At 32.7% G+C, this 71,140-nt stretch overlaps 4 long non-coding RNA genes across 4 annotated transcripts; all 4 read left to right on the top strand.

The window, feature by feature from the left end:
- The first annotated feature begins 24,389 nt into the window (after nucleotides 1-24,389).
- LOC143072533 (uncharacterized) lies at nucleotides 24,390-34,859 on the top strand. Its single transcript, XR_012977225.1, has 3 exons — nucleotides 24,390-24,488; nucleotides 29,370-29,447; nucleotides 34,614-34,859. It is a non-coding gene; the product is annotated as an uncharacterized LOC143072533 (long non-coding RNA).
- Nucleotides 34,860-40,261: 5,402 nt separating this feature from the next.
- Nucleotides 40,262-43,468, top strand: LOC143070668 (uncharacterized). The gene is made up of 6 exons (XR_012976633.1): nucleotides 40,262-40,764; nucleotides 41,244-41,494; nucleotides 41,869-41,937; nucleotides 42,291-42,474; nucleotides 42,849-42,917; nucleotides 43,271-43,468. It is a non-coding gene; the product is annotated as an uncharacterized LOC143070668 (long non-coding RNA).
- Nucleotides 43,469-44,260: 792 nt separating this feature from the next.
- LOC143072531 (uncharacterized) lies at nucleotides 44,261-45,436 on the top strand. The gene is made up of 3 exons (XR_012977223.1): nucleotides 44,261-44,434; nucleotides 44,809-44,877; nucleotides 45,236-45,436. It is a non-coding gene; the product is annotated as an uncharacterized LOC143072531 (long non-coding RNA).
- A 373-nt stretch (nucleotides 45,437-45,809) lies between these two features.
- LOC143072532 (uncharacterized) lies at nucleotides 45,810-47,699 on the top strand. Its single transcript, XR_012977224.1, has 3 exons — nucleotides 45,810-45,883; nucleotides 46,880-46,944; nucleotides 47,192-47,699. It is a non-coding gene; the product is annotated as an uncharacterized LOC143072532 (long non-coding RNA).
- Nucleotides 47,700-71,140: the final 23,441 nt, after the last annotated feature.

The raw sequence follows: 71,140 nt of genomic DNA, 5'->3' as shown, positions 1-71,140 counted from the left end.
GGATATGCTACAATACAAAGAAATTATCCTTGCCTTTTTTACCCTTGAAATGTCCATAAATAGTAAATAGATTAGTTTTTGCAGCTCCCTTATGGCAAGTTTACCTTAAATGGTTTTAGAGTTGTGTTTAATTTTCCATTTGGGTCTTTTTTGTGTTCTTAAATGTTTTATATTTATGGTTTTACACATTTTTTTATCATGTTTCCCGGATGAAGGTTATTCCGAAAACAGGTGCCCAGAACAAGAAAATCAGTCTCACGCTTTTGAAACTACAAATGTGTTGGGTAGGTTTTTCACGGTTCTTTAACATTTGAAAAATCGAATTCACGTTTATTTAGCACGAGTCAGATGGGCTTAGGATATTTTGTTGCAACTAACATTGTTGTTATTGGGGAAAGAATAGTACGACCTATATATGAGTATTATATAAATATCAGATTATAATGCTTATCACATAGTCAAAAAGTTTATTTTATCCAATATCATATTTCATTAAAAGCTGGTGTATTTTTTTTCTTCAAAATTATTAAATGATTAACAATATCTCAAATATCGAGTATAAAATGAATAGATTTCGGCTATACAACTAGACAGCAATATAACAAAAAAGCTATAAATTGATTGAACAAAGAGTATGAACCATCTGATTAAACACAGACTACCAGGCATTTGTCACCAACACTAAATTTTCAAAACAACAGAAACATTTACATAATATATATTGCGAGGTTCAATTTCTGTACATATTCCAAACGTTCTCCCTTTTCAATCCCGATCAGGGAACTTACCAAACAGATAGAACATAGAACGTATGTAAGTAGACGAACAACACTTAACTATCATGAAATAACGGTATGATAGCCAGTTGTTATCATAAAGTCCGTTTTATATATGTTAACATAAAATTGGGAATGGAAATTGGGAATATGTCAAGGAACCAACAACCTGACCAAAGAGCAGACAACAAATGGGTCTTCAACGCCGCAAAAAAATCACGCACCCGGTAGTGGACCCTAAATACAATTTTGTACTAGTTCGGTGAAAATGGAAGTCACACTAAACTCCAAAACATATAAATGGACTAAAATTAAAACACATACAAGACTAGCAAAGACCAGAAGCGGCAGGGTTAAACATGTTTTGTGAGATCTCAATCGCTCCTATACCTCTAGCCAATGTAGAATAAAGAAACACATAACAATACTCACAGTAAAACTCAGTTTAAAAGACTTCCGATATCAGAAAAGAAGGTAACAAAAGAGACTACTAGGAAGCAAAATTACAATGATAAATACATTAACAAAGGACTACCAGTAGTTAATGGCATGGCGTCTGAGATCTCAATTAAATTGTTTAAAGATTATGTCTTCACTCTATGAAAATCAAGTACAATCCTTCCCGTTAGAGGTTTTGTATTATACTATCATAAAATATATTAGAAGAATATAACCCGTACCATGCCAACAACTGGTATTAGAATACAAGTGTTTATGTCAGGATGCAAAGACCCTATAGTTGAATCAATATTAAAACCAAAATATGAAATCTTTAAAGACCTGACAACAGTATCGCAACTACATCCTTCCTGAATAAGTCTGTTGAAAGGTTTCTATTTTCATAATCAAAAGAACAATAAAAATTGCAACAAAACGCGTTGGTAGTAATTTTTTAAATTGACATTGTTACAGGGATATGCTACAATACAAAGAAATTATCCTTGCCTTTTTTACCCTTGAAATGTCCATAAATAGTAAATAAATTAGTTTTTGTAGCTCCCTTATAGCAAGTTTACCTAAAATGGTTTAAAGTTGTGTTTAATTTTCCATTTGGGTCTTTTTTGTGTTCTTAAATTTTTTATATTTATGGTTTTACACATTTTTTTTATCATGTTTCCCGGATAAAGGTTATTCCGAAAACAGGTGCCCAGAACAAGAAAATCAGTCTCACGCTTTTGAAACTACAAATGTGTTGGGTAGGTTTTTCACGGTTCTTTAACATTTGAAAAATCGAATTCACGTTTATTTAGCACGAGTCAGATGGGCTTAGGATATTTTGTTGCAACTAACATTGTTGTTATTGGGGAAAGAATAGTACGACCTATATATGAGTATCATTATTGTTTCACTCTATGAAAATCAAGTACAATCCTTCCCGTTAGAGGTTTTGTATTATACTATCATAAAATATATTAGAAGAATATAACCCTTACCATGCCAACAACTGGTTTTAGAATACAAGTGTTTATGTCAGGATGCAAAGACCTTATGAGTGAATCAATATTAAAACCAAAATATGAAATCTTTAATGACCTGACAACAGTATCGCAACTACATCCTTCCTGAAAAAGTCTGTTGAAAGGTTTGGTTAGCTGTTTAGGTGAATGCCGACATTTTTTATGCTTTGTAAATAATATTACCATAAACTATTAGATGTGAAATACCTGAACTTAGGGGACGACCATTTGATATTCTGGGGGGGGGGGGGGGCAGGAGGATTTTGAAAATAAATAACTCAGCCTTGATAATCACAAAAATAAATGGTTTGTTCTTTGGTAGTTTGAAAATAAATTACCTGACTTGCTATGTATTGAAAATAAATAACTCAGTAGGTCTAATCTAAAGTATGAGATGGCACCAGATTCTTCATAAATTCATCTTTTTTCCCAAAAAAAATCGGGAAACACTTCCCAATTTTTTTAATTTTTTGAAAATTGGTTTCATTTAACTTGAGGTATATTGTCTCAGGAAACCTTACCTCGCTTTTATTTTAACAGGGCCGTAACTACATGAATTAAATTTCAAAACCAAACGCTTGTCTCCATATCAAATTGTGTTCACGGCCTTGCAAGAAGAAAGTTCTGTTTTCCCTCAGACTTATAGCCCTGATTTTTCGGGATCAATGTTTCTTATTTGTCTTTTGTTCATCGATTGCCCTTCTGTATTCTGTTAGTGTTGCATTCCTTTTGTAATCTGGTAATTTTGTTATGAACTTGATCATGAGTTTAAAAAAAAAACAGCAGCCACAGACTTAACTATGTGAATTCCATTTTTGCTTTATCATGCACATTGGTCTTTTGATGTTGTCCCTAGAAACTTCAGTCTTACACTGAATTTATACATTTTGCTTTGAGACCAAAAAATTATTAAAACAAACCTTCATTTTCGGATTATGAAAGTGTCTTCGGAACATCCAGAATGAATGATTTTGCATCATTTGTTTTGTAGCTTCTTGGGCCTTCAGTGGCTCCAAAACCCTTCAAAAAATTGTTTGCCTCGCTCCGCTCGCCGTAGTATGTTTGCCAATACATTTAAAAGTGCCTAGTTATAACAAAACTTTAATACTATGTATGTATGTAATACATGTATATACAGTTGGGAATTTAAAAGATTCATTTCTGCAGAGGGGGATGGTTAATCTAATTAAATGGTACATAATGAATTGACTGTACTATATGTATTATTTATAATAAACAAATCATTTAAAAATTGTACGTTTTCGAATATCAAAAATAGAGTAGTGTTAATGAATAATCATTACCCTGCTTTAATGAAAATGAAAATTCTTGCTTCAATAGTGTAGAAAATGAATAATCTGTCCTCTTAGTTTACAAAAATAAATAACCGATCAAAAACAAATCCTCCTGCCCCCCCCCCCCCCCCCCCCCCCCAGAATATCAAATGGTCGTCCCCTTATAAGATGTCTGAATGTGGATTTATATTTACGAATGATGTCCTTATACCGATGATAAAATTTAGTAAATGTTTTGACTAGTTCGTGATATCTAAAACCCTGGTGTGATATTTTTTTAGTAATACAGAGATTTCTTTCGTTGAAATCAAATGGCGTTTGTTTTTTGTTTCACTTCAGTGTTTCTGTTCTTCCGTTGTTTTCCTCTAAAAATTGATGTGTACCTCCGGTTATAGCTGTAACAAGGATTTGTTTTAGCTTCATCGATTTGTGAGTTTTGAACAGCGATATACTACTATGCCTTGATGTATACGACGAAAATTGAAAAAAACAATTCTTTCAAACATACGTTAGAATACGTTGGCATAGATTACCTTAGTCGTATTTGGCACAACTTTTTGGAATTTTGGATCCTCAATGCCCTCTAATTTTGTACTTGTTTGGCTTTATAAGTATTTTGATATGAGCGTCACTGATGAGTCTTATGTATTCGTCTGGCGTACTAAATTATAATCCTGGTACCTTTGATAACTATTTACACCACTGGGTCGATGCCACTGCTGATGGACGTTTCGTCCCCGAGGGTATCACCAGCCCAGTAGTCAATACTTCGGTGTTGACATGAATATCAATAATGTGGTCATTTTTATGAATTTCCTGTTTACAAAACTTTGAATTTTTCGAAAAACTAAGGATTTTCTTATCCCAGGCATAGATTACCTTAGCCGTATTTGGCACAACTTTTTGGAATTTTGGATCCTTAATGCTCTTCAACTTTGTACTTGTTTGGCTTTATAAATATTTTGATATGAGCGTCACTGATGAGTCTTATGTAGACGAAACGCGCGTCTGGCGTACTAAACTATAATCCTGGTACCTTTGATAACTAATTATCATGTTCGCTGTATGATACACAATTAAAGTCGATACTAAGAAATAGAACATATTACAAAAATTAGATGAATATGTGGAAACCATGCATCTTTAGACGACTCGCTCAATCGATGAGACAAAAACTAGATCAGAAAATTGTTAACCATTGAAATACAATGCATAAGTATATACTTTTTTTAATTAGTGCTGTGAATCACAAGCAGTCGTAATGAAAGTAGAAATGGGTGAAAAATTGAAACATTAAAAATCTATGGAAATGATGTATTTTAAATACCTATATGTGACCTACACAATGTACCAAAGCAGGTCTATGTAGCTGTAGACATAATACATTGTACAATGACTGATATAATAGTTGTTTAAATAATGTCTTCGTCCATTGGTCTCTGAATTATAGTTGTCTCATATGTAATCCTACTAAATCTCCATATTATAATATACTCCTTGATTTCATTAATGGTAAAGTTTTAGAATAATGTATTCCTATTACACGTCCACATATTTCACATCCAATCCGTTATGGTAATAGTCTGTACAAAAAACAAAAATGTCTACATTCATCTAAAAAAATTAAACAGACTTATTAAAAAGGAACATAGTTACGATACTGTTGTCAGACATTTAAAGATGGCATGTTTTTGGTAATTATTATTGATATACTTATATGGTCTCTCTTGCTACCATGTTCAAATAAATTTTGGGTTATTTAGAAAATGTTTTGATAAAATGTGAAGCTTTTTTCATAGCCAAGAATATGGTTTTCAATTGTAAAAACTTCTATATATTTTCATTTTGTACTCTGAAAGAATATTTGTCAATTTTCCGACGACCTTGTATTAATGTAGAAACGTACAACATATTTTTCCTTTGAAAACATTGTTTCACAATTAATTTACTGAGAAACTTACACACTTTTTACCCTTACCCTTATACTTCATATTTTATATTTTTCTATAAACATTTGATTGATTTGTAAAAAAAAAGAGATTTAAATTAAAATTTGACGTTGTCTTCTAATCTCGCTAATAAAACACATTTTTGGACATTTGTTATAAAAAGCATGAAAAATTAAAAAAAAAATGTCATACTTAATATACAGGTCTTACAACTTATAAAAATGAAGATGTGGTATGATTGCCAATGAGAAAACTCTCTACAAGTGACCAAATGACACAGAAATTAACTATAGGTCACCGTACGGCCTTCAACAATGAACAAAGCCATACCGCACAGTCACCTACAAAAGACCCAGATATGACAATGTAAATAAATTCAAATGAGAAAACTAACGGTCTAGTTAATGTACAAATTTGTTTTTAAGGTTTTAAGGTAAACTTGCTAAAAGAAAGATGCAACAACTATTGTTTAAATAATTGATCAAGGATATTCCAAGATTAAAAAGGTGACAATACCCTACCTCCTGCATGAGTTTTTGTATTAGGAGCACATACCCATTAATATGACTCAACTAATGAAACAAATGAGAAATGAATAGAAAAAAAAGGATAAAAATAAACAAAGTAAAACATTCAACACTTCACTCGTGTTGCTACAATTAACTATAGAAAAGAATTTTTTTGAAAGTTTTCCATTCCTTTTTAGAAATATAATTAATCGAACAAAAAATGGAACGAGATTTGCTAACTATCACCTGCTTTTCAATTAAAGAAAGCGTGGACGGAATATTCATTGGCTTTAATCCTCAACCAATAGTGTTGTTTCCCGACTATATAATCATGTTACTAGTATATATAACGGAACCTATGCGCCATCGCAGCAGGAAAAGACATTACCATTCCTGAGGAAACCCAAGACATTTTACACGGAACTTTCATTGGTAAGTTTGATTTTTTTTTTTTTTAGACCTAATGCAAAGTTAATAACTTCATTTTTTGGTTTGTGTCATTATTAATAATTGTTTCTCGTTTTGAAAATAATAATATTATGTAATTCTTACCGATTCCCGTTTCGATTTCAATAAATTATCGACTGTAATCGATAATTCAAAATTCGAATTATCTATTCTCTAAATTCATCAAGTAATCAATTAATAACCGATGGATTTTGTCAGTAATTCTCTTAACATTTGTCTATGTTGTAGTTGTAAATTGTAATTACTGTGTGTTCTCATGTATCTTTCACATGCGATTACCATGGTCATTATTTCATTGTAAAACGTTATTCCAAAATTCGAAATACGGAAATTTATGGTGTAAATTCTAAAAAAAAGTAGATGATTTTTTTTTATAAAGAATATAAATATTTGGTGAAAACTTAAGCATAGTCGCGTATTATGTATGCAAAACGCATTTTACAAGTAAAATCAGTTTGGATTCTATTAATTACAAAAAAGTTATTAAAACATCATATTAAAGGTTTAGCTCAGTGTATATTCATTTATGTAGTGTACTCACTCTAACTCTTAAGGATGTACTTAGGTGAGGTTTTGGAATTCGTGTCAAATGTTCGGACTCCTAAGGTTTTTTTCCATACAATACAATGTAAAATATTTTGCCCCATAAAATCCATTTACCTTTTCATATAAGACTTAATAGTTCATAAAGGGTCATTTGACAAAATGTAAGCAGATTTTTGATTTTTTTCTTTTGATTTGAGACCCAAATAATACCAATGCAAATATAAGGTAAAAGTCCGAGTCAGCTTTTTCTCGCCATATTTTAAATATCAAATATCTCGAAAAGTAGCTCCATGATCTATCAATATTTTTAGCCTATTTTGTTCCTTAAATAATGCCCTTCTGACTTAACGTTTCGTCCCCGAGGGTATCACCAGCCCAGTAGTCAGCACTTCGGTGTTGACATGAATATCAATTATGTGATCATTTTTATAAATTTCCTGATACAAAACTTTGAATTTTTCGAAAAACTAAGGATTTTCTTGTCCCAGGAATAGATTACCTTAGCCGTATTTGGCACAACTTTTTGGAATTTTGGATCCTCTATGCTCTTCAACTTTGTATTGTTTGGCTTTATAACTATTTTGATATGAGCGTCACTGATGAGTCTTATGTAGACGAAACTCGCGTCTGGCGTACTAAATTATAATCTTGGTACTTTTGATAACTAATTATTCTGATGATAATAGTCTTTTTTGAATCATGATAATGATTTTTTTTAAATCAAAATTTAAGTTTGTTTCTAACATGTCAGAAAGAAAAATTTAACGCATTTACAACTTGAATAGATGTTATAAATTAGGTTTGGTAATTTATATATACACTATGTAGATTGATTTTTCCAGAATTGAACAGTCAATGATAAATTTTGCCACTGTTTTACTCTTATTACGATTGAGAAGTTCTTTTAGTTTATCGATTGATGAAAGGTCCGGGAAGTCATTGTGATGTAAAGTTTGTAGCTCTTGAAGAAGTGCATCACGGATATCGCTTTTCAATTTACGGTTACTCATGAAGTGAAGCTCGTCTTCTACTTTTTTTCATTATCGTGGTCTAGAATAAAACAACTTGCATATTTTTGGTTCTGGTTTGTAAGTTATAATATTTTTAGCCGAACTTTTATTTGTTTCTTTCAGCCAACATACAAAAGGCTGGTAGCATGTATTACAAGTTATATGTTCAGAATCTAGAAACCATCGCTGCCACGACAGGATTGTTCGGGATAATTCTAATCACAAACGTATTTGTTGTCACTATTTGGCTATCCCGAAACATCAGAACACCAATATCAGTTTTACTCTCCAATATAGCTATTTATGACACACTTGCTATGATGTCAGGGCTTGTACAGATGAGTTCGTCTTACATTTTCGGAAATTGGCCCCATGTTGCTGCTTGCTATGTAGATCCAATATCATTTGTAATAGCCTTACTCTTTCATGCTTTATCCATTATTTCGACAACTTTCCTTGCTATTCAGAGAGCTGTTGTTTGCGCGTTCCCATTTACAGGCCCACGGTTATGTGGCACTAAGACGACAGTCATTTTTGTTGGTGTTTCCGTTGCAGCAATGCTGACTTTCTGTATACCTTTGGTTTTAATCCGAGACATTCAGAGTGTTGTTAAGCTGTCGACCAACAACGAATCAGCTTTGTACTGTAGCATTGAAAACATTGTTTGGTTCAAAGATTATTGGAAGATGTTTTTTATTGTACGATTTGTTACTTTAGGTCTCATACCAGCATGTTTAATAACTATATCCATGGTTATCTGCTTGTTGACTATTAACAGAAGACAGATGGTGTCAAGTCAATCGTCTAACCGACAAATCAAAGCCAGAACAACCGTTATGCTGGTTCTGGTTATGCTTATTTTTGTACTGGGTGAGCTACCTTCGAATGCGTTGCTGTTTTACTACAGTTTCCTGCCAACACAGCCAACATGGATCAAGACATCAATGGGTATATGGTTTTGTAATATCACTCTAAACGTTTCATACATGATGAATATTTGGGTTTATATTGGGATGTCTAAACAGTTTCGAGATCAATTGAAAGACAAATTCACAGTATGTACAACCAAAGCTGATCAAGGGAAAACAGGCAGCGCAAACACGCAAATTGCCGATGTGGAAAGTTACTAACCACATGAGTAATATATTTGTCGACCGTAATATTATTTCTATTGATATGTTAAAGATACTTTAGTGCCTGCAAATTGGGACATGAACCCGTCTTTTTTTGTCGTTAAAGGTAAAAAAAATAAACCAGAAGGGCCGAACTTCTAAGGATGGATAATATTGTTTTCATATCAGATGTATTATCAGCCTAAGGTTCAATATCAAAACAAGAGTCGAATCAGCTGACTTGTCAAAAACTAGAAGATCAAAGAAGCAAAGTAATTTTATTTCACATTCAGATATATTGATGATGTTCTTTCCATTAACAATCCAAACTTTTCTGATTGGATTCCGTTTATATATCCCCCAGAACTAGAAATTAAAAAAAACAACAGACACGGCGTGCTCTGTCTCATTTTTAGACTTATGCCTCGAATTTGACATACATTGTCATTTCAGCGCTAGAATATATAACAAAAAGTAAAATCACAAAAATACTGAACTCAGAGGAAAATCAATTCGGAAAGTCCATAATCACATGGCAAAATCAAATAACAAAACGCATCAAAAACGAATGGACAAGAACTGTCATATTCCTGACTTGGTACAGACATTTTCAAATGTAGAAAATGGTGGATTGAACCTGGTTTTATAGCTAGCTAAACCTCTCACTTGTATGACAGTCGTATCACATTCCATTATATTGTCACCGATGCGTGAAGAAAACAAATAGACACAATAGTTAAAAATGTAAAAAATAGGGGTACAGCAGTCAACATTGTGTTATCATCTTAATCACTATAAAAACAACAAATGTAACGAAGAAGTACAAAAAGGCATACATCAAATTAACATCTTCATTTTGATTATATTATACGATTTTATTTGTCTATGTAAAATGCACCCATCAAGGAAGGAAGGTTTTGAGTACTGGTGTAACAAACGAGACCATTTTAATTTTTAAATTATCATTTTCCCCCACCTTAGTAGCACGATACCAACGTCATCTGCATACATTTCCCAACTCATTCAAGAGCATACTCAGACTTTGAAAAACGTCACCAGTGTCTGAGCAGAAAGTTGACTAACAAGGGATTTGTTAAAGAACGTCTTTTATCTTAAACATTTTCCTTGGAAGGTACCAAGACATTGTTGATAAATATTTCGTATCAATTTCACAAATAATACACGATGATCTTGAAGTATAGTTCTGGGTACTGACGTTGTTTGTCATCTTCATATCGTGTTAAGTATTCTTGAATTTGTCTTTGAACTATTACTTTTACTGTTTAAAAGTCTTTTTTGGTTGTATCTATTTGACGTGGCTCTAAACTTCTACATCCCGTCATTGTGTTATTGTGCTGTGATAATGTTTGTATTCTTGTCATACATTTTTGCTAATATGCTATTTTGTGTTTCTTTTTTTTTTACAAATGACTTGCCTCTGTACTCATACTTTCCGTCATTGTGTTATTGTGCCATGGTAAATGTTGTTTCTTTACGTATTTTTATGGTTTTTTATAGTGAATAAGATAATAACACAAAGATGACTGCTGTATCCCTAGTTTTGACATTTTTAACTATAATGTTGGTTTTTTTTTAACACATCGTTGTCAATATAAAGGAATTTTTCGACTGTCATGCAAGTGAGAGGTTTAGCTAGGGTTAATCCACCATTTTCTACATAGGAATATGCTTGTATCAAGTCAGGAATATGACAGTTGCTGTCCATTTGTTTGATGTGTTTGAGCTTATGATTTTGCCTTTTGATTAGGAACTTTCCGTTTTGAATTTTACTCGGAGCTCAATATTTTTGTGATTTTACTTTTTACACATCAAACGAACGGATAAATACTGTCTGCTAACTTGGTACAGACATTTTCTAAGTAGTTTAACATTTCGACCATCAAATTCAACAAATATGAAACATAAGAAACTCAAGCATACTTGTGTGAATACGTTTCGACCTTCACATTCAACAAATATGAAACATAAGAAGCTCAAGCATACTTGTGTGAATACGTTTCGACCTTCAAATTCAACAAATATGAAACATAAGAAACTCAAGCATACTTGTGTGAATACTTGTTCTTTTGTATAGCGTGTTACTTTTTGTTCACTATTAACAAAATATGCCGTTTGGTATCCCAAAATAAAAAATGTATAGCATATGCTACTGTTTTCTTGTTGAAAAGCATTTTGGATTTAAGACGATTTTTCAATTTCACATGGGGAATGGTGGTATACAGGGTTGAAAAATCAAAATTGCATGCAGATGAGCCGAAAATGTACCGTTTTTTGTTCGGAATTTTGTGAAGCTTAGGTATACAATACAAACAACGTAATGCCTGCGATGTGCTGTTCAGTGTCATGTTCATTGAAGCCATGAAGGACATATAGTTTGTCAGAACCTCATCCTTGATATGTCTTTGTATGTGGGGTTACCTGAATGCTCATTAATTCCTAATTCTTTTACAGGTTGCATTTCTGTAAATACAGACAATGCGATTTCCCATAGGAACTCACTTTGCGGATAAAACTGGACAATTTTTTCTATGAAGTTTTGTGAAAAATCATATCCTAGAATAGAAAGTTGATATGCACTACTATTTTATTCAAAGGTAAACACATAGGGCTGTGCGGCATATTTTCAACATTTATATGCCCTGAACTTGTTAGAGTTTAAACTTGTACTAACATATTGTACTACCCTGTTTTTTCCTTTTTCCTACTTGAGAATTAATTTTTCACCACAATAGTATGTTTTTATAATGGTAACAGTCCCAAGTTATGTCTCTGTGAGATGAAACATAGATATCATATTTGGGAACCAGTATGTCAACAAATCAAATTATCTATGAATATCATATATATCCCCATAAGAGGTCTGGTTTGAGAAACAGCTGTATTTTCAAAGTACTGCCTTTACCAGACACTCGTAGTAGTACGGTATACAAACAAAAACTTCCTTCTGGAAAACATATCAAAACACTTAAGGAGGCTCGAGGGTACAAAAAATTCAGCAAAAAATTCAACATTTGTTTTTTTCATTACAAATTTTATTTATTTGAGGTCATATACAAAATGCATGTACCAATGGGACAGGGAAAATGCAAGGTGTGTATTACATGTAATATATCCTTTTGGCATATTATGCGACAATCTTTCCGACCGAAGGTGTAAGAGGTCACACTGTGAGATGAAATATGAAATACATGTACCAATGGGACTTAGTTGCAAAGTGTGTATTACAAATTGGTCAAACGAATATTTCTTTTCTTTATATTATTGTTAAATAGTCTACATAATTGTTACTGTTAGCTGTAATAGTTAATTAATTATGGTCATCATACAGCTTGGCCGCGGAAGACAACGTCTTTGATACGGAAATTTTCCTTTAGCTGTTGTTCCTATTTGATTCAATTATTAAAATTTATATTCAACTATTTTTTCGCCCCCTAATTAGTACCCTAGTGTATTGTACATATATCAATTATGATCACAAATACGAAGGGATGCAAGAGCAGATCCAGCCATTTTTTCAAGGGGGTTCCCAACCCAGGAGAAAAAAGGGAGTCCAACCCTCTGACCTTCCCTGTGGTGGACAGGATTCTTGAATCGAAGCCTGGAAATGAGGGGGAGTTAGGTAAGATGGATTTTGGAGTCGGGCGGTAACCAGGTGCCAATCGAGGCTAGTAAAATAGAAATATAATGTGCTTCACGAAAAAAAAACAGTAAGGGGGATACAAGTTGGACAATACGGCTTGGCTGCGGAAGACAATGTTTTTGATGGTACGGAAATTTTCCTTTAGCTGTTGTCCCTATTTGATTTAATTATTAAAATTTGTATTCAATTATTTGTTTCCATAATAAAAATCCTATTGTATTGTACATATATCAATTATGATTACAAATACGAGGGGTGCAGGGGCAGGTCCAGTCATATTTTAAAGGGGGTCCCCAACCCAGGAGAAAAAGAGAGGTCCAATCCTCTGACCTTCTCTGAGGTGGACAGGATTCTTGAATCGAAGCCAGAGAATGACTGGGAGTTAGGTTAGATGGAATTTGGAGTCGGGCGGTAACCAGGTGCCCATCGAGGCTAGTAAAATAGAAATATACTTTACTTTATTGAAAAGCAGTCTACGTCCATATGGGCCAATGGATTAAAACATTATACATGATATACAGTCACATATATAAAACAATGAAAATAAACAATATAATGTTCTTTACGAAAAAAAGAACGTACAACAAGGGGGATAAAAGTGGGACAACACGGCTTGGCTGCGGAAGACAATGTTTTTGATACGGAAGATTTCCTTTAGCTGTTGTTCCTATTTGATTCAATAACTAAAATCTGTATTCAACTATTTGTTTTCGCCCCCTAATTAGAACCCTTGTGTATTGTACATATAACAATTATAATTACAAATTCGAGGTGGTGGAGGGGCAGACCCACCCATTTTTTAAAGGGGGTTCCCAACCCAGGAGAAAAAGGGGGATCCAACCCTCTGAACTTCCCTGAGGTGGACAGGATTCTTGAATTGAAGACATAGAATGAGTGGGAGTTAAGTTGGAGGAAATTTGGAGCCGGGCGGTAACCAGGTGACTATCGAGGGTAGTTTAATAGAAGTATTCTGTTCTTTGTATATAAAAAAGAAAGGGTGGGGGAAGTGGGAAATACCCCATGTTCACCCCCTCAATTACAGGTAAGGGAACCAGGTGGACATGATAGGACACAAGCGAGGGGATGATTTATGTATCACTGACAAAAAAATTGTAAGAGAGAGAGAGGGAGAGAGAGAGAGAGAGAAGTTGGAATCCTTACATGTTCACCCCTTCAATTACAGGGTTCAGTGTATAAATCACTAAATTATTTAAAGGATTATTTTTTTAATGTCTTTACCCCAATTTAACATTGTTTAATGATAATTGTACTTTTTAACTCTCAACCAAACATCAGACAAACTACAAATATTTGAGTAAATTGATATGCTTTACAAATGAAAATAGAAAGGGAGTGGATGTGGGAACTACTCAATGTTTATCCCCTCAACTACAGGGGGCGGGAACCAGGTGAAGAGGATATGAAACAAGCGGCGGTGAGGGAATCAGGCGGAGGGCAGGAAACAAGAATTAAGCGGCAGGGATAATATGTGCTTCACTGGCAAAAAAAATGTAAGAGAGAGGGAAGTTGGAATCATTCCAGTTTCACCCCTTCCGTTACAGGGGTCAAATTAATTGATGAAATAAGTCACTACATTAATTGAAGAATTCTTTTTTAATTTCATTGTGAAATAGTGACAGCAGGTTGCAATTATTGTATGTCATGTTGATGACAGACAGACGATCACGCAACGGTATATTATAATTTGTTCTGTTTTAAAACACAGGCGTATAAAAAAGATAAAGCTGAAATCTTCAATCAATTTACTCAATTAATTTTTTGTAGTTTTTCTGATGTTTGGTTGAGAGTTAAAAAGTACTACTATCAATAAACATTGTAAAATTTGAGTAAAGAAATAAAAAAAAAAGATCCGGGTCGAAAAGGAGGGGGTATTAAAATGTACCCTTATCCGCCGTCTGTACACCCGTACGTGCTTCCGTATGTCCCAAAATTGATTTCCGTTCTATAACTTTATTTTGCCTAAAACCAAATGTCATCAAACTTATACACAAAGCTTATTAATACATAACAGAAATAAAATTTTAAATTGAGCAGCGAGACTTTTACCATTGTAAGAGTTATGCTCCTGTATAAATAGAAAATGCTGATTTTTTGGTTTCCTTTCTCTAACTTTAGTTTGCATAAAACAAATGTTATTCAACCTATATGCAATGCTTATTAACACGAAACATAGATGAAGTTTGAATTTTGGTGACCTTACTTTTACTGTTATAGAGTTATGTTCCCTTTCAAATGGATTTTTTTTCGACTTTTTATGCCCCCACCGTGGAAGATGGAGCATAAGTTTTAATCTTGTCCGTCTGTACGTACGTCCGTACGTCCCCGTATTGGTTTCCGTTCTCTAATTTTAGTTTTCCTCAACCAAATGTTATGAAACTTATACACAATGCTTATAACCACAAAACACAGATCAAGTTTGAATTTGTGGTGTCACTCTTACTGTTATTGAGTTATGCCCCTTTACAAATGGAAAAAATGATTTTGCATGATATATGTGCGACTGTACATCACGCAATTAACCACCAAGTTTTAATGTATCTGTTGCAATTTTTTTTGTAAATGATTATGACTAATATGAAAATTAAAATCACAAAAACACTGATCTCTATGGAAAATTAAAACCGGAAAGTCCATAATCAAATGGCAAAATTCAAATGATAAACAACTGACATTGACCACAAACCAATGCTAACAATTGCCGGACCACTTAATCAAAAGTTAGAGCACTGATAAACTAATATAGTAAAAACTGGTAAACCATTGTCAGTCTGTACGTACGTCCGAACGTCCACAAATTGGTTTCCTTTCTCTAACTTTAGTTTTCCTCAACAAAATGATAAGAAACTTATACACAATGCATCCACAAATCACAGATCAAGTTTGAATTTTGATGGTGTCACTTTTATCGTTCTTGAGTTATGCCCCTTTACAAATCGAAAATTTGCTATTTTTTTCATTTCCGTTCATAGTTATAACATAGTTAAAAATATAATTTTAAGTGTACCAGCGCAATCGCAAACTTGAAATGCGCTAAAAATCCGAAGTCATTTCTTAAAGATGTAGTATGGTAAAAGTGAAAAAAAGTCACTAAAATATCCTGAATATTTTTGGCAAAGTTGAAATAGATGTAACAAAACATGGTTTCGTCAGTGTTGGGCTATAATACAGTTGAAAACACTTTTGTTCAGATAAAGGAACATGTATATTTCAATGGGAAAATGACAGACTAAGGAGTTGATTCTTCCTATATTTGCGTAAAAATCATGCATTTAGCAACAAAAATATATCATCTGAACACATAATTTCTTAAAGAAATCAAACTGGGATAGGATCTTCTTAATTTTTTTTTTTCGATTATGAGTAGTAGAGTTAAATACTTAAATTTCAAAATTTTCGAGACGTTGCCAGTGGTACAGGGGTATGCTGAACTATCTCAAGGAAGAAATGTCGCGTGTTCGAATCTCGCTGCCGGGGGTGCAAAAATCATCTCCTATAATAAATGTAACCAGTATGCCGCAATTTATTATCATTTTGATATAACAGAAACATATACGCAATAGAACGCTACTCATACAGGTAAGACAAAGTAGATTTGCTTATTATTTACATGTACTTCGTAGTCCGAGATTTCTCAGATTTAGCCATTCATAAGGAATATTCTACTCAACTCGACAACTGTATGTCTGTAATGGTTTCATATATATATTATCAGATGTCGAATTTTTCTATAGGAGACGATTTGACTTGTGCCCGTCCGAGATTACTCTGACGTCCTTCGCTCATGGGCCTAGCTTGTCTTGCAAAACAGCTGTTTGAAGTCCGAGCAATCTCGGACGCATTTCAGTGACTTGATACGCCAGCCGGACAATATAATTCTGATTACTTCCACAGGGAAAATTACAGGCTTAAATGGTTAGGCAACAATGATTAATGTCAGTCGCCAGATTCTCCCATGTCGTCGGGGGGTGGGGGAGGGGCTGCACTTCGATCCGTTTGTGGTAGCCAATGGTGATTCCAGAACTTTCTATAAATGGGATTTTGGGGGGTGGGGGCACTGACTGCCATATCAAAGGGACCCGCTAAAGTCATCTTTTAGTGTTTACCTGTATAATTAACCATTTTTTTTCACACGGAAAAGAAGGTGGGCTGGATCAGCCTATGGTATCGATGAGCCTCCAAGACAGACATATACTTTAATATGACTGAGAGTTTTTACCATTTTTTTACATTGAGTCTATGAGAGAGAAATTATGACTGTAACAGTGCTTAGTGCCAAATTACCAAAAAACTTGTTGGAAGACTATTTCTATATTATTAGGGTAGGTATGGAAATAGGAAATACACATATATTTTTTTTATTTTGCCTTATGGAAATATGTACTTTTTCATGAAATTATGAATAGTTTTGACAAAAATATGATCGACATAAACCCCACCGAGACGATAAACCACCATCAATATGGCCATGGCCAGTAAAAATATTGGGTCCGCAAGCAAAATTAATTTGTTTACCCCTAAACAACCTATAAGAAAACCATTAAAATGCATCACTGGTAAGAATCCTTTGAGTTCAAGAAAAATAAAGTATGAAAAACTTAATTTCAGATTGATTTTCGGTCTAGAAAATTGAATGTGTTGTTTGCCTTTTTTTTTTGCAAGGGTCTAAAACCAGTTAACTTCTGCCCGTCCGAGATTACTCTGAGTCTTGACTTCCTAGGCTCATGGGCCTAGCTTGTCTTGCAAAACAGCCGTTTGAAGTCAGAGTAATATCTGAGTAATGGTATGATTGCTAATGAGACAACTCTCCACCGGACTGAGACCAAATAATATGACTAAACAGTTTACAATTAAATGTCAGCATATGTCCTCCAACAATGAACAAAACTCATACTGAATAGTCATATATGAATCAAATTGAATGTAAAATTTGAAATACTATGTTTTAAAAGAAAGAAACGCTTATCATGCATAACAGATTTACCGATTTCAAAATAAATTTACTCTAATATATATACATTTTGTAGGCTTAGCTTACTGGCAGGAATTAATAATAATAGGTTAGATGTATAGTTTTATGGGTCAAGCTAGTCTTACAAATATGCCTCGGAGTCATCTTTTCATAAATGATTTTAAGCTGATATTTTCGTGATTTATTTTTTTTTTTTTTAAACGAAGCTCGGTGGAAGCTTGATAATAAAAGCAATGCATATATATAGAAAATTTGCAAACTGAATGAAAAGAACATACGAAAATAGTAAGGGAAATGTAAATATCGCTACAAGAGTTTTTTGTTCCAGGACTAGGCTAAAATAAAAATAAAAACACACACAAATTAATGTGTTAACCAAATACACCCTTAGATGGGAATTAAATTTCACGACTGAAAGTCGCTAAATATATGTAGGATGTATTTCTAAAAAAACCCCACTTTTCTCCCTTTCATAATGTACAGTAGAGACCTGGATGTTGTTCAATTGAACTAGTGGTTCATATGTCAAATGTATGTGTTTTGAATAGTTTTTTACCACTACACAGAAACAACAGGCATATATTGGTGTGGAAAACTTAATTTAAAAGAAGTTTAAATGAAGGTTTTCTTCGAATAGTAATGCGTTTTCTCGTTCCCTAGTATTGTGATGTTACAACGAAAATTTATTTGTTGATAATCTTTCATATAATTAGTATTTCTCTTTTCAGCATTTGTAAAGAAGTGGCTTCACCTTTCTGGTTACCATTCATGTGTTGTGTATTAATTTATCTCAACACTTTATAGTTATTGGACAGGTTAAACTCAGACGACGAATCATCCAAACAGCACCAGATCATTTGTGATTCCAGCTGATTTCAGATTACTGGCAATACATGATAATAGAAAGTTTGAAAGTTCCAGTTTGTTTATCGGATTTGATTAAATGATTAACAAATATTGAAATATCAAAATACAGAAAAAAAGATACAAGTTTAATAATGATTGTAATAAAGAAAATGTAAGTTTTGTTAATAAAATGAAAGGCTCAAGTACTAGAAGATCCTGACATGATGTACTGACTCATTGGAAGATGTATACAGCAAGTCCAGAGCCTACTGACAATATCCAGTACGTACAGATCATAGACACTGTGCACCAGTATGGCAATTGCGGGAAACTAATCTCCTTAATTTATACATTGAATGCCAATGGGGTTTCTCATAGAAACAAAACAAAATTATTATGCAGGTTTAAATATAACGCACCTCATATTTAGTATTTAATAAAGGTTCAGTCACCAATCCGTTTTGTAGAGTGTTTGTCCTGGATGACTTACTTAATCAGACATTCCCAAGGTTGATGGTCATTGGGCAAATTCATTTGATTGATAAAATGCCATACAAAATGAACAGCATTTTTTTTTAAATGTTGTCCAGTTGATTTCTGAAAGCCTTGGGAACTACTTAACTTCATATGATTTTAGCTGGCAATTGCATTAAGCTTATTTAAAAAAAAATCTATGAATATTCGAAACATCAGCATATCAGATTTGAAAATTGTAGTCCTGATGTCCTCATATATAAATGTATTGTCTCGAGACCACAATAGTCAATAACATGTATACATCATGTCTTACATAATGGTAATCAAATTCAGAAAAATAACATTAAAATTGGCTAATTATTGGAAACTTACCGGTAGTACATTGACATAGTTTTATAAATATCAAATTGTTGACTTTAGCATTCACATGGTCAACTAGCATTTTACAATTCAGACTCAGTTTGTTGGTAAAGTATACATTTCACACTCTGACCTATGATGTCACATTCTCAATATGCATTTAACTGGCCACTGGACATGAACAAAGATAAAAAATATAATCTTCCCGGCATTCATCAGTAGCTTTTTTTTTTATGTTTACTTGATTGTTTTCATATGCATTCAACACACATCAAAACCTTAAGGAAATGTACTGGGTGTTATATTGGTGGATTAATACTAAAATCCAATTGATTAGGAAGCAGCATTTAAATTCGTATATCATAATGAAAAATGGTGCATGTCTGCAAGGTTGTGATGCCAGAATCCCTATATTTTGGGAAGCCAGCATCGGATATTTTGGTATGTCAGCATTCAGATATATTGAGATGCCAGCATCCCGATATATTGAGATGCCAGCATCCCGATATTTTGGGATGCCAGCATCCAGATATATTGAGATGCCAGCATCCCGATATTTTGGGATGCCAGCATCCAGATATATTGGGATGCCAGCATCCGAATATTTTGGGATGCCAGCATCCGGATATTTTGGAATGCCAGCATTCAGATATATTGGGATGCCAGTATCCGGATAGTTTGGGATGTCAGCATCCAGATATATTGGGATGCCAGCATCCGAATATTTTGGGATGCCAGCATCCGGATATTTTGGGATGCCAGCATTCAGATATATTGGGATGCCAGCATCCAGATATATTGGGATGCCAGCATCCGGATATTTTGGGATGCCAGCATCCAGATATGTTAGGATGTCAGTTTCCGGATATTTTGGGATGCTAGAATCTATAAATAATTGGAAGCCAGCATCCAAACGTTGAGGTATTCAATATGAAATTAAAAGAATTACATCAGCATCTATCAAAGGTGAAGATGCAATTTTAATCTTTTTCTTCATTATCCGCAGACACTTTTTTGAAATATGCTATGTACAGAAATAAGAAGTGCTTTTTAAACAAAACAATTTCACAACTACAAAAGTTATTAATATAATCGAGAGAGCATCCATAATCTTTAAGACCCAATAAAATTCATTATGTAGCATCTACTATTCATAGAAATAAATGAATCAGTATGATTTTTGGTAAAATGAGGATATGTTGATACTTAAGCAAAGGCAATATAGTAGAAATATTCCGAATATGGAACATGACCGTAACATTTTCTCTGGACATTGAAAAATTTAGTAGAATACAACATAATTTTACCTTAAAAATTCAAAAATTGTCAAAAAATTCTCTTTAAGCATATGAGAATTACAAATTTTAGTTGAGAACACATTATATGGAGAATGTGGGTATCGCATTGGAACAGCCGTTACATTCTTAAATGGATATTTTGTGGAGAAATTAAATTGAAACTGTTAAAGACACGTCTTTATTTGCAGCAGCAGTTTCTGATCTTCAACTTTCACTATGTGAAGCTTTTAACAAAATTATAGTCAGGGTTCTCTTTCATGTAAATACAAGGAGGGGGAGTAGCACTTCTAAATGTGAATGCTAAAAAGATGTTGTGTAATTACCAAAGGCAATATTTCACTCACATACTCAAACAAATGATAAATAACTATTTTTTGTATTTTGTAAATAAGTATAAAAGGAGATGTGGTATGATTGCCAATCAGACAACTCTCCAAAAGAGACAAAAAGACACAGAAATTAACAACTATAGCTCATCATACTGCCTTCAACTATGAGCAAACCCATACAGCATAGTCAGATATAAAAGGCCTTGTAATGACAACAAACAAAAAACTGACGGCCTAGTTTATCTACAAAATACTGAACGAAAAACTTAGCAACAAATAACAACCACTGAATTACAGGCTCCTGACTTGGGACAGGCACATACAGAGTGTGGCGGGGCTAAACATGTTAGTTGTCGCCCGACCCTCCCCTAACCTTGGACAGTGGTGTAACAGTACAACATAATGTTTATAATGTGCTCATTGAATTATAATTTTATACGGTGTACCAATGCTTTGTTATAACAAAATCCATACGATAAGTTATTGTAAAAGTTATAAGTGAATTTTAGTCAAATTTTGTACAAATTGTTATTTTTACAAATTATAATTTGTACAAAAAATGTGTAAAAGTCAAAATACAATATATAGTTTGTAAGAAAAATGTGTACAAAGTCAAAATACAAACTATAATTTGTACAAAATTATACATCTTAAAACATGTTCACAGACAATGGAATTTATTTCAAGAATAATAATAATGTTAGACTGAAATGGTCCTAGACCCGACTGTTTTTAATATGTTCATGTGATGTATGTTACTGGAATCCTTCTGCAAATACATGACCTCCATATCACCAGTGGAAAGACCCCAATAGATATAAGATGTGATATGAGAGCCAAAGAGACAACTCTTCATCCAAGTCATAATGTTCAATTTTCTTCAATTTCTACTTACGATTGGCTGTCAAAATGCTATAAAAACAGAAATAGAAATCCTTCTAAATACAAGAAACTAAAACAAACAGTACAAAAAGAACAAAGAAAGGCATACTGGAACTACATAGAACAAATTATTTGTGATTTACCAATCAATGAACCGGACCAACATCAGTCCACAAACACAAAACCAAAAAAGCTATTTCAGTTCATCAAAAGCACTAGAAATGATAATACAGGAATTGCGCCTCTGAAAAAAGAAGGTATACTTGTAACAGACACTACAGAAAAAGCAGACATTCTTAACCAACAATTTCAGTCAGTATTTACTAATGAACCACCATCAAATATTCCTGATAAGCGTCCAAGCCCATACACAAAAATGCCAGAAATAAACATCACTACACCAGGTGTCGAAAAATTATTACATAAACTAAATCCACACAAAGCAAGTGGTCCAGATAACATCAGTGGACGTGTATTAAAAGAACTAAAAGCACAAATAGCACCTATCCTTACCACCATGTTTACCAAATCTCTGGAATCGGGAATAACACCAAAAGACTGGAAACATGCAATTGTTGCACCAGCATTTAAAAAGGGCGAACGATACAAGGCTGAAAATTATAGACCAATTTCACTCACTTATATTTGTTGTAAATTGATGGAACATATTGTGACAAGTAACATTATGAACTATTTAGAGGCAAATAACATATACTCTACGACCTCCAACATGGTCTCGGGAAATCGAGATCATGTGAATCACAACTTATTCAATTTATACAAGAACTTCATAACAACAACAGCAAAAATATACAAACAGACCTCATTATTATGGATTTTGCCAAGGCCTTCGATAAAGTTCCCCACAAACGTCTACTCTATAAACTAAAATACTATGGCATTCAAGGGAACACTCTAAAATGGATTCAGGCTTTCTTATCAGACCGTACGCAAACAGTGGTAATAGACGAAATAACATCAAATACAGCACCAGTAACATCAGGGGTCCCCCCAAGGAACCGTCCTTGGGCCTATACTCTTTTTAATTTACATCAACGATTTTCCAGAATACCTCGAACACAGCAAATTACGACTCTTCGCTGATGATAGTATTATATACCGAGAAATTACATGTCAACAAGACTGCACAAATTTACAAAAAGATCTTAATGCAGCAGCTAAATGGGAGGCTGATTGGCTCATGGCCTTCCATCCAGGAAAATGTACAATCTTAACCATCACACAAAAAAAGAAACCATTTAAACACGATTACATCCTACATAACCATATTTTAGAACCAGTAACATCTGCAAAATATCTCGGCGTAACCCTACAGTCTAACTTAAAATGGAACAATCACTACGACAACATCATATCAAATGCAAATAAATCTCTTGGCTTTCTGAGGCGAAACTTAAAAATTTCTAACACCAGTATCAAACCCCGTGCTTACCAATCAATAGTGAGACCAAAACTTGAATATGCCTGTAGTTTATGGGATCCACACACAGCAGAATATAAAATAAGCTTGAAATGGTACAGAGGCGTGCGGCCCAATATGTATGTAACAATTACCACAACACCAGTAGTGTTACATCCATGTTAAACGAACTACAATGGCCCTCACTCACTGAGCGCCGCCTCAAAACCAGACTTATCATGTTCTACAAGGTCATTCATGGACTCATTGCCATCCCATCACTAGTCCTCATACCATTAGATACTAGAACAAGAAAATCTCATACTCAAACATTTAGGCAAATATCCACCTCTAAAGACAGCTACAAATGGTCATTCTTTCCACAAACAATCATCCAATGGAACTTGTTACCACAAGTTGTGGTAGCATGTCAAACCATTGAAACATATAGAGATCAGTTGACACCAACTGTTCTCCACAACATAATGTAATTCTATAAATAACAATGTACATATTTTTTAATCACTTGTTGTTTTCTTACATGTAAATATCACCAAGTATTCGACAAATTTAAAGATATATTTTTGTTCATATTTTTAATCATATACTCCGCGCATTTAACAGTTCGTAATCTTCAAGCAATGAAGCTGTAACTGTATATCAGAAGAAGAAGAAGAAGCTAACATTCCAATTTTTAATAACAGTTAACAGCAAATACAATCTCACAATAACAGATAACAATAAAAATAATAGTCCTACAACAGCTAACAAGGAATTAGACAATAACAGCTAACAGCAAATATATTTTCAGAATAACAGATACCAAAGAATTGAATTACCCCATAACAGCATAACAGTTAAACCCCTTGCCCCCCTCAAAGTTAATAACTTGAACAGATTTCACAATACTGTATTTAGGCTGCATGGTTCATTGGACAAAATGCCTCACGGCTATTAATTGGGCACTATGATTTGGCGGGATAGTTCTTTTGTTCTAATTTGTGAACACTTTATCATGGAATTCATTTTGAATTACTAGTTACACGAAACAGGCTGTTCACTTAGGATAAATATAACTTTGGTTGGGAAGTCTCTTGCATAAGGTAGATTGTATTCTTTCTTTAATAATAATGAAAAAGTAATAGAAGTGTTGCACAAAATGAATGTCAAGTTTATTTTGGTGGATGTCGAAAACGAGTTTATAAAAAGACAGAAAGAAGATTCAACATTCAAATTTCATAATTCAGTAATCTGCTTTGAATTTGTTACACTACTATATTTTCCCTGGCGGGTCTACTCGACCCGCACGGCCTGTGTGTGTGTGTGTGTGTTTTTTTTTTATGTAAATCGAGTTGAAATAACATGCCATAGAAATAAATAGAAATAAAAAAAAAACAAAAAAACAGGTCTATAAAGTATGTAGTATAAACCATATTCAGTGCTTTACAGGATTGTATAGTTGAGTCTATCATTTTTGTTGTACTGACAACTATAACAACCCCTCAAATGAGGGGTAGCCTATCAATGTAATGACTATCCCTATTATGAGGGGTACACTTCAAGTCATATAAAATATTTTTTTTTGTAAAAACCACTTAGTACAAATGAGCACATATTTATATTATCTGAAGAAACTTTACCCAAAGAACCATAGGCGGGTTCTATGGGGAGGGGGGGGGGGGGGCTTTCTTTGGAAAAATTTGGTTGATTATATGATTACATATATATAGGGATTCACTGAAGCAAGACTGGAGGGGGGCCTCCTTAGGACAGTCAGCAGCAGCCCCCCCCCTTATGATAAGTTCTGGATCCGCCACTGAGAACTTTACATCTATCTGGTATTATATGGTCAAAACATGTCCCCCCCCTTTTAAGTTAAAAAAATCAATGTTTTTCTTCAACAGCTAGTTAAATGTCACCCCATTGACTGATGGACAGTCCCAAATTTAAGGGTTATCTCCACCTGGGGTGGCAACCTGTATTTTAATTTGTAGGTCCTGCCAAAAACATGAATGATGCAACAAAATCATATTTTATGGCCACTGGAAATGTGCTACATGCACAATATGCGAGGTAAGCTAAGCATTATTTTGAATTAATTAACTTGGCATGTTTTTTTTTCCATATGATTTCTCTCGTCTAAAAATGCCAAGCAAGCTATAGTTATGAAATTATAAATTTAACTAATGAAAAGGAACATTAATTACTAAAATGTCAAGGCAACAACAAACATAACTTTTCAGGAGAACTAGATAAGTTTATTTTACATGACTTCATGACAGAAAGTTTTAAATGGAAAAAAAAAATGAAATTTCTGCATGAAAATTTCAAAGAATTAAGCCTATTAAACCAATAAATTAAAAATCCTTGCCTTATTAAAACTCAAATTGTTTTATATTTCACAAAAGTAAACACTTTCCCGAAAGTAATTCCTCTTGTCTGATAATATAAACCACCTGAATTTCAATAATAGAGTCAACATATTTATACAGCTGAAATTTCTGTATAGAAAAAAGTACTTTTTTTTATAAAAGAAACCTGCGTCTTCAAATTCATAAAATCAAAATTTTAATCAGACTGATAATACAATATGTTTAAAGTGCTTAGTGTAAGACCACAATTAGGCACTTTATAATATTAAGCACTGAAGCCTCTGAATAATTTGGAAGATTTTTCAATGTCTTGATGGCATTGCAATGCATTGGAGTGGTACCACAATGATACTATTATATTTGTTAACTTTTTTTTATGCACCACCTTCAATAGTAGAGGGCATTATGTTTCCTGGTCTGTGCGTCCGTTTTTGTTCGTCCGTCCGTTCATCTATCCATTTGTCCAGCTTCAGGTTAAAGTTTTGGTCAAGGTAGTTTTTGATGAAGTTGAAGTCCAATCAACTTTAAACTTAGTACACATGTTCCCTTTGATATTATATTTAATGCCAAATTAAAAGTTTTGACCCCAATTTCACGGTCCACTGAACATTGAAAATAATAGTACAAGTTCATGTACTTTAGACACATTCTTGTTTTTGTCAAGCCTGCAACTTTTGTTGCAGAAAACTGAACATAGGGATAGTGAGCGATCCGGCGTCAGAATTAGCTAACTTCTTAAAAGCTTTATATATGGATGCCTCATGTTACGAAGTTTCTGTCAGTCACATGTCCGATGTCCTTGACCTAATGTTTATGATTCAGTGACTACTGTAATAAAAAGTTAAGATTCTTGCCTAATGTTAAATTATCTCTTATTATTAGCTCACCTGGCCAAAGGGCCAAGTGAGCTTTTCCCATCACTTTGCGTCCGTTGTCGGTTGTCCGTCGTTGTCTGTCGCCGTTAACTTTTACAAAAATCTTCTCCTCTGAAACTACTGGGCCAAATTAAACCAAACTTGGCCACAATTATCATTTGGGTATCTAGTTTAAAAAATGTGTCCGGTGACCAGGCCAACCAACCAAGATTGCCGCCATGGCTAAAAATAGAACATAGGGGTAAAATGCAGTTTTTGGCTTATAACTCAAAAACCAAAACATTTAGAGCAAATCTGACATGGGGTAAAATTGTTTATCAGGTCAAGATCTATCTGCCCTGAAATTTTCAGATGAATTGGACAATACGTTGATGGGTTGCTTCCCCTGAATTGGTAACTTTAAGGAAATTTTACTGTTTTTTGTTATTATCTTGAATGTTATTATAGATAGAGATAAACTGTAAACAGCAATAATGTTCAGCAAAGAAAGATTTACAAATAAGTCAGCATTTCCGAAATTGTCAATTGACCCCCTAGGGAGTTATTGTCCTTTATAGTCAATTTTTAACAATTTTCATAAAATTTGTAAATTTTTACTAACATTTTCCACTGAAACTACTGGACCAAGTTCATTATAGATAGAGATAATTGTAAGCAGCAAGAATGTTCAGTAAAGTAAGATGTACAAACACATCACCATCACCAAAACACAATTTTGTCATGAATCCATCTGCTTCCTTTGTTTAATATTCACCTAGACCAATGTGAGCGACTCAGGCTCTTTAGAGCCTCTTAGTTAGTAATAGGATAACTATTTTTGGTATGTGAGTACCTAGCAAGGTCCTCATGCCCGTCAGACAGTTTTCACTTGACCTTGACCTCATTTCATGGATCAGTGAACAAGGTGAAGTTTTGATGGTCAAGTCCACATCTCAGATACTATAAGCAATAGGTGTTGTACATTCAATGTATGAAAGGACTGTAAGGTGAACATGTCCAACTCGGGCCTGCAGGTAACATCTGACCTTGACATCATTTACATGGTTCAGTTTCTTATACTGTTTGCAATGCAATTATAAGTCTACTACATTTGGTGTATGGAATAATTGTAAGGTGTACATGTCTAGCTGACAGGTGTCATGACCTTGACCTCATTTTCATGGTTCAGTGGTCAAAGTTAAGTTTTTGAGTTTTGGTCTTTTTTTTCTAATACTATATGCAATTGGTCAACTATATTTGGTGCATGGAAATATTTTATGATCTATATATCAGTCGCACAATTTTTATTTGACCTTGACCTCTTGTTCACAGTTCATTGCTCATTGTTTAGTTTTTGGGTTTTGATCTGTTTTTCTTAAACTATAAGCAATAGGTCAATTATATTTGTTGTATGGAAGAATTGTTAGCTGTACATGCCTGCCTTGCATGGTTCATCTGACCTTGACCTCTTTTTCGTGGTTTATTGCTCATTGTTAAGTTTTTGTGTTTCTGTCTGTTTTTCATGAACTTCATGTATAAGCAATAGATCGATTATCTATATTTGTTGTATGGAAGAATTGTCAGCTGTACATGTCTGTCTGGCATGGTTCATCTGACCTTGACCAAGTTTTTTTTCCTGCAAACTTTAATTTATATTTTTTAGTATCATTACAAAGTTATAAAGCATGGAAATTGATAAGTGTTTGTGGTAATTGAAATAGCACTTCAATCCAACTGAACAATGCACTAAATCTTTTAAAAATAATTTGTATGATTGTCAATGAGACAAACTTTCACCAGAGACCAAATATGTTGAGGTAATTGTAACCTATACAGTTCACACACAATATAGCCTTCAACACAGAGCAATATATCCCATATACATAAAGATCTGATTGCTATTAAATTTTTCTTCCCCCTCCCCCCTTTGGGTGATTTAGGTCATCTTTCATTGTAATATCACTTCCTGAAAATTGTGAGTTATGGGCTGTGCATGAATGTCAAAACTTTTATTTTAGATCATTTGAATTCTCGTTGGACTGTTTACTCATCTTTATTAATGTCTTTTAACTGCATGCAGGGTCTGAACACTTTTCATTGGCTTGTGATGATCAGAAGGTTTATTGAAATACCACATCCTCCAGACATATTGTCATTACGCAGGCTGTCTTATAGTTGTTAATTTCTGTGTCATTTGTTCTCTTGTGGAGAGCTGTCTCATTATACCCCATCTTTTTACTTTTATACGCCCATTTAAGGGACATATTATGGTATACCTTGTCCAACAATAACTCCAAAATGCCAATTGGCATTAAAACTTTGATAATTATTTTTAAAATGTTTTGAGGTAAGCTCCCTTTCAATCTTTAAAAATTTTGAATTTTGTGTTTTATAAGTCATGAGATTTTATTCATAAAAAAATTGGGGATTTTCCCGTTTTTCAGACAATAACTCAAGTGCTTTGAGCAGTTTTCATGAAAATTTGGTGACGGGTTTCTACCTATTAAATTAAACCTCCTTTAATTATTTTTTTTTATAAATTTATAACATTGAGGACTTATGGAACTTTATTCTTCAAAAGCGTCCAGCGTATCATGCGCTTGGAAATCTTTTCTCTAATTTAGTCTAACAGAACAAAAGAAAAGCTTCTGATTGTCAATTTGGATATCTTCATATAACTTTGATTTAAGTATATTTTTTATTTCAATTACTAACTGTTTTCTCATACATATAAGAATATTTTTTTTTTGTATTACAGATGGATGAGCCCAGATGAAAGTTCAGTCCTGACACCTACAGGCAGACGATTTCATTTTAGTTGCCAGATAATGATGATGTAAGTATTTGCTGATTACAATTGTATTTGAAACTATGTTAAAATTTGTTAGATAATAAAAAATAGTTTTCAAATTAGTTGGAGAAATGGCTTGAAAATTAGTTTTCAAATTCGTTGGAGAAACAGCTTGAAAAATCATTACAAATTAGTCCAAAATTTATTTTTCAAATTTATACTCGAATGAAATGTATTTTATAATATATATACAATATATACAGTGATACAATTCTTTATAGTTACTTAATGTCTATAATATATGTTCTAATAACTTGAAATCTCATAGTTCAAAAATATTAACATTTTACAACTCATTTTACCCCCTTCCCCCTTTTGAAAAAGGGGGAGGTGGGGGTAGGTAATACTGTTTTACCTCTGTCTGTCGATCCAGCCATCAATTCATCAGTCCGTCCCATGAATATTTTTCATTTAAGTAATAGGTCAACTATATTTGTTGTATGGAAGAATTGTTAGCTGTACATGCCTGCCTGGCATGGTTCATCTGACGTTGACCTCACTTTCATGGTTTGTTGGTCAATGTTTAGTTTTCTTGATTAATGTTAAGTTTATGTAACAGTTGTAATAAAGCTTTATATTTAAGACTATCATCAATGATTAGTAAAGAAGGCGAGACATTTCAGCGTGTGCACTCTTGTCCTGGTTAAAGTTAAGTTTATGTGACAGTTGTACTAAAGCTTTATACTTAGGACTGTCAACATAATATCAATGATTAGTAAAGAAGGCGAGACATTTCAGGGTGTGCACTCTTGTTGAAATTTTAATAACTTTCTAAAACTATCCTGGATTTCTACCAAACTTTGACAGAAGCTTGTTTGTGATCATAAGATAGTATCCAGAAGTAAATTTTGATAAAAAAAAATCCGGTTTTTCCCAATGGACTTAAGTTTTTTCTGCCAGGAAACATTACATTCACTCTGTGGTAAAAGATTTTAATACGACTGCAAAAATTTTTGCAGTCGTATATTGGTATCACGTCGTTGTCGTCAGCGGCATCCAAAGACAGATGGTTTCCAAATAATAACTTTAGTATAAGTAAATGGAAATCAATAAAATGTTAACACAATGTTTATAACCACAAAAGGAAGGTTGGATTGATTTTGGGGGCCGAAAACATACATTCATCTAATGACATCTTGTTTCAGGACAAGTTGTGTATAAGTATTTCAATTACTCTGAAATTGTACCAATCCATAATGTTCATACTATTAAGTAGAAGTTTGGGATTTCTTGTAAGGGTTATGGGCAAACAGTTAAGGAATTAAGGACCAAAAAGTAGCCAAAAACAAGCATTTTTGAAGTTTTGGGACAATAACTTATGTTTAATTGTATGGATCTTTCTGACATTGTACAACAAGGTTCCATATAATGAAGGGAATGTTTGGTGTCAGTCTGGGGTTAATATCCCTAAACATTTAGGAATAAGAGGCCAAAAAGAAGCATTTTTCTAGTTTACAGATAATAAGTTGTGTTAAAGTGTATGGATCTCTCTGAAATTATACTACAAGGTTTCTTAGGCGGCAACCATTTGATTTTCTGAGGGGAGGGGGCTATGGATTTTTTTTCTGGACAAACATTTTTTTTGCCGAATTTTTTTTTTCAATGTTAGCATTAAATACAGTGGCAGCCCAAATAAGCATTTTTAGCTCACCTGGCCCAAAGGTCAAAGTGAGCCTTTCTCATCACTTGGCGTCTGGCGTTGTCCAGCGTTGTTAGCTTTTACAAAAATCTTCTCCTCTAAAATTACTTGGCCAAATTTAACCAAACTTGGCCACAATCATCATTAGGGTATCTAGTTTAAAAAATGTGTCTGGTGACCCGGCCAACCAACCAAGATGGCTGCCATGGCTAAGAATAGAACATAGGGGTAAAATGTAGATTTTGGCTTATAACTCTGAAACCAAAGCATTTAGTGCAATCTGACATGGATTAAAATTGTTTTTCAGGTTAAGATCTATCTGCCCTGAAATTTTCAGTTGTATTGGACAATGGCTTGTTTGGTTACTGCCCCTGAATTCGAAATTTTGCCGTTTTTGATTATTATCTTTAATATTATTATAGATAGATATAAACTACAAACAGCAATAATGTTCAGAAAAGTAAGATCTACAAATAAGTCAACATGACTAAAATGGTCAGTTGACCACTTAAGGAGTTATTGCCTTTTATAATCAATTTTTACCAATTTTTCATAAATTTATGTAGTCTTTCACAAAATTCCTCTGAAACTACTGGGCCAAATTTAACCAATCTTATCCACAATCATAATTAGGGTATTTATTTAAAAAATGTGTGTGGTGACCTCGCCAACTAACCAAGATGGCTGCCAAATAGAACATAGAGGTAAAATGTAGATTTTGGCTCAGGAGCCTGTAATTCAGTGGTTGTCGTTTGTTTATGTGTTACATATTTGTTTTTCGTTCATTTTTTTCATAAATAAGGCCGTTAGTTTTCTCGTTTGAATTGTTTCCATTGTCTTATCGGGGCCTTTTATAACTCACTATGCGGTATGGGCTTTGCTCATTGTTGAAGGCCGTACGATGATCTATAGTTGTTAACGTCTGTGTTATTTTGGTCTTTTGTGGATAGTTGTCTCATTGGCAATCATACCACATCTTCTTTTTTATATTATAACTCTGAAACCAAAGCATTTAGAGCAAATCTGACAGGGAATTAAATTGTTAAAAAAATCAATATCTATGATTAATAATAATATAAAATATAATTCTGTTCAGCAAAGTAAGATGTAGAAATAAGTCAACATGCCTTAAATAGTCAGATGACCCCTTAAGGAGTTATTGTCCATTTTTTAGTCAATTTTCAACAGTTTTCATTAATTTTGTTAATTTTTACAAAATATTTTCCTCCGTTACTAAAGGGCCAATTTTATTATAGATAAAAAACATTGTAAGTGGCAAGAATTTTCAGCAAAGTAAGATCTACAAACACATCACCATCACCAAAACACAATTTTGTCATGAATCCATCTGTGTCCTTTGTTTGATATGCACATAGATCCAAGGTGAGCGACACCGGCTCTTAAGAGCCTCTATTGGTAGTTTTCAGTCAATAACTTGTCTTTTTAAAAGTGTATAAATCTCTCTGAAATGATACCACAAGTTTCCATACTACAAAGGATGGTTATAGGGGGTAATGGAACAAATCATTAAGCAATAAGGGGCAAAAAAGGGGGGGACAAAGGTTTTTCTGGACAACTTAAACAATTTGAAAGCAGTGTAAGTAGCATATTAATCTATTGTAATAAAAATTCATAATATCTAATAAAATTTGTAGATTTAGCTAACAAAGTCCTTATATTTGTATGAAGTAACATTTGTTTATAGTGGAAAATTGTTTTAACCTTGAATAAGCTTCAATTTAAAATTGCTTGCTAGTCCCTCTCTGTGATAACCATTAGATAACTCTGGTTCATTTCTCAATCAATCTATCATGAAGGGACAATCATAGTCTTTTTCAAAAAGGATGAATGGTTCTTTCTATTGGTATGTTATCATTTTAAACGTTTCAAATTTATGAAATGATATTCGTACACCAATGTTTTTTGATACACCAATTACTAAAGCTGAAATATATTGAATTGATACATTTTGTAATTATTCAAAATTATATCAGAAACATATATTATAAAATAATGAACCTGTTAAAGGGAGACAATACTTGCATAACTTTTTCGAATTGGCACATAATACAACGGAATGTCACTCTTGCATACAAATGGCACATCAATATAATTAATTAACTCTACAATCGTGCTCTACCTTCAATAATGATTCTAAATTAATTATAAATATAACCAAAATTTGTTAATCTATAGATAGTGAAGACTAATGAAAGCTAACCCACTGTTAAAATATTTCTTTGCAATTTTTTAAAACTTCCTCAGAAAAATGCTCGAGCCACTTGACTTTCCTAGCTCATAATTAACGTTTTTACACAATATTTAAATAAAGTAGCTAAAGATTATTCATTTCTCAAAGTGTAAGAAGCAATCATAAGTACGTGTTAAGATCCGACTAAATACCTATATCCCGATATCATCAGGTAAATTTGCTAGTGTATGGGAGGTAATCCAATTAAAATTTTAAGAATACTATTAAATTTATCCTTACTTGTGGAAAGACCTGCAATTGTTCTCTGAACAATTGGATTTTAAGTTTCTTTATATTTTTTATAGCCTATAGAAAATATATAGCATAGGTAACTTCAAAGAATCGAAAGTGATGTTTATATCTATACTGAGCTAAAAAAGTTTAGCAACAAAAATATGAAATTTTATTACAAAAAGATAATAAAAAAAAATGGAATTATGACATGTCAGAAGCAACATGAATGTTTAACACTCATATTCATTAGGATATTTTTTGTATGGAGCACGGGAGGGTCAAAATGCGGAAATGAGTATAGTGTTATTCAAAATCAATTTCTCTGCCATGTTCTAAGTGCAGCTACCCTTAGTCAATGCACTACTCTTGTGGCCAGAAAAAACTTACCACATGTTGACGATTGTTGTTTTTGGTCTACGGCATATTGACCTATCCTGTGTTGTTGCAATTTGTTGATTTTTGTTTGCTAGTCCCTAAACTGTTGACTTATGCACATAAAGTCGAGCCACGACGTCAGCAACACTCACATTCCAAGAGCCATCTGACCGTCATTTTCCGAGAGGAATGGTTGACGCTTCATGCAATTTTTTTAAACTTTTATGTGTTTTTCTTACAAATGGTGTGTTTCTGAACGTGTGTGCAAAAAAAATATAAATTTGTTTTTAAAGTACAGGTACAGAAAGTAAAACATCAATTACACGTGCAAAGCTGAAATGGCACGAAATCAATCACCTGGCAAAAAGTACGACTCTTTAAAATTTCAGGTAAAACTAAGGATTATATCAATGATGTTTAATAAAAAAAAAAAACCAGAAACAACAAATAACAATGAAAAAAAAAGTGTTGCTAAACTTTTTTGGCTCAGTATATTTCATTTTTATGTTTTCATATGTATGGTGTTTTTTTCTTTCTGTTTCCTATAGGTGTATTTCTTTCTTCTTTTTTTTTTAATCTATTTCCATTTTCTATAGGTCACTTTAAAGAATTATAAGTGAGGTATAGCTATCTATTTCATTTTATGTTTTAGGTGGCGTCCAGGATCAGACAGCAGGTAAGTTTTGATAGGATTGTGTGCATGTTTGTATGCCTTTTTGTCCAAGTTTCCTCTAGGTGGCGTCCAAGGATCCAAAGGAAAGGTATGTTAAGATAAGATTGTGTTTTTGTATGCCTTTTTTCCAAATTTCCTCTAGATGCCTTCAAAGGATCCAACGGAAAGGTATGTTAAGATAAGATTGTGTGTTTATATGCCTTTTTGTCCAAGTTTCCTTTAGGTGCCGTCAAAGGATCCAACGAAAAGGTATGTTAAGATAAGATTGTGTGTTTGTATGCATTTTTGTCCAAGTTTCTTCTAGGTGCCGTCAAAGGATCCAACGGAAAGGTATGTTAAGATAAGATTGTGTGTTTGTATGCATTTTTGTCCAAATTTCCTCTAGGTGGCGTCAAAGGATCAGACAGCAGGTATGTTAAGATAAGATTGTGTGTTTGTATGCATTTTTGTCCAAATTTCCTCTAGGTGCCTTCAAAGGATGCAACGGAAAGGTATGTTAAGATAAGATTGTGTGTTTGTATGTATTTTTGTCCAAATTTCCTCTAGGTGGTGTCAAAAGATCGGACAGACAGGTATGTTAAGATAAGATTGTGTGTTTGTTTGCATTTTTGTCCAAATTTCCTCTAGGTGGCGTCAAAGAATCAGACAGCAGGTATGTTAAGATAAGATTGTGTGTTTGTATGCATTTTTCTCCAAATTTCCTCTAGGTGGCATCAAAGGATCAGACAGCAGGTATGTTAAGATAAGATTGTGTGTATGTTTGTATGCATTTTTGTCCAAATCTCCTCTAGGTGCCTTCAAAGGATTCAACGGAAAGGTATGTTAAGATAAGATTGTGTGTTTATATGCCTTTTTGTCAAAGTTTCCTCTAGGTGCTGTCAAAGGATCCAACGGAAAGGTATGTTAAGATAAGATTGTGTGTTTGTATGCATTTTTGTCCAAATTTCCTCTAGGTAGCCGTCAAAGGATCCAACGGAAAGGTATGTTAAGATAAGATTGTGTGTTTGTATGCATTTTTGTCCAAATTTCCTCTAGGTGACATCAAAGGATCCAACGGAAAGGTATGTTAAGATAAGATTGTGTGTTTGTATGTCTTTTTGTCCAAGTTTCTTCTAGGTGCCGTCAAAGGATCCAACGGAAAGGTATGTTAAGATAAGATTGTGTGTTTGTATGTATTTTTGTCCAAGTTTCTTCTAGGTGCCGTCAAAGGATTCAACGGAAAGGTATGTTAAGATAAGATTGTGTGTTTGTATGCATTTTTGTCCAAATTTCCTCTAGGTGCCTTCAAAGGATCCAAAGGAAAGGTATGTTAAGATAAGATTGTGTGTTTATATGCCTTTTTATCCAAGTTTCCTCTAGGTGCTGTCAAAGGATCCAACGAAAAGGTATGTTAAGATAAGATTGTGTGTTTGTATGCATTTTTGTCCAAATTTCCTCTAGGTGACATCAAAGGATCCAACAGAAAGGTATGTTAAGATAAGATTGTGTGTTTGTATGTCTTTTTGTCCAAGTTTCTTCTAGGTGCCGTCAAAGGATCCAACGGAAAGGTATGTTAAGATAAGATTGTGTGTTTGTATGTATTTTTGTCCAAGTTTCTTCTAGGTGCCGTCAAAGGATCCAACGGAAAGGTATGTTAAGATAAGATTGTGTGTTTGTATGCATTTTTGTCCAAATTTCCTCTAGGTGCCGTCAAAGGATCCAACGGAAAGGTATGTTAAGATAAGATTGTGTGTTTGTATGCATTTTTGTCAAATTTTTCCTCTAGGTGTCGTCAAAGGATCCAACGGAAAGGTATGTTAAGATAAGATTGTGTGTTTGTATGCATTTTTGTCCAAATTTCCTTTAGGTGCCGTCAAAGGATCCAACGAAAAGGTAATGTTAAGATAAGATTGTGTGTTTGTATGCATTTTTGTCCAAATTTCCTCTAGGTGCCGTCAAAGGATCCAACGGAAAGGTATGTTAAGATAAGATTGTGTGTTTGTATGTATTTTTGTCCAAGTTTCTTCTAGGTGCCGTCAAAGGATCCAACGGAAAGGTATGTTAAGATAAGATTGTGTGTTTGTATGCATTTTTGTCCAAATTTCCTCTAGGTGCCTTCAAAGGATCCAAAGGAAAGGTATGTTAAGATAAGATTGTGTGTTTATATGCCTTTTTGTCCAAGTTTTCTCTACGTGCCGTCAAAGGATCCAACGAAAAGGTATGTTAAGATAAGATTGTGTGTTTGTATGCATTTTTGTCCAAATTTCCTCTAGGTGCCGTCAAAGGATCCAACGGAAAGGTATGTTAAGATAAGATTGTGTGTTTGTATGCATTTTTGTCCAAATTTCCTCTAGGTGCCGTCAAAGGATCCAACGGAGAGGTATGTTAAGATAAGATTGTGTGTTTGTATGCATTTTTGTCCAAATTTCCTTTAGGTGCCGTCAAAGGATCCAACGAAAAGGTATGTTAAGATAAGATTGTGTGTTTGTATGCATTTTTGTCCAAATTTCCTCTAGGTGCCGTCAAAGGATCCAACGGAAAGGTATGTTAAGATAAGATTGTGTGTTTGTATGCATTTTTGTCCAAATTTCCTCTAGGTGCCGTCAAAGGATCCAACGGAAAGGTATGTTAAGATAAGATTGTGTGTTTGTATGTATTTTTGTCCAAGTTTCTTCTAGGTGCCGTCAAAGGATCCAACGGAAAGGTATATTAAGATAAGATTGTGTGTTTGTATGCATTTTTGTCCAAATTTCCTCTAGGTGGTGTCAAAAGATCGGACAGACAGGTATGTTAAGATAAGATTGTGTGTTTGTTTGCATTTGTGTCCAAATTTCCTCTAGGTGGCGTCAAAGGATCAGACAGCAGGTATGTTAAGATAAGATTGTGTGTATGTTTGTATGCATTTTTGTCCAAATTTCCTCTAGGTGCCTTCAAAGGATTCAACGGAAAGGTATGTTAAGATAAGATTGTGTGTTTGTATGCATTTTTGTCCAAATTTCCTCTAGGTAGCCGTCAAAGGATCCAACGGAAAGGTATGTTAAGATAAGATTGTGTGTTTGTATGCATTTTTGTCCAAATTTCCTCTAGGTGACATCAAAGGATCCAACGGAAAGGTATGTTAAGATAAGATTGTGTGTTTGTATGTCTTTTTGTCCAAGTTTCTTCTAGGTGCCGTCAAAGGATCCAACGGAAAGGTATGTTAAGATAAGATTGTGTGTATGTATTTTTGTCCAAGTTTCTTCTAGGTGCCGTCAAAGGATCCAACGGAAAGGTATGTTAAGATAAGATTGTGTTTTTGTATGCATTTTTGTCCAAATTTCCTCTAGGTGCCTTCAAAGGATCCAAAGGAAAGGTATGTTAAGATAAGATTGTGTGTTTATATGCCTTTTTATCCAAGTTTCCTCTAGGTGCTGTCAAAGGATCCAACGAAAAGGTATGTTAAGATAAGATTGTGTGTTTGTATGCATTTTTGTCCAAATTTCCTCTAGGTGCCATCAAAGGATCCAAAGGAAAGGTATGTTAAGATAAGATTGTGTGTTTGTATGCATTTTTGTCCAAATTTCCTCTAGGTAACATCAAAGGATCCAACAGAAAGGTATGTTAAGATAAGATTGTGTGTTTGTATGTCTTTTTGTCCAAGTTTCTTCTAGGTGCCGTCAAAGGATCCAACGGAAAGGTATGTTAAGATAAGATTGTGTGTTTGTATGCATTTTTGTCCAAATTTCCTCTAGGTGCCTTCAAAGGATCCAAAGGAAAGGTATGTTAAGATAAGATTGTGTGTTTATATGCCTTTTTGTCCAAGTTTTCTCTAGGTGCCGTCAAAGGATCCAACGAAAAGGTATGTTAAGATAAGATTGTGTGTTTGTATGCATTTTTGTCCAAATTTCCTCTAGGTGCCGTCAAAGGATCCAACGGAAAGGTATGTTAAGATAAGATTGTGTGTGTGTATGCATTTTTGTCCAAATTTCCTCTAGGTGCCGTCAAAGGATCCAACGGAGAGGTATGTTAAGATAAGATTGTGTGTTTGTATGCATTTTTGTCCAAATTTCCTTTAGGTGCCGTCAAAGGATCCAACGAAAAGGTATGTTAAGATAAGATTGTGTGTTTGTATGCATTTTTGTCCAAATTTCCTCTAGGTGCCGTCAAAGGATCCAACGGAAAGGTATGTTAAGATAAGATTGTGTGTTTGTATGTCTTTTTGTCCAAGTTTCTTCTAGGTGCCGTCAAAGGATCCAACAGAAAGGTATGTTAAGATAAGATTGTGTGTTTGTATGTATTTTTGTCCAAGTTTCTTCTAGGTGCCGTCAAAGGATCCAACGGAAAGGTATATTAAGATAAGATTGTGTGTTTGTATGCATTTTTGTCCAAATTTCCTCTAGGTGGTGTCAAAAGATCCAAAGGAAAGGTATGTTAAGATAAGATTGTGTGTTTATATGCCTTTTTATCCAAGTTTCCTCTAGGTGCTGTCAAAGGATCCAACGAAAAGGTATGTTAAGATAAGATTGTGTGTTTGTATGCATTTTTGTCCAAATTTCCTCTAGGTGCCGTCAAAGGATCCAAAGGAAAGGTATGTTAAGATAAGATTGTGTGTTTGTATGCATTTTTGTCCAAATTTCCTCTAGGTAACATCAAAGGATCCAACAGAAAGGTATGTTAAGATAAGATTGTGTGTTTGTATGTCTTTTTGTCCAAGTTTCTTCTAGGTGCCGCCAATTATCCAACGGAAAGGTATGTTAAGATAAGATTGTGTGTTTGTATGCATTTTTGTCCAAATTTCCTCTAGGTGCCGTCAAAGGATCCAACGGAAAGGTATGTTAAGATAAGATTGTGTGTTTGTATGCATTTTTGTCAAAATTTTCCTCTAGGTGTCGTCAAAGGATCCAACGGAAAGGTATGTTAAGATAAGATTGTGTGTTTGTATGCATTTTTGTCCAAATTTCCTTTAGGTGCCGTCAAAGGATCCAACGAAAAGGTATGTTAAGATAAGATTGTGTGTTTGTATGCATTTTTGTCCAAATTTCCTTTAGGTGCCGTCAAAGGATCCAACGAAAAGGTATGTTAAGATAAGATTGTGTGTTTGTATGCATTTTTGTCCAAATTTCCTCTAGGTGCCGTCAAAGGATCCAACGGAAAGGTATGTTAAGATAAGATTGTGTGTTTGTATGCATTTTTGTCCAAATTTCCTCTAGGTGCCTTCAAAGGATCCAAAGGAAAGGTATGTTAAGATAAGATTGTGTGTTTACATGCCTTTTTGTCCAAGTTTTCTCTAGGTGCCGTCAAAGGATCCAACGAAAAGGTATGTTAAGATAAGATTGTGTGTTTATATGCATTTTTGTCCAAATTTCCTCTAGGTGCCGTCAAAGGATCCAACGGAAAGGTATGTTAAGATAAGATTGTGTGTTTGTATGCATTTTTGTCCAAATTTCCTCTAGGTGCCGTCAAAGGATCCAACGAAAAGGTATGTTAAGATAAGATTGTGTGTTTGTATGCATTTTTGTCCAAATTTCCTTTAGGTGCCGTCAAAGGATCCAACGAAAAGGTATGTTAAGATAAGATTGTGTGTTTGTATGTATTTTTGTCCAAATTTCCTCTAGGTGCCGTCAAAGGATCCAACGGAAAGGTATGTTAAGATAAGATTGTGTGTTTGTATGTATTTTTGTCCAAGTTTCTTCTAGGTGCCGTCAAAGGATCCAACGGAAAGGTATATTAAGATAAGATTGTGTGTTTGTATGCATTTTTGTCCAAATTTCCTCTAGGTGGTGTCAAAAGATCGGACGGACAGGTATGTTAAGATAAGATTGTGTGTTTGTATGCATTTTTGTCCAAATTTCCTCTAGGTGGCGTCAAAGGATCAGACAGCAGGTATGTTAAGATAAGATTGTGTGTTTGTATGCTTTTTTCTCCAAATTTCCTCTAGGTGGCGTCCAGGATGGTGTTTTTTTCTTTCTTTTTTCTATAGGTGTATGGTGTTTTTTCCCGGTTGACACATTGTCCACAAGGTTAAGTATATATTTTTTTTCAATTTACTAACTGTTGTCTCATAAATATTAAGATGATTTAAGTTTGTATTACAGATGGATGAGCACAGATGAAAGTTCAGTCCTACACCTGAAGAAAGATGGTTTCATTTTAGTTACCAGATAATGATGATGTAAGTATTTGGTCATAACAATTGTATTTAAACTATTTTTAAAAAAAATTAAGGTAATAAAAATCAGTTTTTCCTTTGAAAGTCTACTTGAAATTTTATCACAAAATTGTCGTTAATTTCTTGTTCAAATTTATTCTCTAATGAAATATAATTCTAAAAGAATTATTGTATTTGTAAATAGACTGATCCCCCTAATTTAGGATTTGAAATAAAACAGGCATCACATTAATTTCTAATTTAATTATTACAACAAATAGACTTAATATTGACAATTTGGATATTTATTTACATTTTAATTGGGAAAATATGACTTTGTTTAGATTGTTTGTTTAAAATGTATTCATCAGATTGTTTTGGTTAGCCACCACATTCTGATAATTATCTGCATACATTAATTTCAGAATTAATGATGTCATCATAAAAAACAGTCTTCATAATATTGATTAAAAGATAAAATGAAAATGGTTAATGAATTACAGGCAAAAAGAGCAAAGACACAGAAAATTGCGCCATTGACACAGATCTGGATAAGAAGCTTAAAGGAATGTCCAAGTTTCAGTCGAGATGGCAGATGAGTAGCAACTCCATGGAAGAGGTTTACTTAGATCTTCAACCAAGTCCAAGGCTTTGCCATGTAAGCAATCAAGCAGCAAGGATAGCAGCTGGAATGAAGATTAATTATTGCATTGATCTTCAAACAAGTCTGAGGCTTTGTCATGAAAGAAATAATGCAAGTATTTTCAAGCCAATTAATTCTGTACATTATCAGGAAAATTGTGATAAAGTCTATAAGGAATATCTGTAAGGCAACACACATTTTTGTTATTTTGCACATTTACAACACACAAAAATAGATATTTATCAGTTTGATAAATGTTTTTCTGGTACAGGAATAAAATTTTATACCATGAAAAGTAAATCCTAATAGAATTTTTACTTCAAGGGAGACTAGTACAATAAACAGCAAGAATGTTTCTTTCAGTGGGAGATAACTCACCTCACTATTACACAATCAGAATACAGAATAGATTAATAAAAATTTAGGCTGGCAATTTAACAAACTTGTAAAATATATAATTTGTGTCAATTTTAATTCTGTTTTAGGTTATAAAACAGTGCCAATGTTTTCATGAAGGGGAGTAAGACTTGTGGTATAAGATATCTTAAATACAAGTACGTATATAATTCCTCTATTTAAACAAATTTTATCATCATAAAACAAGTTTACAGGATAAAAACGTACACTAGGCTTAAAGTTGAAAGAGGTCAAATGGTTTTTTGTTGTTGACTAAGGTTCTAAAATTTTGAATTGATCACACTGAATTCATTGTAAAGATTTGTATGCAGGCTTTGGCTAAACCACAAAATGAAGTACCAACAAAATTACAATTGTTCACCAAATAAGACGCTGAAAATGGCCCAGTTGATGTACGTCAGGATATGAAGCTTGAATGAATATATGTCTATTTCATTTATCTAATTAACCAACAGAAGTCTTATAAATATAATTTAATTGATAATTTTAGTTTTTGTTCAAGAAGCCGTCCAAACCAAATTTCAGTCCAGATGGCAGATGAGTAGCAACTCCATGGAAGATGTTCGAGGCTTTGCCATGTAAGCAATCAAGCAGCAAGGATAGCAGCTGGAATGAAGATTAATAATTACATTGATCTTCAAACAAGTCTGAGGCTTTGTCATGAAAGAAATAATGCAAGTATATTTAAGCCAATTAATTCTGTACATTATCAGGAAAAATGTGATAAAGTCTATAAGGAATATTTGTAAGGCAACACACATTTTTGTTATTTTGCACATTTACAACACACAAAAATAGATATTTATCAGTTTGATAAATGTTTTTCTGGTACAGGAATAAAATTTTATACCATGAAAAGTAAATCCTAATAGAATTTTTACTTCAAGGGAGACTAGTACAATAAACAGCAAGAATGTTTCTTTCAGTGGGAGATAACTCACCTCACTATTACACAATCAGAATACAGAATAGATTAATAAAAATTTAGGCTGGCAATTTAACAAACTTGTAAAATATATAATTTGTGTCAATTTTAATTCCTTTTTAGGTTATAAAACAGTGCCAATGTTTTCATGAAGGGGAGTAAGACTTGTGGTATAAGATATCTTAAATACAAGTAAGTATATAATTCCTCTATTTAAACAAATTTTATCATCATAAAACAAGTTTACAGGATAAAAACGTACACTAGGCTTAAAGTTGAAAGAGGTCAAATGGTTTTTTGTTGTTGACTAAGGTTCTAAAATTTTGAATTGATCACACTGAATTCATTGTAAAGATTTGTATGCAGGTTTTGGCTAAACCACAAAATGAAGTACCAACAAAATTACAATTGTTCACCAAATAAGACGCTGAAAATGGCCCAGTTGATGTAGGTCAGGATATGAAGCTTGAATGAATATATGTCTATTTCATTTATCTAATTAACCAACAGAAGTCTTATAAATATAATTTAATTGATAATTTTAGTTTTTGTTCAAGAAGCCGTCCAAACCAAATTTCAGTCCAGATGGCAGATGAGTAGCAACTCCATGGAAGATGTTCGAGGCTTTGCCATGTAAGCAATCAAGCAGCAAGGATAGCAGCTGGAATGAAGATTAATAATTACATTGATCTTCAAACAAGTCTGAGGCTTTGTCATGAAAGAAATAATGCAAGTATATTTAAGCCAATTAATTCTGTACATTATCAGGAAAAATGTGATAAAGTCTATAAGGAATATTTGTAAGGCAACACACATTTTTGTTATTTTGCACATTTACAACACACAAAAATAGATATTTATCAGTTTGATAAATGTTTTTCTGGTACAGGAATAAAATTTTATACCATGAAAAGTAAATCCTAATAGAATTTTTACTTCAAGGGAGACTAGTACAATAAACAGCAAGAATGTTTCTTTCAGTGGGAGATAACTCACCTCACTATTACACAATCAGAATACAGAATAGATTAATAAAAATTTAGGCTGGCAATTTAACAGACTTGTAAAATATATAATTTGTGTCAATTTTAATTCCTTTTTAGGTTATAAAACAGTGCCAATGTTTTCATGAAGAGGAGTAAGACTTGTGGTATAAGATATCTTAAATACAAGTACGTATATAATTCCTCTATTTAAACAAATTTTATCATCATAAAACAAGTTTACAGGATAAAAACGTACACTAGGCTTAAAGTTGAATGAGGTCAAATGGTTTTTTGTTGTTGACTAAGGTTCTAAAATTTTGAATTGATCATACTGAATTTATTGTAAAGATTTGTATGCAGGCTTTGGCTAAACCACTAAATGAAGTACCAACAAAATTACAATTGTTCACCAAATAAGACACTGAAAATGGCCCCGTTGATGTAGGTCAGGATATGAAGCTTGAATGAATATATGTCTATTTCATTTATCTAATTAACCAACAGAAGTCTTATAAATATAATTTAATTGATAATTTTAGTTTTTGTTCAAGAAGCCGTCCAAACCAAATTTCAGTCCAGATGGCAGATGAGTAGCAACTCCATGGAAGATGTTCGAGGCTTTGCCATGTAAGCAATCAAGCAGCAAGGATAGCAGCTGGAATGAAGATTAATAATTACATTGATCTTCAAACAAGTCTGAGGCTTTGTCATGAAAGAAATAATGCAAGTATATTTAAGCCAATTAATTCTGTACATTATCAGGAAAAATGTGATAAAGTCTATAAGGAATATCTGTAAGGCAACACACATTTTTGTTATTTTGCACATTTACAACACACAAAAATAGATATTTATCAGTTTGATAAATGTTTTTCTGGTACAGGAATAAAATTTTATACCATGAAAAGTAAATCCTAATAGAATTTTTACTTTAAGGGAGACTAGTACAATAAACAGCAAGAATGTTTCTTTCATGGGGAGATAACTCACCTCACTATTACACAATCAGAATACAGAATAGATTAATAAAAATTTAGGCTGGCAATTTAACAAATTTGTAAAATATATGATTTGTGTCAATTTTAATTCCTTTTTAGGTTATAAAACAGTGCCAATGTTTTCATGAAGGGGAGTAAGACTTGTGGTATAAGATATCTTAAATACAAGTACGTAAACTGTATATAATTCCTCTATTTAAACAAATTTTATCATCATAAAACAAGTTTACAGGATAAAAACGTGCACTAGGCTTAAAGTTGAAAGAGGTCATATGGTTTTTTGTTGTTGACTAAAGGTTCTAAAATTTTAAAATGATCACACTGATGATATTGTAAAGACTTGTATGCAGGCTTTAACTAAACCACAAAATGAAGTACCAACAAAATTACAATTGTTCACCAAATAAGACGCTGAAAATGGCCCAGTTGATGTAGGTCAGGATATGAAGCTTGAAGGAATATATGTCTATTTCATTTATATTAACCAACAGAAGTCTTATAAATATAATTTAATTTATAATTATAGTTTTTGTTCAAGAAGCCAGCCAGTCCAAGTTTCAGTCCAGATGGCAGATGAGTAGCAACTCCATGGAAGATGTTTAATTAAATCTTCAACCAAGTCTGAGGCTTTGCCATGTAAGCAATCAAGCAGCAAGGATAGCAGCTGGAATGAAGATTACTTATAACATTAATCTTCAAACAAGTCTGAGGCTTTGTCATGAAAGAAATAATGCAAGTATTTTCAAGCCAATTAATTCTGTACATTATCAGGAAAAATGTGATAAAGTCTATAAGGATTATCTGTAAGGCAACACACATTTTTGTTATTTTGCACATTTACAACACACAAAAATAGATATTTATCAGTTTGATAAATGTTTTTCTGGTACACAAAAAAATTTTATACCATGAAAAGTAAATCCTGATAGAATTTTTACTTCAAGGGAGACTAGTACAATAAACAGCAAGAATGTTTCTTTCATGGGGAGATAACTCACCTCACTATTACTCAATCAGAATACAGAATAGATTAATAAAAATTTAGGCTGGCAATTTAACAAATTTGTCAAATATATAATTTGTGTCAATTTTAATTCCATTTTAGGTTATAAAACAGTGCCAATGTTTTCATGAAGGGTAGTAAGACTTGTGGTATAAGATATCTTAAATACAAGTAAGTATATAATTCCTCTATTTAAACAAATTTTATCATACTGTCAATAAAAAATAAAAAACAGTCAGCTATCACTGGGCTTGAAAACTTTTGGTCAGTAGTTTTAATGTTTAATTTATTAGTACCGGTAATTGCAAATCATTTTTGCTATGTCAACTCCAACTAGATAAGAGATCTTTGTCTGGTTTTAATGGTATTTTCATAGACGGATCAAAAGGGAATCACTGAAGCTTGACTGGAACGCCCCCCCCCCCATTTAGGTCAGTCAGCGGGGCATCCCTCCCCCTTTATGAAAAGTTCTGGATCCGCCACTGGTTTTGTAGATAAGTAAGGGTACAGGTCATATATTCAACTTCAAAATGTCATTCACGCAAAATCTCCCCCTAAGGTGTCAAGGCTGACAGGGATTTTCACTCTTTGAGGTTTCAGATGTTGGAAAGTATTTCATATTTGTTAGTGTTGTTGGGATGTTGTCACATTGTGTTCTTTGCATCTTCTTTTACCTTAAGGAAGCTTGCTCGTCATGTTTTGGAATTTTGGTAAGATTTTCAGAATCCTCTAGTTTTATCCATTTGAATGCATTAACAAATTAAGCCTGGTGACCCCCATTTTTCTTTTTATAATTCATTTACAGGTATGATCATAAGCTGTCAGTTAAAATCTTATAAAATTTTAATTACTTTTAAATAGTTTTTGAGGACTTTAACTTGTAAATGATAAAAAGTCAAGAGAGAACATTTTCCCGCCAAAATTTCAATGGCTTAGATATCTCGAAAACAAGCAAGATGACCTATATATTTTTTGCTTTTGATTTCTTTATTAATCCCCTATCAATATATATGCTAGTGTTTTGAAAAGTTAATTATTTTGAAACTGAGAAGCCAACTCCCTTAAAGTGTTGTATATCTATTTTTATATATAATGTACATATAAATTAGTATACCAACAATGATTCCTTTTTTACTATTTTCAATGACTAAGCATTTTATTTTTCAGGTTAGCATTCCAGCTTGTACTTACAGATTGATGTTGGAAATGGCCATTAGAGTTGACTTTTAAAAGTAAGAAAGAACAATTTTATAGATTTATAAAATTTTCTATTTAAGATCATGTAAATTCCCATGTGATTTGTACAATCTTTTTACAATTTAATATTTTCTGGAATGATCTGTCAAGTTTTAGGAAGCGAAAAATTATTATTATGAAAAAGTCTCTCTGCTTTAATTGTTATTTCCCAGTTTGCTATTTTTTGCCTATTTCAGTTTCTTAAAATATGACAGAAAATTGAAAAGTGTATTTCTTTTTCAGATAACTATTACTGTGGCTGAAGGATATAATAGTGTGATTAATTCTCCATACTCCTTAGAGATGTTGTGAAGGTTCTTAACATGTTGACAGTTGGGGACTCGCTCTTCACAAGACATCAGATTTAACATCCCCATTCTGACACTGGACATGGCTTCCAATTTGTACTACCAAACAGATGCCTTACTTTTGCAAGGATTTTACTGCCAGTCTGAAGAAGACCAAGAGTGACCATATTTCCCTTTAGGGTTTTTCTAACTCTACTGAACAGTTTCCAATATGAACGGTTCATATAAATCTTGCATAAACAAGAGAAAGAATGTAGTTGATAAATTCTAAAATAATTAATGTAAAGATTCTCCATTTTCAACAAGAGTGGAAGTTTTAATTAAGGTTAATGTATTGTTTCAATTTTCACTCAACTTTCTTTTTCTCTCTACCATTAAATACTATCAATTTTTATTATTGTGGCTCAACAGATAAAATGTTTCTTAAGTTTAAATATTTACATTGGTTAGGCCACGGTTTTTTTATTTGTTGGTTTACGGATCCGCCGACCCGATTTTGCCGATTTTCAGAATAAAAATAAAATTGACTTTTCATGCTTTTTTATTCCCGCCGACCCTTTTAAATGCATTATCCCTGAAAAATAATTAAATTTTTCTTTATTATGAAATGAAATGCATTAATCATTAACAAAGTTGACTGTAACACTTTCTGTTGTGAAAAATAATTTACGTTTCTAAAAATAGACAAATCAATTATAACTGACCTTGAAATGTCTTTTGCGCAAATAATTTTGTGGAACGAAACCTGTGTTTAAAACCACTTACAAAATAAGTTTGTTTCCCTTATTTGTCATCAGTCCGTAAGATGCATCATCTCAGAGAAATAGACTTGTCCAAATGTGGACAGGTGGAATACATCAATTAAAGTACTGAATATTAACAAATCATTTGAAATTTTCATGTTTCATAGATAACAAAAAATATCGATCATTGGGATAAAAACCGGATTGCATGACAACTGATTAACCCGATATTGTCGTTTTTCCAGTGGACGAGTCTATTACGTTTTTCGACACGTGTGTTGAAACTTATTTTGTACGACGTTTTTATATTTTTTTCTTTATCAGTTTTTGTGCTTGAAGATCATTATTCACCAAGTTTTCTGGAATTGATTGAGAGCTACGCGAATCTGTTTTTCTTGTTTGTGAAATGACGATTTAATTTCGTCTTTGTCCGTGCAACCCCCTTTTTTACAGGAAATTATTAAACGATGTCATGCGATGTTCATGATCACTGATCAATAATATTTCAACGAACTTAATGTTAAGAAATGATGACAAAACAGCATATAAGACCAACATTTTGTTAGTAAGGTGAAATATATATTTTATTTTGCGTATTTTGAAAGATATTTTTTTTCTTTTTTTTTCCGACCGACCGACCCGACTTTTTTATGCGAAAAATCCGTAAACCAACAAATTAAAAAACCGTGGCCTTAAGAATGGAGAATCTAAAAATAACAAAAATATTGTAAATAATTTAAGTATGGCAATGGTTTTATATGGAAATCAAAAATATTATTGTCAAAATTGGTGTAATGATACATTCAAGAGATTACATGTAGCAATATGTAAGTTATCCTTATTTACTACCAGTCAGACATTTCTTGACTAAATATCAAGCCTATTGCTACAGGTACTCGACTCCATTGTAATTGATCATAAGTTTAACATTTTCAAGGGGAGGTAATGCACCTGTTTAATGCCTCATACTAGAAGTTTCTTTAGTGCACAGTTTACCAATATAACTAAGACATTCTCTTCTGTGATTTGAGCAGTACCAGAGTACTGGAACTGTTTTACAAAGCATCGGTCATTAAACTTTTCATGCATTGAGTTATGCTAAGCATCTTTGGCCGAATTTTTGACAAATCCAAAAAACAGGAGAATATTGATGAAACACCTTACTTTCAGGGAATGGAAAATAATATAGTTTCTGTAAAACAATAATTTGTGTACTATATGTACTTAAAGCTAGGTTCACACTGCCGATCAGATCAACTCGATCACGCCCGATCAAGACAAATTACGTGATCGGGAGACTGGTCTGACTCCATCGACAAGAATGTTCGGGATAGTCTACCCTACTTGTCATTGATCTAACCATCTACCCAAGAGTTTTTGACATGTCAAAAACACTCAAGTAAGGACAGAGAAGCAAGTCCCTCGAGAAGAGATCGAGAATTCGTCGAGTAGCGGTCGAAGAAGAATAGAATTCTTTTGAAGAATATTTTTTATGCGTTTGGTTCTTGCATAACCTCAATAAGTAAATTCATAGTTTCCAATTTCTGTTGAAATTGATTGCATATAAGATAGACAAGTTTTGGTTCCTACGGTACCCTCATTAGTATTAAAACTACAGAAGAGTACAAAATTCCCAAGTGATAATGTGCACTTCACAATTTGTCACCATAAGAAGAAATTATAAATAGAGAATGAAGGTAGGTATGAAAGTAAACTGGATCAAGAATGTTAAATAAAATATGTTTTTGAATTTGGACGACAATTAATTGCAATTATGTACCATTTCAACAATAGAAGTAGTATAGACTTGCAAATCCGTACCATTTATATATACATCACAGGAAGTAGTATGGTTGTCTGAGCGAAGCCAATTGGAAGTACGTACCTCTTAGTGAAGCTAACTGGGAGCACACCCTCTGTCTTGTTGTGAAGCTGATTTGAAGCAGTACATATATACCTCTGTCTGCAAAAGCTAATTAGAAGTAGTACCCCTGGCAGAGCGGTCCCAATTAGAGGCATGTAACTCTGAGGGGAGCCAATTGGAAGCATGTACCTCGGCAAAATTTGACTAAATATTATTCAACAAATTTTATTTAACATTCTTTTTAAAGTTTAATTTCATACCAAAATCCCTAGTTAAAGCTTTAGATTAGAAAATCTTGAAAAAGAAAAAGAAGTGTGCTGGCAGTGAAAGGATTAATCATTTTAAAATGAATTCAAAGTTTTCCAATGTTTATAGCTGCATACTAGGAATTGGTATTTGTTTACTTGACAAAAAGAGGATTTTTATTTTCAGTCTTTGGGTCATGAATAACAAAAATGGATTTCCAGAAAGTTGGCTTTTGAGGCTTGAACTTCTTTTCTTTACACTATTAAACCCTAACCAAAAAGATGTGCTCGAAAAGATTTGCTATTTCAGTTATTGTTTGGATATAAAATACTCTTTTACTTTGATAGAAACAGAAATCACATCACAAATTCAATATCTCAAAACGGACATCATAAGGACTCCCCTGTGAGAATGTGGGAGCCCTATAGCTACAGTTTTCACTTTGTTCGTCGATCTATAACTTTTGTAAATGCAAAATCTCCAAAAATATCGATAGGTATATTTTTCAGTTATTTTAATGTGCATCATATGTCAATGTGCATATTATTTTTTGGTTTGAAAAAAAAATCACAAATTTTGAGAAACATTTTTTTTAAATAAATTGCCAGTGTGAAAGGATTGGTTCCATAAGTGCCCTTAATGACCCTAAAGATGAAAAGTGTTTCTAGTTGATGCTTATGTGCCAGAAAGTGAAATACTATTAAAACTTGGCCAGTAGCATCCTAATTATGTTGAAAACAATTTTTTTTGTGAAAATTAATTTCAACCACAATGAGGCCAAGAAAATAAAGAGATTAGGGTTCCACAAACTATATTCAAGTCTATAATTCATTTTTTATAACAAACACAATGTGTAGAAGTATGTTTTGTTGCTGCATTGAAACCCTATTAAATGTATAGCTTTTTTGTATTGTATCAGAATTATTTATTTGCTTATGTGACATGTGCCACACAAAATGTGCTTGTCCAGCCTGAAATTGTCATTTTCTAGCTTTAATCCAAAAACCAGACTGAGTGCTGGTATGCAGCAAATAAGAATGAATCAACAATAAATACTGCAATGTATTTTGTACAACTAGTATATTCCTAATGATACCTTAGTGACCTTATCCTTGGTGTAATTAAATCCTTTTCTTCCTTTTAATTGTAAGACGATATACTACAGTGACAAAAATAACTACAGTGGCAAGAAATGTAGTTGCAATTTGATATTTTTTAATATAGTAGAAGCAGATTAATTATTTAGGTATTTTGTAGCATGATGTATTATAATTAAATTTTGCTTGTCTTTCATAGAATTATGGTTGAAAATATTTTGAAAACCTTCACTTTCTACCCAGAGTGTCAAGTTTCTTTTTATATACTCTAACTTGAATATTTTAACATGATCTTGTATTTTGTTTTGATTAGTTCTCCTTTTTTTTATACTGTCCAAAGTATACCTCCTGACACAGTTCTTCCAAGCAATTAGTTTCAAAGCAGGTTTCCAACATTTTTTCACTACATATTCATTTTTTTTCAGCCTTTCGCAGTATAGCGAAAAAATACTGTCTTAAAGTTTTCTCATATTTTGAATGTGTCAATGATGTATGATTTGATCGGTCGAGTGACCTACCCTGCTTTCATGATATTCATGTATTCATGAATAAAGTAGAATATTCATGAATATTCATGAATATTCCACTTCCATTCATGGTTACTATTCCAGTGTCAAAATTATTCATGAATATGAAACATGAATTAAGTGGAATATACATGAATTCTTAATAACTGTTTGGAGACAACAAATAAATGTTCTTAAAATGCTAGTCACTTACTATATCATAGTATAATCAAGTTTCCTTCATTCAAAATTGTTTTTTTGTGGTAATAAAACCCTTTTTGTCAATATGAATAAACATGAATAAGAATGAATGTTTGGACTTAGAATTTTTTTGCATACATTTCATGAATAAGAATGAATAATGAGGAATAAATTTTGGACTTAGAATATTTTTTCCATTGTGTGACAAACATGAATAAGCATGAATAAAGCTGCATGATAATGACTCAGAACTATTTGTGGTAAACGGCATAAAAATTGATAATGAAATTTGTTCTAGGACTTTTGTATACGTATATTTTTACTTGATTGTTGATGCGGAATAACATACATGTACATGTATGTATTCCACAGTTAAATGAAAAAAATATATGATAATTTTAATAGATAGCTCATGTAGGTGATATTCATAACATCTTCATACAAAACACTCAGATGTCAAGAAAATAATAAGCAACAAAAGTGACTTTCAGTCATGTGTCATAGATGTTTTCCTGTTCATTTTTGGAGAAAACTAGCGGGTTGGGTAAAGTTAATGAAAGGAAGAAAAGCCAATGCAAAGGACGACGTCAAGCCAGCATTAGATAGGCCTACATAAGAATTATTGACAATAACAATTTTTGAACAATTCCCAGATAAATGAGAAAAAATATCATTGCATAATTACAAAATGTTCAAAAAGCTATCCGACTAAACAGGTTTGGATTAAATTCTAGATTAAAGAGTGGACAATTTTGCTAGCTTTTAATGAAAGTGATTGTAAAATTCATATTTCACAGCTATCATGATTAAAAAATATTTTAAACTTAAATGTCTGTATTTGCTTTTGGTTTTCAAAAAACCTCTCAAGGACACTTATTTCAATATTCATGGTTAATCTAGAATATTCAACCATTCAATATTCATAGTTATTCTAGAATATTCAACCTTTCAATATTCATGGTTATTCTAGAATATTCAACCTTTCAATATTCATTAAATATTCAAGGTTATTCTAGAGTATGTATTTAGCATTCAAAATTGGGATAGATATATATTTTTCATTCATGGTGATTCTAATCATGCATTATTCATAGACATCCTATTTCATGTTCATGAATATTCTACAGATAATTATTCATGTTTAATCGTGGTTATTCAGTTCATACAATATTCATGTATATTCAAGCTTATTCAGCTCATACAATATTCATGTATATTCAAGCTTATTCAGTTCAAACAATATTCATGTATATTCAAGGTGCCATTTAACATTCATGAATATTCATGAACTGTTACCTTGAATATTCATGAATATTCATGAATATTATTCATGAATTGTTCATGAATATTCATGAATAATTCAAGGTCAGGAAAGCAGGGTAATGTTTTGTTATGCTAATTTGTTTTTCGTGGGTTTGTGAAAAAATTGTCTAGGTGGTCATTCTAGACGTAGACGTCATACAGTTAAAACTTCCTTTTATGTATAAAAATTTGTCATTTTATATAATTATAATCATGATGGAGTACGGCATCATTACCCAGAAACGGTTCTTGCATTGCTCCGTGACGCAGGTTTCCAAACTATTTGGTTTTTCCTGGGCGGCGAGTGTCTGTTTATGACGGGTATTCAAAATATGATATTTAACATTTGGAATGTTCTTGGATGTTAATAGATTTATTACTAGTGTTGCCAGAAGTATATTTTTTTTGTTCACCAAGTTGTGTGTAAACTACTATTAAGTATATAATATTACTGTGTTATATGATGTTTGCATATGTATAATATGAGATTATTGTACTGTATTGCATTACAAATTTGATTAAATGCTGGCTCCAGTCTGTCTGCACGGCAAAATGCATATTTGAGTTGAGTTTGTATAATAATTCCTTAGGCTTAAAAGTATAACAGGAATTGATTGTCTTCTTGCGTATGTGTAATACATGTACATGTAGGCGTAGGAATTTTAACACCAAAATATTTGAGTTGTAAAGTGACATCTTAATGTATTTAGTTCTAGCCTGAACTTTGAACATTGTATTTTTTTAGGGATGTTTAAAGAAGAAAGATTTGCATAATTTTGCATTTGAATATTAAATTAATTTTTATGTAGGAATGTCTATACAAACGTTATTGTATTTCGACTTTTGTATCAAATACTTTATAGCCGTAGTTCTAATCAAGGATTTGTTTAGTAGCATCTTACCTTACAAATCCTTGTCTTCTTTTTTACTTACACATTTACAAACAAAATTATGTTTTCTTTTTCTCATTTCCCCAGTGAGGTCCAACACTAGAGTTTGGCTCGCATTGACAAATATAATTTGTATAGTTATTCAAATGAGGCCCCTCATGGGGGGGGGGGGGGGTCCTAGTAATCACATAATCACCATTTTTTTGCCAATATAATCACATAATCATTAAATATTTGCTTATCTTTAGTAATCAAATAATCATAAACTAAAAATACAGTGCTAGGTAATCAAATAATCATGAAATATTTGGCTTAATAATCAAATAATCATTAAAAAAACGGCCAAGTAATCACATAATCAAAAACCCCATGAGGGCCCTCTCAAATGCATAAGGTTCACATGAGATTATTTTTCTAGTAGACTAGTACTGGTACAAGTTATTGAATTCATATTGTATAGTGTATGTTTATATTGATAATTTGTCTTATTAAATCAGCAGCTCACAATATGCAGTACTTGAGCTAGTCAACAAACATAAGTTTGTGTTGTGTTTTTCTTTGAGGAGTTAAAGGTTAAATGTATTTAGTGGAAAGAAGACTAATATAAAGATCCTATGTTCTTCAAGCTGTCTGAGTTGTTGATAAAAATAAGATGTGGTGTGATTGCCATTTAGACTCAACTCTCAACAAGAGACCAAATGACACTGAAATTAGCAATTATAGGTACAGCCTTCAATAATGAGCAAAACCTCTACCGCATAGTCAGCTATAAAAGGCCTTGAAATGACAAATTCAAACATTTGTTTTGTTAATATGAAAAAGAAGATGTGTTATGATTGCCAATGAGACAAAATGACAAAATGACAGAAATTAACAACTATAGGTCATCGTACAGCCTTCAACAATGAGCAAAGCTCATACCACATAGTCAGCCTATATATTTGAGGTAAAAAAGTTAAGGTTATATGTATAGTTATCAAAGGTACCAGGCATAAAATTAATGTAATACGCCAGATGTGAGTATATGTATACCATCTTTTCCGCAAGTTTATTGTTTTCTGTTTTCTGTTTGATTAAATTGATAATTTACATCCATTTTATTACATCTAGTGAGCTGTTTATTTGGCAATTGCAAATGGCAGTCAGCAGGGTTTAAGGACATGCCTTGTTCAACCTGCTAGTCAAATGCATTTTGTTGAAATATACTTTTTCACTTGTTTGGTCTTTTTAAAAATTCTGTTTGTGCTGTATTTGGACCCCTCTGCCGACCCCAGTACCAGGATGCCCCATCCGCACTTTCATTTTCTATGTTTAGTGGACCGTGAATATAAGATAAAATCTCTAATTTTGCATTAAAATTATCAAGATCATATCATAGGGAACATGTTTACTAAGTTTCAAGTTGATTGGACTTCAACTCCATCAAAAACTACCGCGACCAAAAACTTTAACCTGAAGTGGGATGAACGGACGGACGAACGGACACAAAGACCAGAAAACATAATGCTCATAAATGGGGCATAAAAATAATTCACGAGAGTGTTAACGGAGGTTTACAGAATAAAAAATAATAAAGCCAAAAGTATAAAGAATTGATAAAAAAAGGCCTAAAAATTGAAATAAAATTGAGAATGGAAATGGGGAATGTGTCAAAGAGACAACAACCCGACCAAATAAAAACAACAGCAGAGGGTCACCAACAGGTCTTCAATGTAGCGAGAAATTCCCACACCCGGAGGCGTCCTTCAGCTGGCCCCTAAACAAATATATACTAGTCCAGTGATAATGAACGCCATACTCATTTCCAAATTGTACACAAGAAACTAAAATTAAAATAATACAAGACTAACAAAGACCAGAGGCTCCTGACTTGGGACAGGCGCAAAAATGCGGCGGGGTTAAACATGTTTGTGAGATCTCAACCCTCCCCCTATACCTCCAACCAATGTAGAAAAGTAAACGCATAACAATACGCACATTAAAATTCAGTTCAAGAGAAGTCCGAGTCTGATGTCAGAAGATGTAACCAAAGAAAATAAACAAAATGACAATAATACATAAATAACAACAGACTACTAGCAGTTAACTGACATGCCAGCTCCAGACTAAAAATTGAAAGACTACAGAATCGAATGACTCCCCATACAGACTCTCATGTCGTATGAAAAAGTACATGTAAAAAATGTTTTCCCTATAGATTGAAATATTTTTCAATTGAATATTTGTGTGTTGTTGAATTTTCATTTTGTATCATAGAAGGTAACTGGAGCTATATATATCTTGTATGTAGACACACATTGACTGACTGGAAAACTGAGAGAGAAACTGGAACATTATCAATCATTCAAGGAAAACAACCTAAAATATTAATAAGAATGTGTAGCAGGATCTGCCATTGTCGGAGATCACCCCGGGATTAGGTGGGGTTGATGTTGCTCAGTCTTTGGTTTTTTTTCTGTTGGTCTTTTGATTGTTTTTAGCCATGGCATTGTCATTTCCACTAATGATTATGAATCCCTTTGGTATTTTTCGCCTCTCTTTAACATGTTGATGATGTTCCATTTATATACTGGTTCAATGTCAGTACCAACAAAACATGTCCATGCTCTCTTTTGATCTGAGCCTTTGATAAGTACCCTAATCAAATACAAACATACTTTATAGCTTGTTCAGTGTGAGCCAAGGCTCCGTGTTGAAGGCCGTACATTGATCTATAATGGTTTACTTTTATAAATTGTTATTTGAATGGAGAGTTGTCTCATTGGCACTCACACCACATCTTCCTATATCAATCTATCAAAGCTTATCCAGATAGTTTAATCAATTAAGCCTTGTACTTTTAAAATGACATCTATAAATTGGGGTGGATTATAACGACATTGACTATCCAGGAGGGTCTTGCACGGTCGGTAGCTAAAAGCGAAGTATAATACTGACTCATATCACATAAAGGAACATATTCTGCAGCATGATAAAATTTATTTTAAAATGCCCCTATCAATTATTGAATACTCAATTCAAAATATTTTCTAGCAAACAGAAGCCATATGAATGAAGGTATGTCTTAGAATAGCACATCCTTCCACATCAGTTTTTATTTCGATAATAAACCAGTTAATATTATTTTTACTCTTCTTTTTTTTTGTGTTGGCAAAGTCAGTTTACAGAGTTCTTCTTTGATTAGTATACAAGAAACTGAATGTTTCCCCACAACTTTGTGTTTAAACTGGGATACATACACATACATGTAATATAAAAACATGTCTTTTTCAGTTCTGATTCATGTAGTTTAAATTGGCATATAAAAAAGAAGATGTGGTATGATTCCCAATGAGACAACTATCCACAAAAGGCCAAAATGACACAGACATTAACAACTATAGGTCACTGTACGGCCTTCAAAAATGAGCAAAGCCCATACCGCATAGTCAGCTATAATAGGCCCCGATAAGACAATGTAAAACAATTCAAACGAGAAAACTAACGGCCTTATTTTAAATGTAAAAAAATGTTTGTTAGATCATAGAGGTGGTTATGAAGGGTGGATGTTCACGACAGTTCTCTATAACATATCTTATACACGAGGCTCTAAATGTACGTTGATCAATGTGTAGATCTGATATTAAAAGCAATATCTAGCTAAATAAAATCTATGAACAGTCGGCACTGATTTAAATTAGTGTCTGTTCCATGACAGTTAAAAATTAAAACTCAATATAAATGAAAGACACTTATTTTCAGTGTTTGGTACAGGTTAGCTGTCACTGTGCACAATAGTTCAACATAGAACCCTATGGAGGTAAAACCAGAGAACTCTTTTTGTCAGAAAACACTGTCAAACATTCAAACATACTATCCACACTTGTATACTAATTAAGTCAATAAATACGGTCCCAATGTCAATATACTACAGATGATTCAAGTCTAGATCAACCTATATAACCCTCATTGTTATTGATTATGCATTTAATAAGAGTCTTCATTTTTTACGCTCCATCATTCTTTTCCTTGTATTTTAGCACCTCATTATTCTTTATTCCCCTTTTTCTCTTTTCTTTAAATGTTGGTCCTTTGTTTTGTGTTCTGTAAACCCCATCTATGCCTGTATCTATATGTATAACTCTGAGTATAAGTGACATTTATGATTATATATAACAAATGCAACTTATAAATGTGTGGCAAATTAAATAAACCCAATCAACAAATGAAGATTGATAAATGTGTGTTTTGTTTTTAAACTTCTAAGGCTTCTGGTCAAGTATAACATGGACCCTCTATTAAGATCATTCAAAGAATTACTTTTCTCATCCAGTATTCATAATGTGCTTCATTGCAGATTGAGAGTTTTTTTTATACTGTTTTTTTTTATAATAACAGAAGCAAACTTTGGTATGCATCATCAACAAATATATTTTGAAACTCAAAGGTGGATTTTTTTCAATTAATTTTTTTTTTGGGGGGGGGAGGAGGTGGTGGTCTTAATTGAGCTACATAAATGGTCAATGCATAGTCTTTTCACAAGCCAACACCTAAAGTTAACTTTGTTGTTCACTTTTTTTTTCAAAATCCAGGATCCGCAACTGAACTAATTTTTTGGATCTACATTTTGTATTTCAACTTACTCGTTTCATAAATGCTGTTATTAGAATTTCATTGGAAAAAATATGTTTCTCTATTTGCAGCAATTAATAGATAGATATAGGAAGATGTGATATGAGTGCCAATGAGACAACTCTCCATCCAAGTCACAATTTATAAAAGTAAACCATAATAGGTCAAGATACGGTCTTCAACAAGGAGCCTATAGACTCCCACCGAACAGAAAGCTATAAAGCCAGTGAAGCAAATTTTAAGATATTTTAGGGGCATTTCAAAATCTTGTTTCATCGCCATCTGCTGACGTACAGATGTGGTTAAGGGCTCAAATTAGTCCTCAGATAACCAGCAATGTGATTTACTGTGCATCAAACTTCTATCATTATTGCTTTAGAGTCAAGTCGACTCTAATGACTTTTCTGTTGAAACCACTTATTTTCCTTTGAATTTTGAAGAATATTTTCAAAAAGAACGGCTTAGAAAACTGTGCTTTTTAGGGGAATAATGAGTTTTTCAATAATTATGCAGTGAGATTTTCAGAAGAATAGTATCAAATTAATAGTTATAACATGTACACTCATGCGTTAAAAATATAATTTTTAGTGTACCAGCGCAGACGCAAACTTGAAATGCGCTAAAAATCCGAAGTCATTTCTGAAAGATGTAGTATGGTAAAAGAGACAAAAAGTCACTAAAATATCCTGAATATTTTTGGCAAAGTTGAAATAGATGTAACAAAACATGGTTTCGTCAGTGTTGGGCTATAATACAGTTGAAAACACTTTTGTTCAGATAAAGGAACATGTATATTTCAATGGGAAAATGACAGACTAAGGAGTTGATTCTTTCTATATTTGCGTAAAAATCATGCATTTAGCAACAAAAATATATCATCTGAACACATAATTCTTAAAGAAATCAAACTGGGATAGGATCTTCTTAATTTATTTTTTTTCGATTATGAGTAGTAGAGTTAAGTACTTTAATTTCGAAATTGTCGAGACGTTGCCGGTGGTACAGGGGTATGCTGAACTATCTCAAGGAAGAAAGGTCGCGTGTTCGAATCTCGCTGCCGGGGGTGCAAAAATCATCTCTTATAATAAATGTAACTTTTATTTCGGAGACATCCATTATCACTGAACTATAGTACACAGTTTTGTTTAACCAGTAAAGCAAATTTTAAGATATTTTAGGGGCATTTCAAAGACTTGTTTCATCGCCATCTGCTGACGTACAGATGTGGTTAAGGGCTCAAATTAATCCTCATATAACCAGCAATGTGATCTACTGTGCATCAAACTTCTATCATGATCGGTTTAGAGTCAAGTCGACTCTAATGACATGTATTTTTTCTGTTAAAATTTTTTTTTGATTTTTGAAGAATATTTTCAAAAAGAAGGGCTTAGAAAACCAATTTTTTTTCAGGGAATTATCTAGTTATCATTTTTAGTGTAGCAGCGCAATTGCAAACTTGAAATGCACTGAAAATCCGAAGTCATTTCTGAAAGATGTAGTATGGTAAAAGAGACAAAAAACACTAAAATATCCTGAATATTTTTTGCAAAGTTGAAATAGATGTTACAAAACATGATTTGTCAGTGTTTGGGTTTGATAAAGTTGAAAACCCTTTTGTTCAGATAAAGGAACATGCATATTTCACTTCTTTACGTAAATCTCTCCAGCGTTGGAGCACACTCAGTTACAGCTGTGTTCCCTTATAAGCAATGTCTAGCTAAATAAAATCTATGGACGGTCAGCACTGATTTAAAGTAGTGTCTCCTACATGACAGTCTTGATTTCGTTCCTGATAATGGTTTACTTTTAGAAAATGCGACTTGGATGGAGAGTTGTCTCATTGGCACCCATACCACATCTTCTTATATATATTGAACAGTAAAACACAAATTTGAATATAAGACACTTATGTCCAGTGTTTGGTACAAGTTGACTGTCACTGGGCACAACAGTTCAACATAGAACCCTATGGGGAAACCACATGCCTTTTCTTTTTTCTTTTTTTTTATCAGAAAACACTGTCAAACATTCAAACGTACTATCCATACTGATCTGTGTCCACACTTGTATCATTACAATTTATTCTATAAATATACATGAGTTAGAGTTTTTATATAGGAGTCCAAAGTAAATCCCAATTCTGATCTAGCACCTATGTTAGTGGCTGTATTTTTCAGTCCTAATACTGCTTTAATTACAAAATTTAGAATGAACCTTCTCAAAGGGATATTTTTATGTGAATGCAAGAGTATCACCCGATTACTTAGCAATGCTAAATATTGATGATGTGCAACACCATAACTTACGATATGTCTCTGATAATGATCTCTTTGTTCCAAGACCAAATACAAATTTTAGTAAAAATCTTTTCATTATCCTGCAACCAAAGTAAGGAATAATCGTAATGTGGAATTATTCAAAAAACATTGTTATAATCATTTTCTTGAAAAGTATATGCAAGTCCAATATTTTTTTTTCTTTTTTTGTTGTTGTAAGAACAAGTATGGACTCTGATAAGTGTGGATAGTAATTTTTTATTTTAGGTTTTCTCTGATGAAGCATGTTCCATAGTTGTTGCTTTCATGAATATATATATATTGATAGGTCAGTTGAGTAGTATAGTATGTATACTCTTTGTTTTTTTTTTTTTTTAAGTTATATCCTTTTATTTTTAATTCTGTTGTACCTAGACTTCCAAGGCCTTGTTGACATTATTTAAATTGAATATCAAATGATTTTCTGTAAGGATAGTAATTTAGTAAACATGAATTTCGAACATGGAAAGCAGTGCAGGATTTTGAGTTTTTATTTGTTTTAAGATGGAGATACAAATGATCCTTGTAATTGGTAAATTGATTTTAAAAACTAGTATAAAATTTTGGGGTTTTGGGAGTCTGTTTGGTCTTGCAAGTTTGGTCCTGTATATAAACATTAATAAAAGACCATTTGTGCTCAGGACTCTTCAGTAGGTAGCACATATGGCTATAAGATCTTCAAAAACAGATTTGAAAAAGCACATTAAGGTGGCTCGCGGGTCAAAATCAAAATTTTATTTCAATGTAGTATTTCCCTATATTTTTCTACTAATGAACTTTATCTTATACTTAATAAGAAAAGAAAATAAAAAGATGGAGTCACCATTCATTTACACTAACAATCTGCCTTGGAAAGAAGCATACATTTTTGTAAAGTTACTTTTTTTCTGTTGAACTAATAGGAGAAAAAATAGGTAACATCGAAATAAAAAAGAACTAAATTACAGAAATCGCTCAAATTTTACAAAAGTTTAGTTTAAGTACAGCTTGTTTGAAAATAATAATAAAAAAATATAGGTCACCGAGGGGTTAAAAAAGATATTTCAATTTTAATGTCAAAAATTGGCATTTTTTGCACCAAAGGGAGATAATTTGGAGTTTTTTCACTGATATATACATTGTAAAAGTCATCTGAGGCCAACACAAATTGATTTATTTAATGATTTTTGTACAAAATGAAAAAGTAAAAACTAATAAAGGTAATCAATAAAATTTGTAATGAAAAATAATTGTTTTTTCAAATTTTTAGACCCTCGAGCCTCCTTAAATGATATTGCAGTTAACTGTCTCGGTAGTTTATAATTGAATACTCATATATTTAATAGAAGTGAATTGCTGCATTAATGCAATTGTTTAGTACAAAGTCAATAAAAAAAAAACAACAACATACATACATAGTACTGAATAAAAATACATGTTTTATGCTGATATCATGACTCTTTTTTGATCTTTTAGTGACCTATTTACCTTGGTATTGTAAGCAGGTTTACAGATTAAATAATCTTTTTTATAATAGTGGTTTCAACATCTGTAAATTTATAGGTCTTGAAATGGGTTAATCTTGTCTCACTGAAGGAGTAATATAATATATAATTGTTTTGTATCCTATGGACACAGATTATGCATGCTCTTGTATATCATATAAAATTATAAAGGAAATAACTGAAGAACAGTATAAGTGATGCTACTTAAATAACTGAAGAACAGTATAAGTGATGCTACTTAAATAACTGAAAAACAGTATAAGTGATGCTACTTAAATAACTGAAGAACAGTATAAGTGATGCTACTTAAATAACTGAAGAACAGTATAAGTGATGCTACTTAAATAACTGAAGAACAGTATAAGTGATGCTACTTAAATTTGTACTTGTGATGTGAGGTTTTTGGAAATAAGTCTGGAGTCGATTTAACAAAAAAACTTAAGACCAAGATTGATCGTAAGTTATGAACAATTCAGTATACTTACAAGCAATTTTAGTCGTGAGTTTTTTTGTGAAATCGACTTCTGAATAATATTTGGTTAAGGGAAACTTATGTTAGAGAATGGAAACAGAAGAATTAGCAATTTATCCAATTATAAAGCGACATAACTTTTGGACTGTAAATAAGATGTTACCAAAATTCATACTTGATCTGTATTGTATTGCCTTAATTGCAATTAATTTTACATTGTCATTTCAGGGTCTTTTATAGCAGACTATGTGGTATGGACTTTGCTCATTGGTGAAGGCCATACGATTACCTATAGTTGTTAGTTGCTGTGTCATTTTGGTCTCTTGTTGAGAGTTGTCTCATTGGCAATCATACTACATCTTCTTATTTTGTATATATATATATATATATGTGTGTTGATCAGAAAAGTTGTCTCACATAACAATCTGCCATATTATTCTATTTTAATGATGTATTGTAATGAGATAAGGTTTTTCTACCTCAGGCAAAGATAACCTAAGCTGTATTTGGTAAAACTTTTAAGAATTTTGGTCTGTACTGCTCTTCAACTTCATACTTTATTTGCCCCTTTTAACTTTTTGGATTCGAGCGTCACTGATGAGTCTTTTGTAGACGAAACGTGTTTCTGGCGTAAATAAAAACTTTAGTCCTGGTATCTATGATGAGTTTATTGAATGTAAAGTATTTTGATACTGGGAAGAGTAGATGGTAGTATTTGTCAACTGTAATGATTTATTCTAAAAAGGCATGGTTTAATATTCTCAGTAATATTTATAATCACATGCCCAGTAGTAATACTTAGGTCAAAATAGTCATAAAATGATCTGTTTACAAAACTTTGTATTGCTTAAAAAAGATTTTCTAACTTGGGAATAGATTAACCCTTGCTGTGAATGAAGATAAAGAATATATAGGGTCAAAAGAATATTTTTTTTGTCAGTTGGTCACCGATGCGTGAATGATTACATAGTTAATATGCTGGTTTATGATATATATAATCTGCATTTGATTTGATTATAGCATGTTCATGTTTGGTCCATCATATAATGAACATACAATACTTGACATCAAGGTTTGCTGCTTCATATAACACCTAGACTCCCAAGGCCATGTTGACATTATCACAACTATATAAATTTAAACTTTTGAGTGAAACTAATCTAGAATGATTAATTATATTGTGTCAAAATATACTTCACTGAATCATAGAAGAGAATTGATTTTGCGTCAGTCAGGCCTTGTGAGTTTTGTCCCTTCTAAATCCTGAAATAAAAAAAATTTAAAAATGCATTTTTGTTCATATGCAATTATGACTCATCAGTAGGTATTGCATATGGGTTGCAATAACGAACTCTGTTGCAGATGATTAGCAGGCTGCTTTTTAAACAATGTTTATGTCTTGTATATATCAAGGAAAACTTTTTAAAGAATGGATCCCTTTAATTTCTAATAAATAATAATGATTGAAGCTTATTTGTGAAATGGATAATGGTTAATAGTATACATTCCATGGCTATAAAAAAAACCTGAAGCATAACAGTGTATGGAATTGCCAAACAGAAACAGGTTATTTTCGCCCTCCCTATCGCTCGGGCAAAATAATCACAAATAAAATGCCTACCCATGTTAAAATTAAAATAAAGTATAGCTTGCATCAATTATTTCTTAACTCAGATATACTGTAAATTGAAATGGTGTGGGGCAGGGTGTTATAGAATGTCAGAGACACTTGACAATACATGACACAAAGCAGCCAGTAGCCCAGTACCATTCTCCTTGTACAAATCAGGTTAAAATTTGAAGAGTTTGTTTATATATTAGTTATTATCTTCTCATTTTATCAGATATGTAATATTCTTGCATGGTGTACTTGTTTGTGTTTGTTGTGAAGAAAAGAAGACCAAATTTAAGCATTTTCACTGGTTTACACATTGTGTCAGATTTTATGTTTGATTTTTCTGCACTATGTTTTATCCATTGTTATGCCTCTATCTCTCCAAGCTCACAGACATACAAATCATGGAAGCTGACTAAACAGAACAGGATTATAATAACAGTTGCATTTCAAACTTAAATTAATTCATTGTCTAAAACTTCTTTTTTCTCACAAGGTTTCTTTTTAATGTTTTTAATTTTGTAATTCTATTTCTATTGCAGCAGTTATTAAACAATAGTCATTAAACATCCAGAAAAGATGATGCCTTATCAAAGATTGAATCAACAATAAAAAGGGAAATTTAAATTTATGTAACATGTTACCTTTAAATGAGGCCAATAGTTATTATAAGGTGTGTTAAAAGCAGCTGAAATACTGAAAGCAAAAATGATAAAAGGCAAACAGGTAAAAGTAATTGTTGAAGTGATATTAAATGAAACCAACATTCCATATTATATATATATATATAGCAAATTTACAGATCTAACATTGTTGGGTTGATGTTTAGACGAGTTGTATATATATATACAGATCTAACATTGTTGGGTTGATGTTTAGACGAGTTGTATATAACTCGTCTAAACATCAACCCAACAATGTTAGATCTGTAAATTTGCTTTCGCAAATTTTTGGTTCTTCCCTCGACAGGATTCGAACCCATATCGTGACACCAAATCGCCTGCACTGCAGCCGTCCCGCTAGACCACACGACCACCTGGGCTCTCAAAAAAAAAGCTTTCGCTGGCCGTGTGTTACCTTTCCTTGTCAGTTTTAATCTAGCGGCGTACTACAGTACATAATATATAAGGCATAAAGATGTTATTGTTACAGATCAGCTAAATTATCTATAGTAAAGGATCCTACAAATTAATGTAATATACAGTCACAGAAAATAATTATATTTATAAGTACGTCTGAGTCAGTGACAACTCTACAACAGATGTATCCATCGGATCGCCATCAATGATGGTGATACATGGCTGTGTACATAATGTATATACATATATATATATATAACTCATCTAAACATCAACCCAACAATGTTAGATCTGTAAATTTGCTTTCGCAAATTTTTGGTTCTTCCCTCGACGGGATTCGAACCCATGCTACTGTGATATCGTACATATATATATATATTGTCATCAGAAAATCTAACTCTAACACTGTTTGGTGTAATTTTCAGACTTCTATATATATCTGCAACTATTCCATCCTCATGTCTTATATATCATGTACTGTATTACGACGCTAGATTAAAACTGACAAGGAAAGGAAGTAATGTATGTATATAAGATATATAAGATTATTTCATCTGTAAATGGTTGAGCTAAGGAAGTACTTCCCTTGTAACACAACACAGGGGTACTGGTGGAGACAAAGATGATTTTGTGAGAAAAATCATACTCTCTTATTACAGTTGCTTCACGACAGAGACATGTGACACCTTGAGTTACAGAACACTATCATTCTTCTACATTACACATAAATGGCCTGTATGGTCTACAATAAACAAACTTTAAGATTAGGTCATATACATGTATGACTTAGTAAGCTCAGTAATTATGTCAGTATTGAATTCTGTCACTGAGATTGACACTATGTAGCATGCTTGTGGACACAGACTAGCTGATGATTACCACAATACTGAAAACAATATGCAGGAGAAGACAAAAAAGATAGAAAAAAAGCTAACATGAGTGCACTTACAATCAATGACAAAAAGACAAAATTAATGTACATCAACACAGAGAGACTGCCAGTCATATTTGTAGAAGGGACACATCTCGTAGCTTTAGACTCACTTAATTACCAAGGATTGTGTATAATTACAGAAGGTGGTGCTGGAAGAGATATAAAGATCAGAATAGGAAAAGCTATATCAGCATTCATTATACTAGGTGACATCTTGAAAACAAGTCTTTTCAGAGTAGACCAAGCTCAGACTCTACAAAAGCTGTGTATTATCTGTACTCCTTTATGGCTCCAGCTTCAATAACAGAGGTCTGAGGAAGATGGCGCAAATATTCTGGCCAAACAAAATCTTCAACAAAGACCTACATGAGATTACCAATCATAGAAAACACACTAACATGAATGGACTATAAAATAAAATGCTGAAAATATTATTGAGATTAATGGCAAGTGTTGTAATAGAAACATTTTTTCATTTCAAATTTTGTACAATTTTTAAGCAATATTTTGTACAGGTAATAACGTCTACGAGGTACTTTTGTACATGTTTTAACTTGTATTTTTGCTTTGTACAAATATTTTGTACATGTTATAACCTGTACATAATCGTAACTTGTACACAACATACATATGTAATATTTTCCCGTCTAATTCGATTATAGAGTGTTATATATTATAACAAGTACAACGACTTTTCAGTTTGAATGCATTTATCCAATTTTCACTATTTTCACTATATTCCTTTTACTATTATTTAACTTTTTGTTTTGAAAATTTACATTATTACTATGGTTTACCAATAACATCTTAGTGATGAACTTCTCTGGAATCATGGATACCAGTAGTACTATAATGAAACACTGACTGTGGCTTGAACAAATATTCATCCAATAAGTCTTTTGAAAATATGTAATAAACTCATATGCCATTTCTTGAATAGAATTAAATTGTTGCATGAAAGAAATAACATTCTTTGTGGTATAAGGGAGATAACTGCAGTTCAAATTGTTTGATACAAATTAAACCAAAATAACAATTATGGTGGTTCATCTTATACTTTGCAAAAATGTAGCCTAATTTTTTTTAAAAATACTAAAAAGTATGGGTCATTTTGTTATTTTTAAATGTATAAGATTTATCAAATTGTCCATTTTTGCATAGATTATTAAAAAAAAAAGTTTTTTCTGAATGCAATGAAAAGGATCAGATAAAATTTTGCAATCATATATGATAAGATATGTTTGTCATTATCATTAAAGAAATGAAAGAAAGAAAAAGCAGTATCTTAATACTTTTTTTATATAAATACTGAATGAAAATTTCATCAACAATCCTTTCATTTTTTTTGATAAACAGTATTAATATTTTTTAACCTATTTTCAAGAAAATCCAGGTTTTCTTTCCTTCATCTGTTATAAACTCAGGAGGGATGTGTCTTGTTTGATTTGAGTGTATCCTTTCCATTCCAAAATATTCCAAAACCATTTCTATGATATGTGCATCAGTGAAGCTCACAATAAAATCCCTGTCAGCATCATATGCAGAGTTTAAATCTTCCTTAAAGTTTGTCCTCTTTATTCTTCTTATAGTTGCAACTTCCTTTATAATAAAACAGCACAATACAGTTTTAATGCAAAGCAAATAGTTCATAAAAACTTATTAAAAGGTATTAATTGACATATTTTGTTACAGCAAGTGCCATTTTTGTAAATAATTTTTTTTCCTGATGGTTTATATTATTTCTCATGTTGAACTATACTTTAAGTACATTTTGATTTTCATTCTACTCTTTAATACAATTGTGTAACTGTTTAACATATGGTTAAAAGCACCAATGATGAATACATATATTTTGGTGAAAGATGTATATGTGTTTCAGATTTGGTATCTTGTATTGTTTATTTCTACGTAAAAAAGTGAAGATAATGTTCTAATAGTCTAACGTCTCCTAATGCATCTAAACCGTCTCTCCTAATATCTAGTAGCATTTAATTAACAGATAATGCCAAAATTACCTATTAAAATGAAATATATGAAATTAGTCAAACAAATTTTATGTTAACTTATCTGAACCATGAACATGCATGAAATACTTTTTAACTAGAGGTTAATCAATCAAACATCAGTCAATACCATATCCATTAATATATGGAAAGAAACAACATACCAGAAAAATAGATATATATTTTGTACATTTTTGACAATTGTTATTCTTACTGAATACTACCTGGATGCTGCTATTATCAAACAAGAAATAGTTGAATGCTTTTGGGAAATTCATGAGAAGATGTAAAAATTCAAATGTTATTGGATGAAGATGTCCAAACTTGTCTTGTATGCTGTCTGTCCTAGCTCTTACTCTCTTGGCTCCAGAAAACTGCTCTCCTGTCAACTGATCACCATCTTTTATGAAGAAACCAGACATCTTTTATACTTTGTTGAAACAAATGCTCTACAACAGATTAAGCTAAGTTGGCAAGGTAATAAAAAAACACCTTGTCAAGTAGCTGAGTCTATTGACAGAACTGAATAAAATCACCATAGTTTTACATAGCATGCTATAAATCCATCCTCCAAATCCTATTATTGGATATTCCTTCCCAATTACACAAACCAAAAATCTGGAAATCATAAATATTGCAGAGTTGAAATTATCTTTCTAATTAGCCATTAATTAATCCCAGACCAATTTATGCACCAATTTCTCTTGGAGAGTGTTCTTTTAACTACTAAAAAAATCAGCATTACATGGACAACCTGCAAAAAGAAAATCAAAATAAAGAAATTAGGAAGAAACTTATTCATACTTTCTTAATAATGAGTGATTAACTAGGACTACTGAAAACATACCAATAGGGAAACAATCTTCATCTTTAAGATCAACATCATGAGCGGATCCAGGATTTGGCAAAAGGGGGGGGTGAAAGAGGCTTAAAGTTTTTGGGCTAAAAAACATAAAATAACTTAACATAAAATGCACTTTTTAAACGGTTCCTGACTGTGGGCGTGTATATTTTATTGTTGCTGTAAAGTGTAAGGGTTGGACATTTTTGATGCTGTATTCTCTCTATCATTTGTCTATCATAAGTATGGGTTCAAAGCTATGTACTGATATATATTTGATGTGTCCGTAAATAATTCTCGATTGTTGTATGTTAAGTTGGCATAATCTCACAGAATTCTTGTTGTAAGAAGATATACGCCAGGCTATTCGATGAAATTTACAATACGACCGACACGAGATAAAAAAAACAAACAAGCATTTTTTATCCAAATGTTTTGTTGATATGTTTCACCATACAATATTAAGGGAGGTGAGGGGTTCTAAATTAACCAAAGGCTACGAATGAGTCTGAAATGACAACGAATTTGTAAACGACAGTCGACAAAAGGAGACATAAAGGCAACACCCAGCAGACAGGTTTCAGTCTGGTCTTGAAAAAAGTATTCAATATATCAGATCAGCCAAATAACATTCCAGTCAGACATGCAAACCCCCGGCCCCAAAAAGGGCCTGTTTTTTATTCATCATGTTCATTTAATGCTTTATAATTCTGTTGGAAATTTTAGTTTCTAATAGCAAAAAGTGGACAAGATTTTATGTTTTCAGGCAAAAGTCATTCAGATTTTTTCTCTTAAATATCTCTGACTGCCTCCTCAAACAAATGGTTCGTACCTTAAACTTTAAATCTATCTAAAGCTTATACTGACTGGGAATCATTATCAGCTATGTTATTTTAAAATAGACTAGGGCGTTTGAGGTTAGACATAATTTCGGTAAATAATATTGCTGTGGAATTTTTTTTCTTCAATAGAGCGTAGTAGAGTATCACTTTCTGTTTTTTGGAATTGTGAAATAGAAGTCAACACGTTCCTGCTCAATCTGTTTCGCTTTGAAGGTGTCATGATTGTCATGCTCAGCCTATGCAATGTGTAACTGTAATTTGAATTTCAAAATTACTGAGTTACGTTTTTTCAACAAACTGGTCAACTCAACCATATCGAATCACATGAATTTGATGCGACTGTCATGCAAATGAGAGGTTGAGCGCTATAAAACCAGATTCAATCCACCGTTTTCTACATTTGTTGAAAATGCCTGTACCAAGTCAGGAATATGACAGTTGTTGTCCATTCGTTTGATGTGTTCTGCCATTTGATTAGGAATTTTCCATTTTTTAATTTTCCTCGGAGTTCAGTATTTTCAGTTTTGACATAGTCAGAAAATACCAGCGAAAATTATCTTTATGAATAATGAATTGTCGCATAAAAATTAAGTACACGGGAAATGCAAAGTCACCAAGTCTAGTCTGATTAATCATTTAACAAACAAAAAAAAAATCCAAGCAAAAAGGGGGGGGGCATACGCCCTCTACGCCCCCTCTGAATCAGCCACTGAACATTGGCCTTCTGATGAAGTTCATCAATAACATTTTCATAATGCTCCAAAATTTTCACAACATCTTCATACTTCTGTTCATTCAAGGGTTTTGTTTCAAGTGGTATAACTGTTTTTTTCTTTAAA

This window comes from Mytilus galloprovincialis, chromosome 4, assembly GCF_965363235.1.
Source record: "Mytilus galloprovincialis chromosome 4, xbMytGall1.hap1.1, whole genome shotgun sequence".
Classification (NCBI taxonomy): domain Eukaryota; kingdom Metazoa; phylum Mollusca; class Bivalvia; order Mytilida; family Mytilidae; genus Mytilus; species Mytilus galloprovincialis.
Note: the sequence above shows the minus strand (reverse complement) of the source record. Positions and strands in the feature narration are given on the sequence as shown.